General features: G+C 44.9%; 10 protein-coding genes and 2 pseudogenes across 18 annotated transcripts in view; 6 read left to right on the top strand and 6 right to left on the bottom strand.

The window, feature by feature from the left end:
• LOC133888221 (kinesin-like protein KIN-14I) overlaps positions 1-387 on the top strand; it is a 10,559-nt gene extending 10,172 nt beyond the window's left edge. Inside the window, exon 23 of the mRNA XM_062328379.1 lies at positions 1-387. This exon is cut by the window's left edge and continues 185 nt beyond it. Coding sequence (XP_062184363.1) covers positions 1-8 — 8 coding nt within the window. The 3' untranslated portion in view covers positions 9-387.
• A 609-nt stretch (positions 388-996) lies between these two features.
• On the top strand, positions 997-1,559 carry LOC133887911 (pterocarpan synthase 1-like; annotated as a pseudogene).
• A 7,672-nt stretch (positions 1,560-9,231) lies between these two features.
• LOC133888788 (uncharacterized) lies at positions 9,232-11,162 on the bottom strand. Of its 3 annotated transcripts, XR_009903833.1 has the most exons (3): positions 10,598-11,162; positions 9,933-10,184; positions 9,235-9,865 (listed from the first exon to the last, which is right to left on the bottom strand). XR_009903833.1 is itself a non-coding variant. In XM_062329154.1 (2 exons), the coding sequence occupies exons 1-2, from the start codon at positions 11,110-11,112 to the stop codon at positions 10,049-10,051; spliced, it is 639 nt and encodes a 212-aa protein (XP_062185138.1). In that variant the 5' UTR covers positions 11,113-11,162; the 3' UTR covers positions 9,232-10,048. The 3 variants fall into 3 exon arrangements, 2 of the variants coding, with proteins under 2 accessions (XP_062185138.1, XP_062185136.1); XM_062329154.1 differs by having other exon boundaries at positions 9,232-10,172; XM_062329152.1 differs by having other exon boundaries at positions 9,235-10,184.
• A 7,809-nt stretch (positions 11,163-18,971) lies between these two features.
• LOC133887921 (VQ motif-containing protein 17-like) lies at positions 18,972-20,262 on the top strand. Its single transcript, XM_062327935.1, has 2 exons — positions 18,972-19,478; positions 19,756-20,262. Exon 1 carries the CDS (start codon positions 19,028-19,030, stop codon positions 19,472-19,474), a length of 447 nt encoding a protein of 148 aa, XP_062183919.1. The 5' UTR covers positions 18,972-19,027; the 3' UTR covers positions 19,475-19,478; positions 19,756-20,262.
• A 29-nt stretch (positions 20,263-20,291) lies between these two features.
• On the bottom strand, positions 20,292-25,029 carry LOC133887920 (probable plastid-lipid-associated protein 13, chloroplastic). Its single transcript, XM_062327934.1, has 7 exons — positions 24,582-25,029; positions 24,094-24,215; positions 23,807-23,890; positions 23,601-23,697; positions 23,026-23,242; positions 22,199-22,251; positions 20,292-20,559 (listed from the first exon to the last, which is right to left on the bottom strand). The coding sequence occupies exons 1-7, from the start codon at positions 24,789-24,791 to the stop codon at positions 20,449-20,451; spliced, it is 894 nt and encodes a 297-aa protein (XP_062183918.1). The 5' UTR covers positions 24,792-25,029; the 3' UTR covers positions 20,292-20,448.
• A 167-nt stretch (positions 25,030-25,196) lies between these two features.
• On the bottom strand, positions 25,197-28,418 carry LOC133887919 (zinc finger CCCH domain-containing protein 31). The gene is made up of 3 exons (XM_062327933.1): positions 28,243-28,418; positions 26,743-26,803; positions 25,197-26,155 (listed from the first exon to the last, which is right to left on the bottom strand). The coding sequence occupies exons 1-3, from the start codon at positions 28,325-28,327 to the stop codon at positions 25,381-25,383; spliced, it is 921 nt and encodes a 306-aa protein (XP_062183917.1). The 5' UTR covers positions 28,328-28,418; the 3' UTR covers positions 25,197-25,380.
• A 498-nt stretch (positions 28,419-28,916) lies between these two features.
• On the bottom strand, positions 28,917-33,525 carry LOC133888767 (uncharacterized). Of its 2 annotated transcripts, XM_062329129.1 has the most exons (3): positions 33,343-33,525; positions 32,793-33,212; positions 28,917-30,049 (listed from the first exon to the last, which is right to left on the bottom strand). In XM_062329129.1, exon 3 carries the CDS (start codon positions 29,884-29,886, stop codon positions 29,251-29,253), a length of 636 nt encoding a protein of 211 aa, XP_062185113.1. In that variant the 5' UTR covers positions 29,887-30,049; positions 32,793-33,212; positions 33,343-33,525; the 3' UTR covers positions 28,917-29,250. The 2 variants fall into 2 exon arrangements, with proteins under 2 accessions (XP_062185113.1, XP_062185112.1); XM_062329128.1 differs by having other exon boundaries at positions 32,793-33,525.
• LOC133889625 (ethylene receptor 1-like) lies at positions 33,506-35,991 on the top strand (annotated as a pseudogene).
• Positions 35,992-37,565: 1,574 nt separating this feature from the next.
• LOC133887778 (myb family transcription factor RLI1-like) lies at positions 37,566-40,672 on the top strand. 6 transcript variants are annotated; one of them, XM_062327754.1, is made up of 8 exons: positions 37,566-37,751; positions 38,258-38,842; positions 38,969-39,191; positions 39,297-39,403; positions 39,577-39,619; positions 39,804-39,858; positions 39,969-40,038; positions 40,218-40,672. In XM_062327754.1, the coding sequence occupies exons 2-8, from the start codon at positions 38,324-38,326 to the stop codon at positions 40,461-40,463; spliced, it is 1,263 nt and encodes a 420-aa protein (XP_062183738.1). In that variant the 5' UTR covers positions 37,566-37,751; positions 38,258-38,323; the 3' UTR covers positions 40,464-40,672. The 6 variants fall into 6 exon arrangements, with proteins under 6 accessions (XP_062183738.1, XP_062183735.1, XP_062183734.1 ...); XM_062327751.1 differs by having other exon boundaries at positions 37,567-37,751; positions 38,253-38,842; XM_062327750.1 differs by lacking the exon at positions 37,566-37,751 and adding an exon at positions 37,884-38,140 and having other exon boundaries at positions 38,253-38,842.
• Positions 40,673-41,558: 886 nt separating this feature from the next.
• On the bottom strand, positions 41,559-46,280 carry LOC133887779 (uncharacterized). The gene is made up of 6 exons (XM_062327757.1): positions 45,524-46,280; positions 43,663-43,768; positions 43,404-43,572; positions 43,113-43,300; positions 42,256-42,392; positions 41,559-41,849 (listed from the first exon to the last, which is right to left on the bottom strand). Exons 1-5 carry the CDS (start codon positions 46,102-46,104, stop codon positions 42,273-42,275), a joined length of 1,164 nt encoding a protein of 387 aa, XP_062183741.1. The 5' UTR covers positions 46,105-46,280; the 3' UTR covers positions 41,559-41,849; positions 42,256-42,272.
• Positions 46,281-55,375: 9,095 nt separating this feature from the next.
• On the top strand, positions 55,376-58,432 carry LOC133889012 (cell division protein FtsZ homolog 1, chloroplastic-like). The gene is made up of 6 exons (XM_062329439.1): positions 55,376-55,727; positions 56,243-56,342; positions 56,589-56,818; positions 57,264-57,431; positions 57,508-57,741; positions 57,883-58,432. Exons 1-6 carry the CDS (start codon positions 55,497-55,499, stop codon positions 58,138-58,140), a joined length of 1,221 nt encoding a protein of 406 aa, XP_062185423.1. The 5' UTR covers positions 55,376-55,496; the 3' UTR covers positions 58,141-58,432.
• A 1,723-nt stretch (positions 58,433-60,155) lies between these two features.
• On the bottom strand, positions 60,156-62,392 carry LOC133889722 (uncharacterized). Its single transcript, XM_062330180.1, has 3 exons — positions 62,170-62,392; positions 61,939-62,012; positions 60,156-60,481 (listed from the first exon to the last, which is right to left on the bottom strand). The coding sequence occupies exons 1-3, from the start codon at positions 62,312-62,314 to the stop codon at positions 60,434-60,436; spliced, it is 267 nt and encodes an 88-aa protein (XP_062186164.1). The 5' UTR covers positions 62,315-62,392; the 3' UTR covers positions 60,156-60,433.
• Between the last annotated feature and the right edge of the window lie 5,491 nt (positions 62,393-67,883).

The following is a 67,883-nucleotide window of genomic DNA, read 5'->3' as shown; positions in this document are numbered from 1 at the left end:
CCAGCTGAGAACGAGTTACCGTCACTGGTGTCTGTCTGCTGTGCTGAATGCTCCTGTTTGCCATTACCTGGAGAGGTGACTGATGCTGATATGCATTTGCGACGGTGACGAGTTTTGCGGTCGCTCTCTAACAGAACGTTCCAATATCATCAGACAGTATTGTACACAATTGTATAGTTACATATTATATTATGGCAGCGATGCCCGTTTGTACAAAGAGGACTGTAGCACACATTCATAGGAAGGGAAAAGTAGTTAGGATTAAACCTTTTTGTAGTTGATTCACCTTAACGGCTTGTCTGCTCCTGATCACACGTCGTAGCAGTGTAGTAAGTGCTTTGTAGCATCATATGACCGTTCTCTCAAACTGTTGCTTATTCTACTAGACTCAGCAGCCCTGGATGTCTGATGATGAGATGGAGGTAGATTGTTTCCAGTCCTGGGCCTTGGTTATACCGTTGGAGAAAGCCCCCAGATGCTACCCTTTCTGAATCCTGATGCCTTTGCATGAGCAAGCATCTGTGCCATGGGCAGATCGCCATTGCCACGAAACATTTATCAGAGCCTAAGAGCTTCTCCTCTACAGTAGTATTAGTACAACATGAAATTGACCTAGAATTTCATAAGAGATAGAGTTGCTTATACAAGCACCATTGTGTTTTAAACAAGACCTTTGGTCTCGCAGCAACCCTACAACAATAGAAGAGGATATTGTCCTCAATTGCACCAAAGCTTGCAGTTAATGGGTTGGTAGATAATTAGAGTGTCAGATGTTCCCACATTTTAGTGATATGGGTGGTTTATAATCGAAGTGTCAATGTTTTCAGTGGTAAATCATCAATTTATTCATACACCATAGCACGCGAAATGATATGATGACTGCTCTCCTACCTCGTTTGGTCCTCGTCTCGATCTCATCTCTTCTCCTCTCCCCTTTCTCCTTCATATACCGGTATCACACGGGAAGAAGTGTTGAAACTGAAAGGCTCAAGGGCCATGCCCGCTGCTCGGTGCCCTTCCCTTGTTCTCATGCTGTTACTGATCTGCTGCGCCGCCGCGTCCGCCGTAGATCAGGAGCTGACCCACCTCCACTGCTACTTCCACGAGGTCGACGCCGGCACGCCATCGTCGCCAACGTCGCCAGCATGCACAAGTATGTAATGATGGCACTAACAACGCTTAGCTAGGCACGTACTAAAGTGCGCATGGTGCAGGAACGCGTCGACGTTTGGGGACGTGAACGTGTTCGACGACGCGCCGCGGGAGGGGCCGGACCCGGCGTCGCGGCTGATCGCCAGGGCGCAGGGCTTCGCGGTGCACGCGTCGCTGGACGAGTCCGGCGGGTTCTGGGCCATTGACTTCGTCTTCTCCGACTACGGGGAGTAGAGCGGCAGCGCGCTGGCGACGCAGGGCCACATCAGGGCGCGCGAGTCCCTCGGAGCGCAGCATCGTCGGCGGCACAGGCAAGCTCCGGTTCGCGCGCGGGTACATGACCAGCATTACATACTTCACCCTCCATCGTCGTCGTCTTCTCCATGTACTTCACCCTGGACCACTGATCATCCAGTCGTCCGTATCATGATCGATATTGTTACGCACTTGTGTGTTCGATCCGAACAGAAAATGAGCGCGACTTTCAGATTTCTGTGTACAGAATTTGAGACTTGTTCGAATAATAACATACCAGCATTTCAACTGGGGTATGTGAGCTCGTCACGAGATTCGTTCGGGTAATTGAGCACGCGACGTAGAGGTACCGCATCTCCTCCATGAGCTCCTCCGCACGGCCTTCCGCCCGGCGCCGCAGCCGGTCGAAGAGCTCGTCAGTCGTCACCGAACGGATCCTGCGTGCTCCGCTCCTTACTCCTGCTGGGTTGCCTCCGCCCTCCAGGATCAGGATCCCGGTGAACTGAACACGCTCGCGGGCTTCTAGTCGCATTCGTCGAGGGGATCCTCTACTCTCCGTCAGGGTCGTACGCGAGGACCCGGATGGTGGAATCGCCAATTCGCTAGGGAGAGAAGTCACGCGCCGCACGCGGGCTACGAGGAATCTGTTCGCGAGTCAGGCGAGCCGGCCGTCGCGTGCGGAGCGGGAGCGCGCCCACGCCAGCACCACGGCGGTGCGAGGCGAACTGAATACGCGCGCGGGCTTCCGTTCGAGCAGCACGCCGTACGCGAGCACCCCCGGATGCTGAAATCTCCACTGCGACCGCCCACGCCTCACGCGCGCGCTGCGGAGGATTCGTGCGTGCGTAGGGCTAGTCGGCCGTGGCGCGCGGATCGGGAGCGCGCCCACGCCAGCGCCAGCGCGCTCGGTGGGTGCGGTGGGGCGGAGTCACGGAGAGCGCCGCCGGGCATGGGGGTCGAAGGAGTATGAAACTGAACTGAGGGAAGAGGCGGTCGTCCAACGACGGAAGGTGGCGGCGGGCTGCGCCAGAGCTGCGCGGTTGGGGCCTTGCCGGGTCGTCACGGCCATCCACAGAGCGAGCGAGATGTCTATGCCCGGCGAAACAACCTCCGCAGCGAGGGGAGACGAGCAACTCAACAAGACCCGGGGGTGGACGGTATTTGAAATACCGACCAGGGTGGTCGTTGTTTCATTTACCGACCACCCCGGCTGCTGCCCCTTTCGCGGGCCGCGGTGGTTCGCCGGGTCTCGCTGGAGCGCCGCCGCGTTTCGGCAGTCCCACGCATGATTCGCGGTCCATCATCCAACTTGAAGCCTCTATGACCAGGACCAAACACGGTGCCACGGTGAACTGAACTGAACACGCGCAGGCTTCCGATGGATCGAGCTGTACGGCGCAAACTAGGGAAGTGGCAGGCGCCTATGTTCTGCCGGAACGTGGCGGAGCTCTGGCGACCGGTGGCGGCGAACTGGGCAGCTGTGATCGATGGGATGAGCCGGCCTTGCTGGGTCGTGGCATCCGCAGTGAGACGTCCACTCTAAGGGAAACGCACATACAGGTATCATTTTGCTCGGCAGATCGGACAAGTACAAGCAGAACTGCGAATCCGGAGCGACCTGGCCTCGGGAGCCGTACATGTCGGCCATGTGTTGCACGATGACATCGTCGACAACTAGCTTGGTGTGCCCACAGGAGCATCCCAGGTTGGAGGCCGTCAGGAGCTTCTCCGGTACTTGGATTGGAGCGAGATGCATGACTCCTCGTTGCCTCAAGCTCTCCCCATGACCATGGGAGGGTATCAATGAATCACGGTAGTGCCCTTGACCCGCTTGTGCTTGGTACCGGCTGCAAATTAAGTAGATAAAACACGAGACATAATTTTTACATAAAAAACCTTTTAAAAAACATGAACGCCAATTGATGATCGTCGCCATATCAGGATATGTATAATACAATAGATTATAATAAACGTCTCAACTCTATTTATAGCTTACAAGATATATTTATAAAGATGGACATATACGATTCAAGTTTAATACAGACTGTTCCCGAGTATGGCCGAATACGTTCCTTATATAGCCCAATCCAATAAAAATTCGGCTCACGATCTAACAAACTCTACCTTGAGATGAATTCTATCTTATAGCGAATGAAGAATCATCAATGAACTCTCTTCAACAATAAATATCACTGGCGTAAAAAGTCTCTAGAACTCAAACAGTAATACCAACTAAACTTAACCATAGCTCAAATTTAATAGTAGGAATTGACTTTGTTATCGTATCAACATGATTATCATGAGTGCTTATCTTGGATATTTTAATATCACCTTGAGCAAACACATCTCGAATAAAATGATACTTCACATCAATATGTTTTGTTCTTTAATGAAACATCTTAGCCATTGTGAGGCAAATAGCACTCTGACTATCATAGAAAATATGAAGGCAAGAATTATCTCCATAAATCTCAGTGCACAAACCTCTTAATCAAACAGCTTCTTTGCATGCTTCAGAAATAGCTATATATTCAGATTCAGTAGTTGATAAAGCAACAATAGCCTACAAACATGCTTTCTAACTAACAACACAATGAACAATGGTGAAAACATAACCTGTGAGAGATCTTCTATTGTCTAAATCACCAATATAATTTAAGTCAATATAACCAACAAGTCCATCTCTAGATTTTCTAGACTGCAAACAAGCATTAGAAGTACCATGCAGATATATAAAAATCCATTGAACAAATTTCTAATGCTCTTTATCAGGATTAGCCATGAATCTACTAACAACACTCAGTACATGAGATAAATCAGTACGGGAGCAGACCATGGTATATATAAGTGAACCAACTGTACTTGAATATAAAACTCTAGACATATACTCAATATCATAATCTAACTTAGGACATAAAGTTGAAGATAATTTAAAATATACAACCAATGGAGTATTCACTGGTTTAGCATCATGTATATTAAAACGATGAAGAACCTTCTCAATATAGTCTTATTGACTAAGATACAACTTGTTAGCTTTTCCGTCTCTAATGATCTCTATGGCAAGAATTTTCTTTGCTGCACCTAAATCCTTCATCTCAAATTCACTACTCAACTGTGATTTCAATTTGGCTATTTCTCATTTATCCTTTGCAGCAATTAACATATTATCGAATAGCTGAACCATTAACAATTTTCAAATAGACAAAACTATTATAATCATAACGCTTAAAACCATTAGAGAGCATGAAGGAGTCAAACATCTTATACCACTGTCTAGGAGATTGCTTCAAATCATAAAGATATTTCTTTAATTTATTGACAAGATCTTCTTTTCTAGGAATAACAAAACTTTCAGACTGATCCATATAAATATCTTCGTCCAATTCTCATGTAAAAATACAGTTTTAAGGTCTAATTGCTCAAGTTCATAATCATGCATAACAACAATAATAAGTAAAGTGCGAATAAAACTATGCTTCATAATATGGGAGAAGACATCATTATAATCAATACATGAAATCTGGCTATAGCCTGTTAGGACCCATCCAAATTAAATTTGATTTAATGATCAGGATGCTCATCTAGTAAGATGAGAGCTAGCCCGCGTCCATCTCTCAACAAGCCGCATGTTAACCCAATCTCACCACAACAATTGTAGCCACTAATGATTAAAACGAATATAATTATGACAGTCGTGGTATGTGTGCGTTGATAACTCCCAGGAAAACTATTACCAACATATACCTTTACAATATGAATATCACAACATCGAGATTAAACAGAAATCAAAGGATTACATGTTGATAAAAAAACAAAAGATAAGGTTTCAACTAGGGTTAACATACATACGCCGCAGCATAAAACAGCTAAAGGAAACAAAACCGATGACGCTACTTTCCCACAAGGCAACCGACCGGGGTTAGAGTAGTCAGCACATAACTTCATCTGAAAAGAAAATAAATAGCGTGAATATGAAGGTACTCGCAAGACTTAATCCATAATGGATACATATAATAACCCAATTCCAGTTATTACGAATTTAAGTAATTAGCAAGGAGTAGGCCACAAGGTTAAGAAAATTAATATGCGTAAGCAACCTAGACTTCTATGTGTGAGCATCTATATTTCACTCAAAGCATAGATACCCTACAACATCAACCTGCACATAAATATAAAAGGAACATCTTCGGTGATGCTCATAACCGAGAGCGTGGTAATTTAAATTGTTCTTACACCCTATAGGGGTACAAATTTACCCATATGACCCGAGTCTATCCTCTTGGTCCCCGAGACAACCTTCTCATATACAGAACTACCCACTTGCACACGCCCTTATGACACCGGGGTTACTGTGAGTGTGTCTCGGACACCTCTGGCTCCCTATCACCTTGCTTTTCCTTTATTTTTCTTAGGCGTCATAGGGCCGCAAGGCAAGCGTCAGCACGGCGTATGATACTCAGCTCATTCATCATTTATCAGAATATGTGGTTGTACGAAAAGTGCTAAATCCAACAGCACAAACGGACGGTGCTTAAACGATGCAAGCAGTCTATGGTATTCGGGTTCCTCTCCCAAACTACACCGAGGAACTCCTCTAGTGCAAAACATACCCCTAGCACTGCCCACATCATGCCTTATTCCCATATATCATACAACCCACATCATTATCACTGTGTTTGTAAATAATAAGTAAGCTTTAACCTCACGAACAACGGTTGAACTATTGCTCGACTTCTACCAAGGATATAAGCATTTCTAAGTATATCGATTATCTTTTAGGTTAGACAACATCATATTGAACCTAGGTAACAATGATACAGATTTTTAGTAACTCAAGACAGGAGAATTAATGCATCAACATAGGTTATACCCACCAAAACCCGACAATGGATCCACTACTCATGCAAACATACATAAAGCATAATTTATTAAGTTATACAATACGGGATACAAAGTAATAGGTTGAGTGTGCTTAGATGTTTGCCTTACTACTTTGCTTCAATTCGAGATCAAACCCAAAAACCTTGTCGCGAAAACCCGTTACTCTTTGGATCGTCAATCACTAAAAGTGGAAGAATGCAACATAATAAGCATGATGAAATGTTATAAAGGAATTTGCATGATGCATGATTACAAGTTTGTAAAAGAATGCTCGAACGATTAGGCTAAAGAAAGTTTAAACGTCAGATACGACAACCTAAAGCTTCAGAGTTCTATGAAACTAGCGGTCAGATCGGGAAGGTGGCCGTCAAACCAAGGAAGGGGTGGTGGTCGGATCGGTGGGTTTTCTAAGTGGTCAGGCGGTCAGACCGATGGCTTGCAGAGAGATTTGGTACCTAGCGGTCAAACCAAATGGCAGTTTGACACCTGATTGTGGATCTTACCATGAAGCAGATTGGCTAAGTTTCATCCCGGTGGTCAAACCGGCCAAGATGGCGATAAGACCGCTGGGGCTTGCCGACGGCGCCTTGGCAAGGCCGTCGACGAAGGCTCCGACAACGCCTTCGACAATGAATGGTACCAAAATATTCTAGAAGACTAGTGGAGTACTTCTAGGATGGTTTGAATGACATTCACCGAGCCAAAAACGAGAAGCTCAATGGAAAAGGTCTAGGCTAGGGTTGAACTCGATCTACGGCTATGAAGAGCTAGGAAAACTTAGGTGAAACTCGGGGAAAGGGGTTGGGGAGCTCCACCTTGACATGGAGAAGCTTTCTTGCAGAGGGTCCACACCGGGAAGGCTCCGGTTTGGAGATTTGGCTCCCGGGTTGTTTAGAGCTTGAGGTGGATGTACACGCTTGGAATCCTCTCCGAGCGAAGAGGATGAAGGGGATGAGCTCGAGGAAGTCGTTGGTAACCTTGGAAAAGTCATCTCTGTCGATCTCCGAACGTCGTGGTGGTCAAGGTGGAGCTCTCATCTCTCCTTTGGCTTGGGGCTCGCTCCAGCGACGAAGAAGCTTGGGGACAGGCTTGTGGACGATATAGGGGACTCATGGACGACCTCCTCCTTAGATCTCCAGCCTCTAATGAGCTCAAGGTGGCGGGATCTCCTCTCTTCTCCTCCTCTCGCTCTTCTATCTCTTCTATCTCCCTTTCTCGGTGGGGAAGAACGAATGGGGGTGGTTGAGCGGATAAGATTTTGACAATGGTTTTAAGTGGTGTTTTTGAGCAGTGGCAGTCAGATCGCGAGCCTGGGCGGTCAGACCGCCCGTGGATAAAGGCTAAAATGGCTCTGCTCGCCTCTGATGATCAGACCGGTAGAGGTCTCTTTTTTTTCATCGGAACAAGACTTTTGATCTTTGTTCCCAAAATTATCAAAAGTATCATCTAGATCTGTATGCGTAAGAATAATCCATATCTTGTATCTCGATCTAATAACAGACTATCATATTTTATATAAGCTATGGCTGGGGAATAATCAGCAACAAAATAGCTTACAGTGCCTCTGGTACAGGCCTGCGTGCACGAAGCAAAATTTGCAAATGTCCTGGTACACTTCGTATATGTGTAGCAATAAAATAGCAAAGCTGCGCTACCCAAAATTAGGCTGGATCCTTCTGTGGCCAGCCAGATCTTCTGCGGCAAGCGTTATGCGTAGTAGATCCTCTGGCCTCTTGAGTTTGGATCTGCCACGTGTGGCCGACGGTCCGGGCGGACAAGACCGGTGTGGCGGAGCAAGGAAGTGCACGGCGGGAAGCTCCGTGCGGTGCATGCTCGGTCGGAGGCGCAACGGCACACGGGTCTAACCGTCTAAGGCGCGACAGTAGCAAGAGACCTCTGGTGACGAGCTAGAGTTGACGGCCAGCGCGTGAAGATAGAGACGATAGTCGACGCATGAATGAACAGGCGCGGAAGAGCAACGCGATGAAGAAGACCAGTGGTGGCGAAAGCGAAAGGAGACCAGTGGCGAACTTGGCGAAATCGACGGATCCCGAGTGACGGGATCCCGATGACGAAAACCGATCTAATTTTTTTCTCTCGTACTTGTGTATCAATCCGGGTCATACCACTAGTTAGAAATTAGACATGATAGGATCAAATAGTAAACACAATTTTTACGGAAAAAACCTTGTGGGAACAAAACTATGAGCACCAATCGATAATCTTCATTATCTCGGAGATATATACCATACAACGGATTATAATGAATATTTTAATTATTTTTACAGCTTACAAGATATATTTATATAGATGAACATATACGACCCGTGAGCCGAAGATATCATATATATATATATATATATATATATATATATATATATATATATATATATATATAAAGCCCAATAAAAAATTCGGATCACAATTTAACCGTATACGTAAAAATTTTGAGCGTTGTGATCAAGGTCAGCTCGGCGCGGTTGCTTATTGCGCACGTCCTCGAGTTTGTGGGGACGGGAGTTTTGTCGGTTATGCCAAGTCTTTTCGCCCCTTCGGACTGGAACATGGCGGTGGCTGGGTTATCTGCGGTCCAGAAAAAACGGCGTGAGAATCGTATAAGGTGCGGCAGCTGTGGATTTTGAATTTTGAGCGGTGTGGATGCACGCTCGCTTTGATCGGATGCGGAGACCGAAAATAAATTCTACTTAGCAGTATTGTATATGTATTCTCATACAGTATCATTTAGATGGCCATTATTTATTATTAATGTGAATCTTAAAACGGTAAATTTTATCTTAATAAAAAATTATCCTACATGTTTGTTATTTGATATATATGATTAATATTGGACCATCTAAAGGATACTGCAAGACTATATATCTATAGTACCGCTATATAAAATTTATTTTCGTAGAGACGGAGCTCGTCGGGTGGGAAAAGAGAGACGGCGGTGTCGTGCCGAGGTGGGAAGTTAATAGGACGCTGCGGTGTTTCCGAATGCACATCTACTAGCGTAATGTTTCCACATTGGGCCGTTGTTGGTTTCGTCCAAAAGCTGGGTGCTGTTGTGAGTACTTGATACTGGACCGGCAGAGGCAAATGGTCCTCGATCGCACAAACTCATGTTACAAGAAAAGAGAAGCCAGAGAAGTGTTGATTCATCGGATAAATACGATCTTTCACAAGTTCACAGGAGGCATTGGCACCGCACGGTAAGATTGCTTCGCTCGTCCCAACTCTCGATCAGCGACTTTCAGCTAAAAGAACAATGCCACTAAACATGTTCGTAGCAAACGATTCCGGAATTGTATGGATCTGGTCTGAGAAAGCAGTACGCATATAGGTCCACCCAAGAACACTGAAAATACGAGACATGCTGCTTGAAAAGAATGTGTTCTACTCGGATGTAGCACGCAAGGAGGTACACGGATAAGGAAACTGAGGAACACCAAATTTTCCTTGAAGTCCTCATTGTCACACCTGAGCTGAACAACCCAGCTTGTTTGGTGATACTCTTAGCTCAGCCCGAAATGCTTGGGCAGTTGAGCCTACCCGGTGGCAGATCAAATATCCACTGAAAGGGAGGGGAAAATCGTAAGAGCAGATCCCAATTCATTTCTAACTTTTGTGATGTTTTGTACCTTCCCAAATCTTGACCCCTGGTTCCAATCAGGCCAGGTACGCGATCATGGCCGATGAGATCATAGTCCATCCGAGAGCGGAGAGTACCATAAGATCAACAGGTAAGAACCACGGGCTACATGCACCGGACAGCAGCTGGTAGCCAAGGCGCCGGCACTTGGATTGAAGCGAGATGTCTCCTCCTCACCTCAAGCTCTTCCCATGCCCATTGCATCATGACTGTGCTCTTGATCTTGTGCCTAAGCGTATCACTAGGAACAAATAGATTTAAATTCGTTGAAATGATCCAACAATTATAAGATACGCATGCATATAACACAGAGTTGGACAATAAGGGATGCAGCCGAGAGAGCAAGTTGAATTTGACAAGAAGAGATGTAACAGTAATCAGCTGAACACAGTTGGATCCAGGAACACGGCTCGTCCAGATATTTTTTTGCTAATATATGATGAAAAGATTAACAAATTTGTACAATCACTTCCTCAAATTTTCCATTGATCGATCAACTTTTCCTAAGATTAAGTGCTAATTATGTACAACTTGCTCCATTTCTGGCATTAATTTGCAGCACCGCCAAGATTTAAAACTTGATGAATCATATGATGCGATCAGTAATAAACTTGATATGCACAGATTCATGTAAGTCAATCAATTCATTCGTACCTTGCGCGCTTCATCGAGGTCGGTTCGTCCTCTCGCGCAGCAAGAACGACATTCTCCTCCTCTGCATTCTGGTCAGCACCAGCCGACGCCGCGACGCCATCGACGACGACGTCGCCAGCAAGCAGATGACCGAAGTAGTCGTCGGCGCCAAGCTCCTCCACCCGTTCGCCGTCTGGGCACGTCACCTCGCCCACTTCGTCGTCGTCGTCCTCCATGAGGAACCGCTCCAGCTCGCTCACGTACGCCGATATGGCCCCGTCCCCCTCCGCCGCCAAGGGCCCGTCCGTCACGCCGGAGTCCGGCGAGCCTTCCCTCCTGCTCCCTCCGTCGCCACGCAACCCCGCGAGCCAACCACCATCAGGGGCCACGCCGCCGCCGCCGCTCTTGTCGGCTTTGGCGGAGTAGGCGTCGCAGAACTCGTCGGCGGCCAGGTCGAAGTCGAAGTCGAAGTCGTCGAGGTTGAAGTCGAGTTCAAGGAAACCGGGCATCACGGCGACGTCGTCTGCAGCGTCCATCTACCGCGTGCGATCAACCGAGCGCGGAAGTTTCGATCGGCCGATGAGCTAGCGCGCGTGAGCGCGTCGCGTCCTTTTCAAGTTGGTGTGGGCGGGTGAGTGGACGGGGAGGGCGTTTATATATGGGGCGGAGATGACGAGGAGACGTGCGTGATCAAGTCAAGGTCGGTTCGGCGCGCGCGGTTCCTTATCGCGCACGGTTTTGAATTCGTGGGGAAGGAAGTCTCCGTCCGTTATGGCGAGTCCGCTCGCGTTCGGATTGGAAACTTTTCTTTTCGGTGGTACGTGGGCGGCGCATGGTTATCTATATCTATCTGTGTTTGCTATAAAACTACTCGCTCGAGTTAAAAATACTTAAGATATTAGATATAATACGGTCTCAATGTGTAACTTTGATTGCACTTTTCTATCAGAATGTATTTGTAAAATATAATAGAGTTATGAGATTATAAAAGTATTATTTAAGGCAAATATATATATAATTTTAAATTAAATATGTTAAAAGGTATTGATAGTTAAAAATTTACGAATTTGATTGAATCTTGTTCATCATGTCACAGGTACATGTGGATTTTGGATTTTGAGCGGTGTGGATTGCCGGATGTGAATCGGAGTCCGGATGGACGTGCCGGGCGGTGCCGGCGCCGATGGAGATGGGAGTTTCAATTTCTCTCGGGTGCGACGGGATTTCCAAACGTCGTTACGTGACGTGTAACGCTGTAGTTGAATCGCGCAGCGTATGTGTGAGCGGATCACCAGCTTTAACGATTGCCAAGCGTGCACGAAGGGAGAATTGGAGAAGCACGAAAGGCTTCGTCATGACTTGTGGCCGAGGTATAAAGGGCCGAATGTGACGCGATTTCGGTGGCTGCGAGGCTAATGGGCCTAAACAGATTCTGCAGTTGCCAGGGCCATTCCCCAAAACTAGTGGTGAAAATAGAGCTTTTTATTTTTATATTTTTTAACATAAAAATTTATTTAAACATATCCGGATAAAAAGATTTACGAAAATAGGCGCTACCGCGCTCTGCGTTAAGCCCCAGTACCCGTGGTGAACAGTACTCTGAATTTCAATTTCTCCACTATCTTATCTATTTAAAATAGTGATATTCTGTTGCTAAAAAATTCTAAAACTTTTTGTACGTGTTCCATAATCTATGTGCAACCCATTTTAATTGAATTTACCCAAAAATCATGTGTATAATTTAAACTAAAATTCTCCAAAAAAATCTACTTTTATAACTTCTAACAATTGTTAGTGCCTTAAATAAATTTCTAAAAATCTGGTAAAATTCACTAATATTCTTCTTATGTGATGTGATAATTTCTAAAATTATTTTTATCCCTATATTATGTGTTAAAAAAGTGAGTTCATTTGTAATGCACCATTTATATGTATTTTTATAATTTCATATGATATTCTTCTTTTAACTTAATTTGAAATCAAACATATATAAACCTAGTGCTGAAAATAATTTTAGAAATTATCACATCATATAAGAAGAATATTTGTGAATTTTACCAGATTTTTAGAAATTTATTTGAGGCACTAACAATTGTTAGAAGTTATAAAAGTATTCTTTTTTGGAGAATTTTAGTTTAAATTTTACACATGATTTTTGTGTAAATTCAATTAAAATGGGTTGTACATGGATTATGGAACACATACAAAAAAGTTTTAGGATTTTTTAGCAATAGAATATCAATATTTTGAACAGATAACATAGGAAAAAAATGAAATTCGGAGTACTGTTCACCACGATACTGTTTATGCATGGGGGTTTACCCTGTCAGGGGGGCGGTAAGGTCTAACCGCTCATGAGAGGACGGTAGACATATATTTTTTAAATTTTTTTATCTGAGATATATTTAAATAAATTTTTATGTTAAAAAATATAAAAAAAACTTGGGGAAAATATACTCCTAAGTTGACTTACTCAGGGGGAGGAAGCTGACACGAGCGACACGAGTTTTGGTTCTTTCGGCGAGCACTCATCGGATCCCCCCGGCACGAGCTTTGGGCCGTTCCAGGAATCCCAACCACCGTCCATGGCTCACACCACACGGGTGGCGCCGCACGGCGGGGTGGTTCCGCCTCTCAGCACGGGCGCCATCGCGAGACGCGAGGGGGCGCACACGATTGATCGACCGCGTGACCGTGTGGGAACGCTGCTCACTCCACCAGCTAGAGGAAAAGGCCGCGCCGCGTCTCGCGTGGCCTCGCAACGGCCGGCCGGACAGCTTGCATCACCCTGGCCAGCCAGGTTGCTTATGCCAGCCCAGCCAGCCCCGAGGCTCGACCTGCTCCAGCCTGGATAAGTCACCGGATCTGGAAGAAATTTTATAGTATTAGATCTCACAGAAAAATTTCATTTTATATATGCTACATATTCTCCTACTTTCTCTTAATTACACATACCAGTCGTTAGATTAAAAAAAAAACAGCATAAATCAGAGTCTTGTAGAGATTTTTATGTAAACATCCTATAAATTTTTCTTCCACCACGACTCCAACCGCGGCGGCGTGAGTGCGTGACCCTGCGGACTCTCTGCTCTCCAGCTACAGCTAGTCGGTCTATCTGCTGTGTTGCAAATTGCAGCGCAACTGAATTGTATGAATCTTTTTCTCTGACTAAATGGCAAGCTTTCTCATTTAAAATATATCTTGGTCTAGAAAAAAAGTACTACTGGGCAGTAAGCACAAGCCCATCCAACAGCATGGTGAATAAGATCTTACTGCGACTGTAGCTCAGATAATTTGCCGAGCTCATCCAAATGGCGTCGCTGATGTGAAGCTCAAGAGCGCCGGATGAACTTGTAGTATAATATTCTAGGGTGCTCAATCCTCTGTCGCTTTACGACAACAGTGGTCTGAATAATACAGCAATTAATTCGAAGTTAGCACATTCATGCACTGCAACAGCTCTTTGAAAGTCGACAACGAAACATGGAATCTGGAATCAACTACGAACGAACGGATTGGCTGCAGAGGCCTGCCGAACGGATACAGCCATCTTGTCCAACTAACCTGAAACGATCAACGCAAACTGTGATTTACTCCGTAACCACGACTGCACGAGCATGTGCTTAATCCCCAGTTGCAAACTTGCACGGCGCCATCTCACGTTGACAACAACGCAAAATTAATTTTAAAAAAGAAAGAATGCAAGTCGCGATCTCTCAAGTCGTATCACGTACGCCGACAAGAATTTTTTTCTACCACCGATAATTACTGAAAGCTTAATGGTTCGCTAACCATACCGATCGATCTCAATCTGTGGTAGTTTTCTTGGCGGCGAGTGGTGATCTTGCACAAACTAAGAGTAGATATGGATGTGAAAACACAACTGAGCAAGCGTCAATGCCAACCAAGTCGTTGCAACGTCAGATTCGTGACATGTTGAAGAATTTCCAGTGTGCGTGCTTGTGTGTGTATCCAGGAAACACGTATGAAAGCACGCGTACGTACGTACGTAGCTTCCATCGATAGGGCTAGATTATTCACGTAGGTAGCAGTGAGTTTGTGACTAGTTTGTCCACACACGGTCGTTGCATTTGTACTGGCCCTGGCAAACAACACGGATCAGTAGACTCAGACTTTCCTTCTCCTTTTGCTAACGGGTCAATAGACCAACTGGACACGCACGCTCCAATTGGGGATTTCTATACTCCATATCATGACTCCATACATACTCGGATTCATGGACTAGCTAATCTTCCAACCAAACTGAAGTCAACCATACGATGATCATATTATAAAGAATAGCTTATGGTTATGGTGGTTGAAGTTGTGCTTTCAAGTTCCTATTCTCCTTGAGGCTTCGTTTGGCTAGTGGGGAAAATAATCCACAGGAGAAACAAATCAAGTGTGGATTGGTTGATCCCCTCCCACCACCTAATCCCCTCCCATAGAGGTGGTTTAATCCCTTGGTTCCTAAGCATCATTTAGATTGTGTTTGGATTAGCTTGGAATGCTATGGATTGCCTTCATCTAACAAAGATATTGGCCTGTATATGTGTGTATTGACTCGATAACATTGCAAACAGAGTGCACATCAATATCGGAAGTTATATGTGCATACCACTACACGTCTTGATGATCACTAGAAAATAGTCCAAAAAATTGAAAAAAGAGTGAGAAACTCTTAAACATGTCATATGCTTTTCTTCAAAGTGCCAACCAGAACTTCTTTTCAATATGTGCACGATATTAGCTTCTCTGTCACTGCAACCTGCATTGTTCTTTTAACTAATAGTTGCATAGTTCTAATTCTCATCACAATTTGATCCTGCATAGAAAGTAGATCTCATTTTTGACTGCCTGCTCATCCTATCATTGGTTGCGAATTTCATCAATCAATAGCAACTTGCCTCGCCGCATGATTCACACCTAGATCCTGCAGCCATTGAATGACACCCAGATCGCGCAGTTATTCAAAGATAAACAATCTTAAGAGTAATGATGATGATGATGAAAATGACACAAGTCATGATATTCTAATTTGAACAACATATATTCACCGGGAACTAACGATCAAGAATTCACTAAGAGGCCAGAACAAAGCCACTAATAGCAAATCAATACCACTCTAGTCTAGTAAACTCAGTACTACTATATTACATGGGATTTATAATTGCTAATCTGAAGCCATTTGCATTTGGACCTTTTATCATACCAGCTTTTACATACTCATCCGTTTAACATGCTAATAAGTAACTTTGACATAGCATTTACATTTATCAAGTTGGCATCTCATGTATCAACAAAATCCTACTAGAAAGCATAAAAACCAACTCAAGAAAAATGTAAATAGATCACATGACATAAATCTTGTTAATCTACATGCTAAATGACTAAAATAATTTCAATTTCTACGTAGGTCAGAGATTAATTTTGATAATCAGATGATCAAATATATAAGTGCAAGAAGAAATTAAATAAAGAAATTGATCTTTGTTTATGAACTGTATTGTGGGCATCAGAAGCCACGGTCCACACGAAACATCATTTCATAAAGTTTTCACCACTGTAAATCACTAATAACTCACTGCAAACCTTTATTTTATTTCTATCAAATTCAGAGACTGAGACTAACATTAAGCAACACCTTAATGTAACTAACATTATCATTCAAGACTTGTTGTAAATTGAATATATTAATTGAATCATTTTAAGTATATATGACATCGAAAATTGAAAAGTACTCCAGACATATATATCATCATCAATTTCTAAAGCTGCAAACGATTAGATGTAAAAGCAACTTTTTTATTTATATCAAATTCAAAGATGAAGATTAACACGGGTGAATCACCAAATAATAGCAAGGCAAAATCCTCACAACTACTATCATAGCCAAGCTTCCACAATGCATAGGCGCAGAGATCATAACAGAAAGCAAACAAAAGCCTCTGATATTTCTAGGCTAACGTTGGTCATTGAGATAAATTATTTAATGAAGCATAGTTCGTATTATTAGCATAAGATCTATTAAAAGATAAGTCTATCTGTAACTAGCCTAACTAGTGTAATGATCTGAGATCTGAGATTATGTTTGTAATTGAGTAGGTAGACACTTGAATCAGTTACATACGATCACAGACAAGCTAAAAATATTGATACGATCTGGTTACACTTTGAATATAAACCTACAGACACTGAGTTTTTTTTTAACACTGCAAAAAAAAAATCAGATAGTAAACAAATAACGCACAAACAATTAAATTGAGAAACAACTAAACTTAACTGATGTATACTAAACTGAACAAGCCCCATGGATGTTTGGATATGGGAACTCGCATCCAATTGCCTTGCTGAAATTTCCTAGAGCAACTCCTTATCCAACCCCCCCCCCCTCCTCAAAGATACATGTTTTTCTTTTAGTCTTAGGTATTCTATGTTTTAGTATTATCGAAAAAATTAATAAGCCTGATTCATCATTTAACCGCTATAAACATATATGATTCATTTACCTTTTATCTCTATGAAACTTATTTGATTTAGAATAGAGTGTTCAGGGCCGACTGCTTGACTCCTAAATTTTCTCTCTTTTAAAAAGGAGTTGACTCTAAATTTAAAAGCAATTCCGAACCTATGAACATATGCCATGTATCTGATTGTTAAACCGCTTACGTTCATGCACACACATAGCTCAACTTTTTGACACTATGAAAAGTCCAGGCAATCAAGCTGAGCACAAGTCCATATGGATGATAGAAGAGCATGAATAAAAAAAAGATAGGGGGCAACAAGGACAACCTTAAAAAATTAATCGCCCCTGGAAATCAAGTGTAAATGCATGCATTGCCCAAGTTTCTAATTTAAGGTGTCCTCATCACCCCGTCTATGACTTTCGGGATATTTTTTCTCATGCCAAAGTGATGCCTATGTGAAACCAACGGACATTGACAAGAAGGATCCAATTGTATGTCATAGAAGAAAATCCATTCGTCACTAAATTAAGCTTTCTGCTCGTACATACTTCTTTTATACCAAGTTTCTGCATAAACCCACAAAACTGCCAAAAATATGCAGAGGTGTTGGTTTTTAATTTTGTTTTTTTGAGCAACCATACAGCGATTTTATTTTGAACCATACAACGATTTTGTATGCCATTCAGATCAAGTTCTGCACTTGTTGCAAGCGCGGATGGCCTGTTTGCAGCTCAGAACAAAACTGAACACTGTTGTAGTATATCCAATGGCATATATGTGCCAAATCAAATCAGTACTTGAAAAAAATTTGATTCAAAATAAATGGGCCATATTTAATATGATGAAATAAATTTATCAATTTAACAGAAGATTGGACACTAGAAATATAAATTATCTTACATCCTTACTCCAAAATGTCCAGCATTGATTTTCAGTTGAATATGAATCAACGTGTATTTTTGTTGCTGCACGTACCAAAGAATCTGCTCTCTACAACGGTTCAAATATAACAGAAATGTTCTAAAAAACATAGGAGGTATAAGGAGAATTTGAAAACCGAAATACAGATAGGTGATCAATGTTTTGGATTTGCATACTGTACCATCTATTCAAACGGCACAAGCGCTAAGGACCATTAGAATAGAGGAATTTCACATGATTTTCGTAGGAACTGGTTCGATTGTTCAAAAAAATGTGAAAAATCTCTACGTTCCAAATAATACCTTAATTTTTGCACGCTTAGGCACATAAAAACGAGATGCATCGATCAGATGACGAAGAATGCTTACATGGTTAAGGGAGGGGTTGATTTTTATTTTTTATTTTTTTGTTTCCTTCATCGCTGAATTTAGAAGAGATCATGAGAAGGAAGTGGGCTAGTGACAGGGTGGGGGAGGCAAGGACGACAGATCTGATGGCAGGAGCACCACCAGAGACATGTGAAGGAGGGCGAGAGGCAGGAGTGAGCACGTGAGCTGTTAGAAACACGTGCAGACAGTCGAGCGGGTGAGAATTATCGGTTGAAGGAAGAAAAAGGAAGGAGGATCGTCCAATCACAATTCGACGGATGCCATTAGTCGACCGAAAGAAACTTTTTTTCAAGCACCTAAATAATAGCATCGCCTTAACTTTTGTATGCCATTCCTTCGCAGGGCTTGGGAGTTCAGTTACACGGCTGTGAATTAGAAATATCATTTGTTATGTCTATTATGGACCATACACATTAAATGTGTGTATACCTTTGCATGAACATACACATTAACTGTGGCACGACCCTATATCGACCGTTGGATCGCTGATCAGACGACTGGCACCGCAATGCTGGATGAAGCAGAGGTCACCGCAGTCAAGATCCAACGGCTCAAAACACCCGGAGTGTCTATATAAACCTCCCCAGCGTCCTGTCCACTCGTAAGCCACCATCTCCGTCCTCCTCTCTCGAGAGGCGAGCCGCGCGCGCGCACCACTCTTTCGCGACGCCATGAAGCACGCCGCGAAGCTCCCGTCCTGCGGCGCTTCGTCGTCGTCCGCGATGGCCGCTCACAGGCTCTCCCACGGGATAGCCAAGGCGCCGCCGCGGAAGATCAGGATCGTGCACGTCCTGGCGCCGGAGGTCATCAAGACGGAGGCCCGGCACTTCCGCGAGCTCGTCCAGCGGCTCACCGGGAAGCCCGCCCCGAACGGTGCCGGCGCAGCGGCATCCCCCGAGGACGCGTCGTCTTATTCGCCGCCAGACTCGTGCGACACGCCGGGCGGCGGGGGTCCCCGTGCCGGCGCGGCTCCGGTGATCAAGTCGGAGGCATCGTCGGAAGGAGGAGGGTACCTGCGAGCGCTCGGGTCGGAGGACGCCGGCAACGAGGTGTTCTTCCATGGGCTGGAGGACTTCCTCTTCAGCTCCTGCAACATGGATGGCTTTAGTTTGATCTGATCAGGTGCACTGGAAGAGCTGAGCATTCTTTTCCAACTTCTTGATCTCTCTCTGTTCTTGCATTAGAGATTATAGGTGTGATATGACGATCTCGAATTCACTCGGTTTTCAAGGATAAATCATTAAACATGCATTTTCCATTGTCCGTAAGTTCCTCCATGTTCCAAGCTGTTTTTTGATCGTATTATGAGACTGTAAATGCACTTCAGTTTGTTTGTTTCGATACATTAAATTGTGTTTGATTCGACATTTCTTCCCCTGCTTTTGGGAGAAACAAATAGGGGCTGGAAATGGAGAAGCGGACTGTGACTCTCTGCAAATGGAAGGGAATTCTGTGCACTCTGCATGTCAGTCTGTCAGTAGTCAGGACTCAGGTACAGAGTGACCAAACTTGCCCCGCACGTTCATAGAGCAGAACAAAAATTATCACAAGAATCTCAAATTCGCGTCTTGCTCTGCAACATTCTTTCGAATTTTCTTCTGAATGTTTTATACATGACGACCACTGTTTGAAACGTTAAACCTTTGACGTTTTAAGAGAGTGGTTGCTGCCGTCCCCACTGGCGCTGCACAGCTGCCCTGCTGATGAGAGCAGAGCAGCCTTTATAATAATACATTATAACCGCAGGTTGAACAAAATAGCATTTGCTTTTGCACACCATTGAATAATACCAGCTGGAAGCTTGAAATTTATTTCTGACAAGTTTAGAATGCAGTATTTGATTTGTATAATGTGGAGAGAAAAATCAGTTCAGACTTATTTGATTGTCCCTCCTGTAAATTGAAATACTCACATTATTTCATGAACAGATGGCCATAGAATATTGCTCACTTTTAGAATGGCCGAAAGAAATGCATGTACATGTACAAGTGGTTGTCAACATGCACTACAGCTTATAAGTATGTGCAAGCCTTAGAAAATGACAAAAAAGAAGAAGAAAGGAACAATAACAGTTACAGTTAGTACTAAGTCATTAGCTTTCATATTCTGAGATCACTGCGTCTGCTGAGCCATCAATTGGATTTGGTTGTGGCCCCTCCAGTCTGGTTAAGACATCAGGTGCTCCAGCGGCATCTCTGATAATCTAAAAGAGAAGACAGCACGGCCCTGAGAAGCTGTAGCTTTTTCCATACATCAAAAATACTGTTAGGGAAAAGGCAGAATAGCTTATTTGGTCCCTAAAGTTTGAGCGGAGGTTCAATTGGTCCCTGATGTTTTGATTTGCTCAGCCTAGTCCTAGAACTCTCTTCCTTGTTCCAATATAGCCCCTAGGATGACATGGAGCTCCATGTGTATAAGACAACTCAGCGCTATGTGAAATGTCCTTCTTGCCCCTGTGAAGTCCAGAGCCCCAAAAAAACTTAAGCTCATAACCTTTCTATACGTTTTTCTTAACGCTTAAGCACGTGGAGCCGCTCAGAGCCGAGCGAGTTGCACGCCCGTTTTGTGCCTTGTTTGAGCCCTGATTAGCCCGCTTGTTTCGCTAGCCTCCTGTGTACAGCTATCTTTTGGCAAGAATATCGGATAATATGGATTACTGCCATCCATTTTCCACCCCAAAATGTTTGCCTGTTTTTGGCTGAGAAGTACTGGTTGATAGTTACATTTGCAGTTGATACTGCATGGCCAACACTTATCTCCATGCCAGCAGCCGACCTCACGCCACCCTCTCTGTTACCCCCTTGGATCTAGGGCTCGCCCTTACTTGTTGTCGCCATCTGAAACAAGCCAGTTGGGTGCCCCAGGAGACGGGAGGGTCAGGACATGCAAGCGACAAAGCGTTACGAGTGAGGTGTCGTATGTTTTTTCTTCTTCTTTTTTCCTTTTTTGATCTAGACTCCACATGGGAAAGAAGGACATTTCGCATATGGTTGTGACTGGACATTGAGTTGTCTTGTACACATGGAACTCCATGTCATCCCAGGGACTACTTTGAACCAAAGAAGAAAGTTCGAGGACTGACATGGACAAATCAAAACTTTAGGGACCAAATTGAGCCTTCGGTCAAACACAGGGACCAAATTGGCTATTCCGCCTAGGGGAAATAACATGAGAGTAAACTATCCATGGTGTATTCATGCATAATGGACAAACAGACAATCCAAATCAGAAGGTTTCAGGGCTAAAGTTATCCCCAGCAATCTGGTGGACATTGATGGTGACAGGGAGAGTTGCATCAGAAGGATAAGAGAAGACAATCAACAGTTAAGAAGTTGCAAGACAGATAATTACCAGCATCTATCCGTTACTAAAGAAAAACTGACATGTATGTGCATTTTCTGTAACTCTCACTTAGGGCATGATTACCTCCAAATCATTTAATGGAATTCAGTTCAAACCATTTCTCCTTCTGTTAGCTATTTTGGATAACATTCTCCTAAAGGCATGTTGAATGATGAGGATCTCAGATTGAGGGCCTCACTTTGAACTTTGTAGAATGACGATAATGAAACTTTACGGCACTCTGACTCAGTTGGTCATCATCTTTCAACTCAATGTACTTAAGAATTTGAAGTTTGATAATGTCAGAACCAGCAGTTCAATAAGTGCATGCTAGCCTATCTGTTGCATTCTCTATTTCATTTATCAGTTTAAAAAAAGGCTCCTTTTTGCTTCAGAAACAAGTGCATTAACCAACACCAAGTAAATCTAGCATGAATGTGACTGCACAAATTACAGTATATATGATTTTGGTATCACTGCAAGCATCGAAGAAAACATACCAATATTTCTTCATCCAAGTAAGAGATCATGAATAAGCGCTGGAACGTTCCACCTGTAATTAAAAAGGGGGCATGCAATGTAACTACATAATTCAGTGAATGCAGTTATTATGCACTTATGCTAGTCGAAATGTAACTACAATGACTCACTATAGTCACAACCCGACACTGATGAGCTAATCGAAGTGGAATGAAATGACCACCAGGTATCAGGTAAATATATCAGACGGACGAATTGGGCAGCAGCGAACTAGAAGCGAACAATTGTGCCATAAATACTGGTAGGAAATGGCCAGTTTCACAGAAAGCCAATCAAACTGGACTGATCTAATTTTTAGTGCTACTGTTTCGGTTCAGCCGGTTCACCTAAATCCCTCTTTTACATTCAACATATATACCAAAAGGTTTGTTATTGCATCTACTTTATATCCAGAACTTCAAATTTTACAAAAATAATTTTGAAAACTCAAAAGGCCTTCTTCATTATAACCAATTTGGGGGACTGGTTTCGGTGTCCCAAACCCTGGAAATAACCAAGGAAGCAATCATCAATTCTCACTGTTTAAAGTAGAGAATGTTTGTCCAAGTCCAGTAAAAACGTTTTCCTCAACAATTTAATATTGCTAGCAAAGAATTCAGTAAGATATCATTGACAAAAAGAAAAACTATAACAAAATTGGCAGTTGCTTTATCTGAGCAGGCAGTAGGTCCCCAAAAACTGGAAGTGTGCACCTAAAGTATATGATTGCGACTTTACGACAGTGATAATACTCTAAACCAGCATATTGCTACAAGAGTGTAAATACAATAAAGCCATGTGTGCTTACTAAGTGGCAACTTAAGCCCCTCTGCAACAGCATCCCTTATGGGGCTAGGAAGTTGTTGTAGAGCTCCTGCAGTTTGTCCAAGCAAGCCCTTGAGTTGTTCAGGCAATGTTTCTTCACTGATTTTGGGAATCTCTATAAGGCCTTCAACATACTCCTCTTTCATCCTGATAGGACCCTCAACGGACAATTGAGTAGTCAGTAGGAACTTGCTTTGTATCTGGAAACAGAAAAAAGTTATTGGTAAACTGTGAGAACACGAGTGCGACAACAGAGTAATCCCCAATCATACAGAAATGTTCAGTTTCCAGATAATGCAGATATCAATAGCCTGCTAATAAATGACTTCAGTATAGTTATGGAGTATTCTCAGATTATGGAAGCTTTTCCACGCAATCTATTACTAACAGATGAAGACACACCATGGCTTAGTTCAAAAGATGAAACCCTTCATCTTGTAAACACTAGTGACTGGACAAGCAGATAAATGGCATAAAATCAATAATATTGAGAAAAATGCAATGGATCCCATGAAGTGTGCAATAGCAGTAGGTACCTCCTACATCTTGTGACATTACCGTATTTAAGAACATGATGTTAGATGAAAGTTTGGAGTATCCATCCTTGATCAACAAATCAAGTCCCATAAAGTGTGCAACAGTTGTAGGTGACCTCCTACAAATAGAGCATACTTTGATATGAGAATAAGCTAGGAGAAACTTAACTTCAACCAAATGACAAGTCAATTGAAAATGTGACTTGCATCCAGCAAATTAGGACATACTCAAACAAAAGCCGGGCAGCAAATGCTCCAGGACTGCTGTCACCAAACCATTCAAAGTTCCACCGACCTTCCAGAAAGGGTGATCTGCAAAGTGAAACAGATATTGTGGAATTTGGATCGATGTCCTATGCTCAGAGTCAAATTATTTCAGTGCTTCGTTGAGAAAAAAAGAAAAGTATTTCAGTAAAGAATTATGGGAATTACTCTCATCTTATCGCTTAAACTTTTGGGTTGTTCTGAATAAATTAGCTGCAGCAGATGATACATTTTTTCAGCTGTACACTTACGTTGTGGGGCGAGGCGTGGGGTTCAGTCGTTCAAGTCCAACGATGCGCTCATTGACATCAATCCTTTGCATCTCCGTGGTCTTCCCACTAACCAAGGCCTCGAATCCCCCAGCATCTTTAAACTGAAATTACAGTTTTCACATACCCTAGTTACGCAGTAACCTGAAAGCTCAGTGTCTATCAACTAGGAGTATAATTGAATTAAAACTGTCAATACACAACTGTAACACACAAATATGAAAAGCTATTCTTTCTGTACTCATCGAGTGTCTGGAAAACTGAGGCGCCTTTTGTACTGAAAGTCGAGCGAAATTACAAGCTAAGAATATTGATGCTAACACCACCGATTTTGAGAATTTGACAGGTTAGGTTAGTATAACACGATTACATGTATCAGTACACTAAACCACTAGCCAGTCATTCTTTAGCTAAAAGGGCAACAGGAGAGAGAGCTTGAGAAGAAGGGCAGGGAGGGAGGGAGAGCTCACGGCGAGGAGGAGGGACTCCTTGGCGGAGAGGCGCTCCATCTCGCGGGCGTAGCTGGCGGCGGGGGGGCCCTGGAACGTCTGCGCCGCGGCCCTGAAGCGCCCCGCGGCGGGGCGGCGGGACGAGAGGCGCAGGAGGCCATCCCGGCGGCCGCGGGGATAGGGGAGGAGCGGGGGAGAGGCCGGGGTCAACGCCGCGGCGGCGGCTGCCATGTGGGACTAGACGGTGCGCGGGAGTTGAGCTAGAGAATTCTCTCTCGTACTACAGTCTACAGCCGCGGTGGTAGTGGTGGTGGTGCTGCACAGCTGCACGCTGCTTGTGCTGCTGATGGGATGGGTTGGTGTTGCGTGGCGTGGAAATTGTGAGAATTCACGACGAAAGGGATCAAACTCGCCTGATATCTTATTCCTGGCTCCTCCTACTTAACTCGTCTGCATTGCCTCACCGTTCTAGAGGTTCTGGAGACTGTTGCATTTCGATGCTGTTGGATGCAACACCAAATCGATCCCGAACGACCCATCTCTGGACAGCGCCGGCGCACAACCTCCACACATTGCTCGAGAAACTGCCAACAGCCCAACAAAATGCTCGACACATAACTCTATAGACTATAGGCATGACAGAGAAACGATTTCTTACCCCTCAAAAACTGAATATAAAACACAATCCATTAGAATCGTAATGCAACAGTCTAACCACCTAGAGCTGCAAAGAGAATAGTCACAGTAGCTAATGCAGAGTTGAAGCAGGTCGCCAAAGATGCATATAAGTACAGCCTAGAGCCCTAGAGTTGCTCAACTCTCAAGCGGCACCTCTCCGCTGCTCGCTCTCCCCATGGGCAAAGTGGCACCGCTCACCAAAGGTGCAGGTACCCTTCACGAAGTTCTCGCATAGCTTAGTCTTGTAGTTGCTCCTGCCCCCAGGGCCGCCACCACCTCGGCCTGCTGGTGCCACTGCACCAGAAGGATTTTTCACGGGCATGCTGGCACTGATGGTCGCGATGAGATCTCCCACCATGTTGCTGGCTTGCTTTATCTGGTCAAAATTGCCTTCCAGCTCGATGTTCTTCAGGTTCGGATCCGACTCGTGGTCACGAATCGAGAGCTTAACACCAGTAACTCGGCAAATCTGTTTTGTGTTGACCCCACCCTTCCCAATTATGCCACCGGCAAGAGAGGCATCAACGCTAATCTTGGCAGTGGCTGAGGCGCCAAAGCTTCCAGCTGGAGGGCCCATGGCAGCCGGTGGAGGTGGTTCAGGTCGGCCTCCAAATCGACCACCCATAGGAGGGCCTTCATGAGACATGTAAGCTGGCTTGCCAAGTTCTCTCTCGCCATGGGCGAAATGGCACTTATCACCAAATTTGCAGCCTTCTACGGTATTGTACTTGGTGCACATGCGTGTCTTGCCCGTCGAAACTGGATGAGAATTGGCAACAGCGCCGTGATCCACAGGAGCTCTTGCTGGTGCAGATACAACAGGGCTGCCTAGGTTGAGCATTTTTGCAACTGCCAGGTATCCACCAGGGACGAAGTGCAGAAAATGACATCCCTCGCCAAAAGGGCACCCAATGGTACTGTACCATTCAAAACAAAACAGATTAGTTATGACGTTGTATCTAACGATATCAGTATGCACAAACTTCATTGAGAATTATAACCAATTCATTAAATGAGATACCCTAACATCTAAGCCATATATTCAGGGATGTTTAAGAGCCAATAAAGACCCACAAAGAACATCATACTCCATATAACAAATGCAATTTGAATGGATACCTCCATTACTAAATTGAAATTACCACTCGATCAAAACTAAAATACCTTATACCCTATTCATCCTAGAGAACAAAAATGCACCATGGAGCAAGAGTGAACTGAAGCGCTGTCATGTATCGTATTCATCTAAAGTAACCACAGAAAACAGCAAGTTCATCTAATAAAATAGTTCATGCAATAGAGTAGCTCATGTATCACTATTTATACTATTTCATATAGCTATAGTTCGATGCAATAGAGTAGCTCTTGTATCACGATTTATAGTATTTCATATAGCTACTGCATCAAAAATGAAACTTGCATAGAATTGATTTGTAACTGTAACAAAACGTGAAAAATACAGGTTACCATTCTGATGTTATTTCGGATAGGTTAAGATTATAACCTGAAAAACTTGGTGCAAGGCTTTGATTTGCTTGATAGACCAGTTTGAAATGACTCCGTGTCTGTTGCATAAAATTAATTACATTTTCTCAGTTGTTAGAAGTTCGCATTATTAATCTTGTAATCAAGTAAGCATGTAGAATTTATGTCCAATGGACGTGATGGATGAACAAGATTTTATATGGCAAAGATGATATTGCATGGTAGTTATCCTGCAGAAAATATTAATAGTTACATTGAATATAACTAAAACACGAGGACTAATAATATGGTTTCTAAACTGATAAATTTCATGTGTCCGCATGTTTCTTCTTGTTGCTTGAATTGGTGAGCTGTTGAATTGCCTTTTGCTCATGATTCAGGAGCCAAGAGGTGCCATGTTCTCCAAATATGCTTCCCATTACTGTTTCTTTTCTAACATAATATTCTTCTTTTCGAGAAAAAAAAATCTAGATCAACCTTCTACTATTATAGTATCTGAAGTCTGAACACCTAAACGAGTTGTTCAGACTTTCAGTTCTCAAGCTATTTCTACTGTAATATTATACTATGGGGATAACACGCAGGCAGTGAGGCATAAAGTCCTTGCTTGACCCGGAATCTACAGGCAACAGCCCTACCAGAGTCAAGAAGACAACTGAGGGATTTATCACATCTACAAGAGCCTTGTCACCACTAGTGTCATTAGTTACTACAGGAGGTTAAGCTGCTCAAAGCCTCAGGTCATACATTAGCGTGCTGCTTACCAGTTAGCACTTTTTTTAAAAAAAAAAAAAATTGCATCAGAAGCACGGCTAAATTGTTCTACATGTTTTTTTTAGTTTGCAGTCCTCTGTTTTTAAGCACTGATCAGGGTGTATCCTAGGCTGAACAAGCTTATTTCTTGTCTATGCTCATCCGTTTATATCTTCTTATCATCAGGCACCTGCTCCGATAGATGATATTCTTTTGGGCCATCTTCACACATGCATTACTCAAACACAACACTAGCCTTAAGTCCAATTTAGGCGTTTAGCATACTGGTAAATAGATTCAGTCAAAGGACAATCGCAGCTTTGACAGAGGAGAAACTCTTGGTTTGCAAGTCCAAATTGGGGCTAATGAGCTATTATTCCACCAATCCACACCATACCCGAAGCAAACAAAGCTTAATTGAACAAAAAAATCCCTGACCACCAGCGCCACGGAAGCGCATCTCATTGTGCACGTATCATCAAACGACCAACGAAAACGAAATCGCGGCTATACCCCCCACATTAATCTCTAGCCACCAACACCACGGATGCGCATCTCATTGTGCACGCATAATCAAACGGCCACAAGAATGCCCTCGCTTCACTCTCGCGGAACAAACCCTTAACTGGAACTACCCTAGAAAACGAAGGGTCCCGCAGATCCAGTCGCAGCCCCACATCTCGCACGAGGCGTGAACAGCCAGCATCTAGAAGCAAAAAAGTTGAGGCGAATAAGAGGCGAAACAGGCGGGAGCACGACGCCTCACCTTTCGAGCGCTTCCCGCCAGCGGCGCCCCCGTTGGCCGTCTCCGGCCGGGATCTCTTGCGGGCGGCGGCGGTGGCTCCCTCCATGGCCAGCCCTCGCGTCCGGGAGGAGGCGCGCCGGAACCCTAGCTTGCGATTTACTTTCGAGGTCGTGGACAGGTGGTTCGGTTTCTTATGGAGGTTGGGCTTTGGGCCTAGTCGCATTGGTCGGGAGGAGTCCGTATCCGGGCCCAGCTAGTAACAGACGCCGAGAATTTTTTAAATAAATAATTGCAAATATATGTGTCCCTTTGGTGTCTAAACAAGGCACGAAAGCATGGCTTTACATTTGGTGTGTTTCTACCTTTTTCTGCCATGAATGGTATTATTTTCAAAAAAAATTACGGTTGTCTCGAAAAAATTTAAGCTATCTATTTTTTAATCGGATGATCTAGATTTGTTATAATACTATCTATTATTTAGATATAGTATGACTGTATAAGTAGTATATGGGAGGAGTATATGTAGTATAAGAGTATTTTTTTTTAAAAAAAAGAAATAGTATGGTAGTTATATCATGCAAATTTATAGGTTTAATATTTAGACTGGTCTGAATGCTGATTATTTGATTGAACGATTATTTAGAGATTAGGTATTAAAAAATACTATAGTGCCCTTTAATGATATAGTGGGCAAATATTAGTATTATTATCGTAATTACAGAAATATCTAATCACGTGGATAGTCAAATTAAATTTATACTATTTCCTACCTACAGATAGTATACACCACCGTAAAAGACTTTGGAGCATAATCCTTCAATCGTAACTCAAGTTTAAATTACATAAATCGATAAATGCACTCAAACCAATTCTCTAAGTAATCCCAATCTCATGGCAAAGCCACTAAAGCTGCACCACGAATCGCCCTTCTTCAACCTCTCGCTCGAATTAAGTCAGCACCAACTAGACTCGCGCCACTCATGTGGCAACTACAGACTTAGCCTGCATCACCTCTTTCACATTCAGAGTTCAGAAAACCAAGTCGTGCGCCCCTGCAGACCATATCGAAATTCTTCGCATGCTCCTGGCCATCATCTCCTGATACCTCCGGTACGACTCCTGCTTCTCCAGGAGGAACTTCGCATGGCACCTCGCGATGAACTTCTCCGCGAGTCTGTCGATCTCATTCACGCCATTCACGCCGTCGACATCTTCCCCTGCTTCTTCCACAACCAGTACTTCATCTGGCACCTCCTCCACAAGCCAGCACAGGTACCCACAGTACTCGGCCGTTCCGTCCCCTCTGCCGCCCTCCACCGCGGCGGGAGCCGGAACCACCGCGTTCCACGTCGACTCGTAGCACGAACACACGTGGTTCGCGTCCAGCTCCTCCGCCCAAGCAGACGAGCTGCCGGACCAGGTGAGATGCGGCTTCATGAAGCTGGTGATCTTGGTCCTCTTCTCCGACCTCGAGCGGTAGCTGATGGCGTGCTTACTGCTGCTGGTCCTTCTTCGCTCACCACTCTTCGTCTTGCCGAGGGCGTCAAGGAGCAAGGACTTGAACCTCGCGAGGACGCGGAAGACGTGGCCGACTCGTGGGTAGACGTGGGATTGGAGGATGGTGCTGATCTTTGGCGAGATCGAGCTCGGAAGCAGTGCCTCCATGTTGAACTGGATAGAGGTGGGGGTGGAGGTGATCGATGCCGCGTGCCCTGGCGCCCGCGCTAGTCCATGGGCTTATAAGGGTGTCTCTTGCACCGAAATGGCGAAACGTCACCGTGGTTCGAGTGAATTGCAGTAACGCCATTGCTTATCTTCATCTAGGAAGCTGCACGCCGTAAGATATGAAGGGATAGTTTTTTTTTGTGTGAAAAGAATGCTACATCATCATATATCCGTAGGATGGAAACAAATTAAATCATGATGTTTGGTAAGTATTTTCCTTTAAATGGAATACTAGACTTTAATCAGTCAACTAAATCACGGGTGTCCTGTTCCGTGGACCTAGCAATGGGGCAACGGTGGACGTAGACTCGGTAAGTAGGAAGTTCTCTCTTCTTCCTCCTTTATCTCCACCTTTAATCTTTAATAGAGTTTTAGCCGGTGTAGCCGGTGAAGGGGTCTGTAGCCCTATAGATCAGCGCTAGGATCAAGAACGGCGAAAAGTTTCTCTTGCACGGAATGTTGCGTGATGTTTTCACACTGTCTGTTTCAATAGGCTTAGTCTGCATTGCTTCAACCTGTTTGTTTCACACTTTGGATGACACCGAGGCTCCAGCGGTCAGCCCAGTCCGCTGCTCTCTTCCTCCTCCTCCCATTTCTAGTGATGAGAAGTGCGCCGCATTATTGCCCATATTCGCAATTGTTCAGCTGGATCACAACCGAGAGAGAGAGAGAGAGAGAGAGAGAGAGAGAGAGAGAGAGAGAGATGAACTGTACCCATGACGACATGGATGCAAACACCTGGGTGCTCATGCGTCTTGTGTGCGCCTGCAAGAGGCCCGGCGAATCCAGTTGTTGGGATACTCGTGCAAGGGCAGCGAGACGCCATGGAAGCAACCAATCATTCATGAGCTTGCGTGGCAGTAACGACTGGAGAGATCACATTGCATCACCCGCAGATTCATGACACGAACCTGTACCGAACCAACATGCATGCATGCTCTCGGCGAGAGGGCGACTCACGCGCTGGATGCCGTACGTCTGCGGGGGGGAGACGAGCGGGAGCCTGTGCGCGGCGCACGTCCGTGCAGCGGGAGTTGGACGCACGCACTCTAACTTGTTTTGATAAGGTTTTCGTTTGATTAGTGGGATAAGGTTGGATGGAAGATGTTTATTTATATTTTTTAGTGTTTGGTTGGAGAGCGTTTGGATATGATCATCCGATTTTTTAAATATGTTGGATAGAGTGATTCATTCATTTTGATCAGATGATATCATCCATCTTATCTAATCATGATCATTAGTAAAATAATTAGTATATTATATTGCTAATTAGTATTAATATCTATAAGATTATAATTTTTAAGTGTTAGTTTATTTATTAGTGTATTACCGGTGCGTCAATTAGAGTACAATTAGTAATAATTAGTATATTTTATTGTTAATTAGTAATTACTATGATAAGATTAGTATTGATAAGTGTTAGTGCGTAGTTAACTATTATTATTTAAAATTAGGAGATATAATTTAGTTAATTACGCTTATCTTATCCATCCTTTGCCTTGATATTTAACGCCACTCCTCTCATACGCCATATTTACAACTGACCAGCTCCAAGGTCTAAAGAATTATTTAGACATGGCAGCAAAGTATATGGGATTGCAAAAAATTAAGTGGAAGGACCGTAGGATCACAACTTGGCTATGGTCAGAAGAAGTCAAGTTAAGAATCAAGGAAGACAGATACATTAGATAACATCACTTCATAAATTATAACTTCCCATTACTTACTAAATGTCCCACTAACTGTTTAAACAATGATGTAGATCCTCCTGCGGGCTATTCACGTAGAAATACATGGAATGTTGGATAGGATTTAGGTTAGGCCTCAAATTTACATAGGTATTTCTCTATGTTTAATTTATTACCAATGAAATTTCTTGCATGCCAAATGATTTCTCCAGACAATTTATTCTTGTTCAACCTTCGCAGGAAGACATAGACCTTTTCAGACTTAAGCTAGCGGTCATATTGGTCAACTCTCACCTCAACAACATCCGAGGAAGTTTGGATTCAAGATCTAAGGAAAGCGAGGCTCGGCCTGACGACCTAGGAGAGGAACAACATATTGACATTAATTCTGATTGAATTACGCCTACTCTATAGCTTTGTGTATGGCCTCCTAACTGGTTCTTCTAAACTTGAACGGTTCAGATGTTTGTGTTGGAATGTGAAATAAGCCATGCATTGATGAACAAAATATGAGCCTTCTAAATTGCACAATTTCAAATGCATTAGTCAGAAAATTTTAAGATTTAACATTCAGTTCAGTCAAGTTATGCAACGAACCAGGGCAGAACCACTAAAATTAGAACGGATTGATCTATTGATAAGAGAGTGAGGGTAGGGTTGTATGATAGAGCGAAGGCGAAGCTGAGCCCATCCAAATGAGTTTTACTGCTCCGATCACAATATTTTGCATTCTTTCCTTTCGTTTTTTTTTATATGAAGCTGTTTCTGATCGTATCAGTGCTTTGGTATATCTGATCTTTGATGATTTAACTATCCAATCTGATTTGTTCACCCTTCTATTTTTGAATAAACTGTATAGCTTGTATGTTTGCCTCCTAATTGGTAAACTAGGAAAACTAGTTTCTCTTGCGCTTGATAGCCTCCAACATTATCATACAAGGCTGAAATTGTTGGGCATTTCCATGAAGCGAGGGGTTCAAATGAGCAGCACTGACAACAGGTAGGACCTTCCAATCAGATGGATCAGTTGTTGGAAGAATAATGCATATTAGTGGAAAATAAAGTTGATGTGTCTGAGAAACATTCTATCAAACACTTGGTCGGCAGGCTAAAAAGCCTCCAACTATGCGAAGCAGAAAAGGGGAGGAAGGATGATACCTTGTAGAGCAGGGGGTGGCATTGTGCTGCTGGTAGAGTGCGACCTGGGGGACTTCTTCGGCGTCTTGAACTGGTCCTCGTTGTCGTTGTCGTCCTCGCCTACCAGCTCCTCCCACCGGAGTCGTTCGAGTACGACGGGGAAATGGGGCGCACCTGGGGTGCCGGATCAGCCGAAGGCGCACGACTGTGAGATCCGCCGGCCAGAGTCAATGACGTCCCAATCCGCGTGACACAAGGCCGAGGCCGCATGCCCCTTGAGCTCTTGGCCGCAGGGTGAGGACGGCACGGCGGACCGGGGCGGGAGCAACCTTCGGAGCCTGAGGCCGCGCACAGGGAGACGGGCCCCTAGGATCCGACCGAACTCCATGACCGTGTTCTGGAAGGTGGCAATGGGGAGCTTGTCGTTTGAACCATCCGATGCTATCACCCAGATATGCAAGCCGAATAATCAGTGACGAAATGCGGGGTGGCCGCCAAAATGGGGAAAAAAATTGGAGCAACTAGCCAAGGGTGCTAGAGGAAAGAGAAGGATGGTACGCCGGGATCGGACCTTAACTTTGTGGTCAGCGCCGGCGGTGGCGAGGCGGCTAGAGGTGGGGTGGAAGTCGAGGTTGAGCACGGGTTGCAGGTCGTGCCAGTTGATCTGCACCGTCCCGCCCTGCATCTTCGATTCCTTAATCCTCTCCTCCGATCCGACTCCTCCTCCTCGGCCGATGGATTGCTCCTCATCCGCCGTCGCGAATAAACCGCCGTCGCCGCCAGACGAAATGTACGAATGGATGGGCCGAACCCTAGTCACGGATGGGCTGAACCATAAATGGGCCGAACGGGTATAACAATTTGGATCTTACTTTGCACATTATTATTTCCATGTCATTTCTTTTTTCCCAACAATACCCTTATATTTCATATATTACTCATATACTCTCTGTGCTACCTCTAGACAATAGAAATTATTCTAACCGATCTAAACTATTCATTCTAAAATATAGATGATCCAAATTACTCTGAGACTACCGTAAATTTTTTGTAACTTGAATTATCCCCAAGATGCGATGCGATCGGGAGTTGACGGGAAAAAAAAAATTCTATGGATACGTGATGCAGAAAGAGCTCCTGCAGCACCATTTCCAATTGAAGCCACATGTGCACATCATCGATCTCCGAGCGTAAATGAAGCCAGGCGCAAGTCCATTGAGCCAGCGAGCGATCTCATCGCAGCGAGCCATAGCCCTCAGAGGAGCTAACCATGGTTGTGTGCGCCATCTAGCCTAGCCAGCTGCGCCATGTTCGTGTGCGCCTGATTCTGACCCAGCCATAGTCGCAGGCCGCCATCGATGCACCGCCAGTGAGGACCGAAGCGACGCCCCTACTGAGCCGGCAACTGCCATCGATGCGCCGCCGGTGAGGACCAAAGCGACGCCTCACAGTTGACGGCAAGCTCTGGCCATCCCTGCGTTCTACATCCCCCGTGATGTTGTATTTGGACTGCCTTCTACATCTTCAGAGTTGAGCCAGTTGGGGAAACAATCTCTGCATCTGGACTGTCAGTTCTTGTGTCGGTTGGTTAGATTCTTGTGTTGTGCTTTTCCTTCCATGTCATTAGGTTGTTTATTTCCTTCAGGGATCATTTTTGTATCACTTTGACAGTACTATTTTAATTCTTGATTTGTTTTCTTTGTTGGTTACTCTCATTCTGTTCAGAAATAGTAGGTATATTTATTTTTAGAAAAGTCAATTTTTTATATTTTAACTAATATTTAATTAAATTATAAAAATATTTAGTATATAAAAATTATACAACTAGATTCATAATTTAAAATAATTTCATACTATATATATTCTGTAGCTATAATGATATATTTTGTGAGAAAACCTTATGCGAAATCTAACTTCGAAAACCAAGCCCAAAAGAAACACTCATACTACGGAGTGCTTGGTTAGGAAATTGATTGAGAAGGCTTATTGTTCAGTATAAGAAATCCCTACTGTATTAATTAAGACATGACCATATGAAATACTAGATCTTTTGTTAGTCATGGAGGAGGTTTTTCGAGTGAAATTTTGTAGCAACACTCATCAATGATGTGATGAATCTGACCAAACTTGTGGATGGAAGCCTTGAATTGAAGATTAGAGCATTCAATCTTCATGTTGTTTTCAAAGAAGTATGCAACATCTGTTTACTGACATGTAATATCTATATGTACGATGCAGTTAACTAAAATTCACATTTGGTATTACAAGTAACGAGTTTCATCAAACCAATTGCAACTATCAAGAAACTATTTGTATCAGTTATGTTGTCATCAGATCTGTCATTGATGATGAAAAGAGACTCATGCAAACTATTCTGAACATCTCTGACAATGCTGTTAAGTTTAGCAAGGAGTGACACATCACGCTTTTAGCTTCCATTGTGAAGCCTTACTCTTCAAGAGAGTTCAGAACCCTAAATTTCATACAGCTGCAAGTTCTGAACATTTCTATTTAAAAGTTCAGGTAAATATTCCTTGTAATTGCTCAAGAAGGTCCCATGGGAGGGCACATCTAGCTCAACAGTGAAGGAGCATGAGGATGTTGCACAGCTGCATTCATCATCAAGCTCAGCTTGTGCGGCAGGGCGGCGCTTCGGTCATCACAGGCAGCACACGGACGGCGAAATCAAGGGCTCAGCGGGGGCGGCGCTTCGATCTCGCGCGCGAGGTCAGCAGCGCCTGGCCTCGCTCGCGAGGATGGCTGCGACTCGATGGACCTGCGGAGCGAGGACACCTGCGCTCCTTGCGGCTGCGATTCTGACGTTCGCTTGAATTGGGCTCCTTGCGCCTGGCGATTGCAGCTCAATGGCTCCCAACTTGGAGCTCGATTATGCACACGCGTGGCTTCAATCGGGCATGGTGCTGCAGGAGCACTTACTGCAGCACGTATCCATAGAATTATTTTCCTTGATGGAATCGACCTGGGCCACCTGGTTTCCCATGTCGTCTGCCAGGGACGAATCCGAGGAATTAAACAAGGTTCCGAGAGCCAATGTAATGAGCCGGGCAATGCTGCAAGCACCACACACTACTGGCCCTTCAGGCCTTCAGGAGACGACCTGCTCGACTGCCTTTTTCTCCTCCTGCCCCGGCACCAACCGGCGCAGCACCGAGGACCAAATCCTACTATGATATACACACACACGCGTCCATCCAGATAAGATTCGTTCTTAATCCTTTCCACGTTGGCACGACCCTGCACGTCCAAATTTCATCAACTATTGCATAAGTTTTCTCATCCAGTTGCTATTTTTCTTTCAGGCTTCGAGCATCAGCTCTTACGTCAACCTGTCGTGAAACCATGTGTGTGTACTTCAGCAGCTCGATCGGCAGTAATTTGTGGGCGGTCAGAATTGAGATTTGACTGCCTTAGTGTGTGCTGTTGGGTGGGACCGGGGCGGCAGCTCCGACCTTCCTGGATTTCTCATTCTTGTTCCTGAATTCTGATCAGCGAGATTCCAAAGACGCAAGGAGTCCAGTGCTCATCAAACACCTGTACTTCTTTATGAGGAGCTGAGTGACCTAAATGGATTCTCCATTGAACTAAAGTAGCTTGATTCGGTAGATTTACTGCGATTTGATTTCACCTTACTACCGATAAGAGATCTACGAATGCGTATGCTGGTCGATGTTTGTACGAAGAGTGATGTTCAATGGAAAAGGTTGCTGTGAAGAAAATTGGACAGCCGAGGCTTTGTTTGGGGTCAATAGGAAGAGGGGAGTGTTAGATGCAGAAGTGCAGATTTAGTAGTAGATCTGTGAATTCAGGGGAAGAAAATTACTCCATCTTGAGGCAATTACCTCTGGTTAAAGTCCACACAACATGATTATCGTAATTTAGGTAAATGATGATGGAAAGTAAATGGATCCGGCATCTCTCGGATATGCAGTAAGAGATAAATTGTCCTTTTTAAAAGAAGACTGAATCAAACAAGAGGCAGTGTCTTCTTCAACAACGATTGGAATAAATGAAACTGAAGCAGGGTTTCGATGTTACCGTGTTATTTGATTGTTTACCCCTCAATGATAAAAACAATATTTATTTGTCTGGCTATCCATTTCTTACTATTATTTCTTTTTCACGCGTCTATTGTTTTTAGTGTGAGCGAATGAACAATTGAACATCACATCCAAGAATGTTCAAATTCGGAATTTTGTTTGGCAATTGGCCTACCCTACCGGAATAATGGGTGTCTATTCATCTCTTGTTGGGATATCAATAGACAAGCAGGACATAGGAGTTCAGCATAGAGATGTCCCCCCTGATCTTTACTGTAACGCCGTGTCCTTTCAATCCTGGTCCAGCTAGGAATGGAGGCCATAAGATCCAAGGCAAGCTTGCAAGGAAAAGGGTGAGACGGTGAAAGCATCAAAGCCCCTGTTTGCCCCCTAGCCTTGTGTTTGATATGTACATCTATTCTTAAATAGATGTCGTATTAGAATATGTGCAGTTAAATTTTAAAAACTTTGATCACTAATATACACAAAACTATTAGAATTTAGCATATAAAAATGATAATAGTGAATTTGTTATGAAAAATATTTTAGCATCATCTAATTTATTAATTTTTACCAAAAGATAGTTATCAAAAATAATAAACAAACGTGCTTATTGGAGACCGTGTCAATATCATAAACGACAAGTAAAAGAAAATGGAGATAGTTCTTTATGTGCTAGGTGGATTTTATTATTCTTGTCAGTTGCTAGTTGCTTGGTCTCCATTAGGAGGCCCCCACAGAGAGAAAGAAATTCATATTCCAATTGAGATGATCTAGAGCCATTTGTGCACATGTGCTTCCTTTTCAATTCTCCTGCAGATTCCAATATAATCCTTCCTCCAGATGCCGAGTAATCGATAGAGGTAATTGCCAAGAAGTCGATCTTCATTGCTACCAGCTGCACATGTGATGCCTTCAAGTTGTAAGTTGCTCTAATCAACCCTGTGTGCTGATGATGTACATGCAACTATGCCTTCCTCCTACTTGCATGCATTGCCGTGTTCTTGCTGCTTCCTCCTCCTCCGGTACGGCGGCTGCATGCTCGTCGGCTGCTTGGCGATTCCGAAGCTTTGTTGCGTGTGTTCCGGAGGCATGCACTCAACGCTGTCGAATTATTCTCATCGCGTTGCGCGACACGCCACCGGGAATCTGGGCCGGTGCAGGATTCGATTCTGCATGCCACTAGAACCCAGCTTCCAATGGATGGAAATGGAACCTTGCATCGTCCCTATTTAAGCATCGCCGCTGCGCTAATCCCTCTCTCCTGCTCCAAATCTCCTCTTAATTCGTTGCTAGAATCTGATGTTTCAGGTCTCATATAATGCTAAAGTTCTGTATATAATGAACTTTTGATCATTTCAAGTTCATCGTGGAATAATTGATAGAAGTTTGTTGTAATTTTTTTCTCCGCTTGCTTGTTCAGTTCAGAGACTTTGTGATCGCTAGATGAACGCCAAGAAGATTAAGCTGCACGACCACAACTAAGGGTCGCCGATGTGTGACCCGCAGCTGTTTCACGGCACCGCCGCCGGGCTCTCCTTCCACCCGGGGCTCGTGAGCTCCGCGCCGCAGCAGCATGGCGGTACGGGCGGCTGGCTGCACGAGGAGTACGCCCTGACCCCGAGGTCGGTGCTCACGACGCAGAGCAGCTGCGTCGGCTCCGACACCGCCGCGTTCTTCGCCGCCGAGCACCTTCTCGGCATGGCGCCGTTCGACTGCCCTCTCGGAACGACGACACTCCCGGCGATGACGGCGGCCAAGACGGCGCCGTTCGGCCGGTCGCCGGAGGCCGAGCAGCTCTACCGGCCGATTGACCCGCTGCTGCTCCGCGATAACTCGGTGAGGACGTACTACGTCCGGCCGCAGCAGCGGGACGCCGCGGAGGCGCCTCCTGCACTCAAGCTGCCATTACAGCACCAGCGGCAGCAAGAGAGAGTGCATGGGCTGTTCGGCAACGCTTCCGCTGCTAGGCATTTCGGCGGCGAACCCCAAACCCACTCCTTTTCACCTCATGTAAGTGAACTACGCTGCAGCAATGGAATGTTCATGGATTGGTGAATAGAATTATTTCTCTTTACCATTCATGATCGGATGTTTTTTATGATGATTCTTGTGTCCCTGTTTGTCTAAATTATGAAGGTTGCGGCGAGCACCCTTCTCCCGGCAAGGGAGGTGCCGAGCATGCATAGCCCGATGGAGAACCTGCTGTCCAGGGGTTGCAATATCGGTGCACCGGCGACCCACACCAGCAACGTCGCCGCCGCGCCCGGGCAAGGCGCGCCGAGCAAGACGCGGATCCGGTGGACGCAGGATCTCCACGAGCGGTTCGTCGACTGCGTGAACCAGCTCGGCGGCGCGGACAGTGAGCGTCCTTGGCCTGGAAACATCTTTTTTTTGTTCCCGACATATGATCGACACGTTGTTAGTTAATCTGCTTTTCCTGGAGATTATGTCTCATGATGTGTAGTCTTCTCTTGTTGCCGCGTGACACTTGCAGAGGCGACTCCCAAGGGGATTCTGAAGCTGATGAACTCGGATGGCCTCACGATCTACCACATCAAGAGCCACCTTCAGGTTGATGAATTTTTGGAAAATAAAAGGCCACTTTCTCAACTCATCAGCTGTGGAGAATTTTAAATTTAAACATATGGGTTTTTAGCCGAAAACAGATGTTGTTTGTGTGACAATTTGTAGGATGATCTAGTTGAATTTAACTAACAGTTTGGTATTGCCTTCTTCGATTTCAGAAATATCGCATAGCCAAATACATGCCAGCATCAACATCTGAAGGTAATCCTACAAAAGATTTAGTATATGAATTTGTTCAGTATTGTTCTACCATCATGTCAACTCCAGTCGTCTGTGTATGCCTGACTGACACATGTTGTCATTGTGTAGCTATTCTGTTTACATTCCAGGCCCATCCGTCCAACCGCCGGCTGACACATGTTGTCATTATGTTGTCGAATTGCAGGAAAACAGGAGAAAAGAGCCGCGGGAAATGACGTGCAGAATCTCGACCCAAACACGTAACTTTCGCCGTCTGCCTTTGCAAAAATCCTAATTTTGCTCCGGTTATGTCATAGACTTTATACATCTATAACCATGGACTAATGGTAGCATGTCCTTTTTTTCGCAGTGGGATGCAAATCACTGAAGCACTACGCGCCCAGCTCGACGTGCAGAGGCGTCTCCACGAGCAGCTCGAGGTGCTCTATCGATGTGTCAAAACACTAGACCAGGATGGCAAAAGAAAAAAAGGAACTAGAATCCTAGATCAAGATGATATATATCTGTGTGTTGATGGTCATATATTTGTGTGTTGATGGTCATAGCATCGAACTTCTGCTGATATTTTCGGTGGGTTGATCTCGTTCTCGTGATGCAGATCCAGCGGAATCTGCAGCTGAGGATCGAGGAGCAGGGCAAGAAGCTGCAGAAGATGTTCGAGGAGCAGCTCAAGGCGAGTAGGACCGTGATGGAGCCGCGGGAGGAGCTGCAGGGCGTCGGCCTCGGCGTGGCCTTCCCCGGCGTCAGCGAGCAGGAGGATGACGCGTTCGACGACTTGCAGCTGCTGTCCGTGGCCGGCGGCGGCGGCTACACCGATGCCGGGTTCCCGTCGAAGATAAGCTAGCCTAGCCTCGTGAGGGCTCTGCTAGCTAGTCAGCTTTGTAATCGTAGGATTTGACAGATGTTATAGTTGTTCTCGATGTATGATACGTACAATGTTGGGGTTCAGGACTCCCTTTGTTTTTGCTGTCGAATTTTTCTTTTTTCTTTTTGGAAAGATGTATTGAAATGTCTGGAATAGATGGGAGGATCATCGTCATCCCTCAAGGTAAACCCACGATTAATTTTCAGTTTCCGTGTCGGTTCGTCAAACAAAAATCTATTTGCGTGTCATAAGAGTTCTGAGAGATCCAGAGACTCCAGTTTATTCAGTTGGATTGCACTTCTTGGTAAAAAGGCTTGATTCAGGTCAGGCCTAAACCGGCAAGTCCATCAGTTGAACAAAAGGAGTCGAGTGCTAATGGCAACAAAGCATGTGCATTTGTGAAGCTCCATGTGGCACCCTACAACAAGGCGCAACACACAAAAGTATACAGCCATCCAAAATTAAAGTTGCAGTGTGACATGGACCATCAAAGTTGGCTCGGGGATTGGACCATCAAGGTATCGGCTCGCACCCCGGCGTGCGCCCCGCGACATCGGCCATGGCCAGGTTGCCGTTCTGTAGGTGTCGAGAGAGCTGCGCGCAGTCGGCCCATGCCGCCGTGCGGCGCTGGTGTTCGCATTCCACACGACCGGGCTGTGGGCCGGGGCGCCGCGGTTGGCAGTCCACGCGCGCGACGGGAACCAGATGGCAAACGTGTGTTCTGCCAGTAATGGCTTTTATTTGCATCTCAAGAGCATGGAAAGTTGTGAACAGAAGCAAGATTTCTGTGCTATGTCAAGGACTCAAGGTACAGATCTCTGGAATCATGTTGGCAATTGGAGTATCGAACAGCCATTCCTTTTTGCATAGACATTTCACAGCCACCCAGGTCGAGAAAAAGTTAATTTAGGAGTCTCCAAGACGCACTACCTTTTCTAAAAGCGGAAAAGAAGATGACGAAGACAGAGAAACTTTTCTTCTTCTTCTAGAAACCACCACCACTACCTTTGTAATCCACTTGGGACTGGTGGACAGTGAACCCAGACTGTTTCAACATTAGAAGAAAACTTTCAATGCATCTTAAGAGTCTAACCTGGCATTCAAATTGAAAGGTTAACTTTACATAGTCAGCAATGACATTTTGACATTTAGGAACTAACACTACGAATTCAGTAAAGGTTACACCAGGCACCGAAGCAGTAGCCAGCAGACATAACAAATTACAGGCTACCACAAATAATCTATTCTTGTCTGGCACAATTCATATTCCATAACATTGGAGAAATACATAAGCTATGCTGTCCATTTTGTCAAGAACACCATATTGTAATGTTAGGCCTATCTGCCACCACTGCAATCCTAGATCTGCATGGAAGGGAAGAAATAGAAAAAGGAAATGATTCCAACGAGCAGATAAAAACGAACTCTAAAGATGTGGAGTTATCAATAAATTATATTACGACCAATGTCTTTATCATTCTTAACATCTTAACTGAAATAAGCAAACGTGACACTAGAACACGAGACAGCTTATGTTCAAGCTCACAGAATGAACGCCGCCCTTAGCTCTCTGTTCTTAGCCTGGTTACAGAGTACTATATAACATTTCTTCTCCCTCCTTTCTTTTCTTTCCTTTTTTGTGTATACCTCTCCTTTCTTTCTTTTTTTCACAACGTTCGTTTTAATAAAATCTTCATACAGTGGGGGCCTCCCTCACTGTTTTCTGTTCAAAAAGAAAGAAAGAGATACAGCCAAAAAAAAAAAGACTAACCAGTTAATGAGGATTTGCTATGTATTCTTGATGAAGTGGTGAGCAAGCATTTCTGATAACCCTGAAATAGGAATGCTCTCACAGCCAAAGAGCTCTTGAAGTTTTGAATCACATAATATTGATGCGGTGATGACATCCTGTGCAAAATCAAATGTATATGGTGTATTATTTCCCAGTTCACAGCAATTTACATTCTTGATAATCACATGGTAAGGTGAAAAGGATAAGGAAACAGACGTGGCATGCATTTGCTGACAATACTTTGTAATAAAGTTCAAAAAACCAAATCACACACTGGCATCCAGGAATGTGGAATTTGATTCGGCAGTTGTATCCTGCAATATTTAACAACTGCTAATATAAAATTGTGCAGCATAAACGTATCAGGTGGTCACAATTCCTAACCCCAATCTAGACTCCAGGATATCAAAAGTATTGAAGATATCCAGATAATCAAATATCTAGACAATGGCCACCATCTGCCATTGTAGCCAAAAAATCTTCCCAGGAAGAGCATATCTAAGACTCCCAAAAGCACATATATGAACAACCCTCACTTTCCCCCCAAAAGACACAGTAGCATAACATAACGCCAATATGTTATAAAAAAGGGCACTAATTCGGATTTGCAATATTAACAGGGAGGTAATGACCCTAGTCATTTATGCTTCAATTTTAACCAGTATACTGCTTCTGAACAATAAATGCAATGATGTTTCTCCAAATTGAATCAATGTGTATCTTACAAAAACATAGAATTGCATCTCAATTCTCGGAGTTCATTGCAACAAAAGCAAGAAGTCAAGAAAAAGTTGGTATGGCTACTCTGCAAACAAAAAGGTAGGACATACTCATACCTCGAGTTGGTTTGCTTTTATGTAATCCCAGAGGTATTTCAGAGCATCATCTTGAGGCACTGTTCCTTGTGTCCCAATGAACTTTGCTAGCGCATCAGAAATAACAAAGGAGGGTTGATTAATAGGAGGCCTAGGTTGAGGATTCTCAGTGGGAGTCTTCATTCTTTTTACTTCATGGACTTGATCTTCTGCAAGGCAAGATAATATACTTAAGAAATTTCCATGGTACTAATTATATCAAATGAAGATATAACTTAGCAGATGTTGACCAAAAGAAATAGGAGCATGTACTTGGGTCAAGAGGGGTTATGTGCTTAGCCAACAATTTATTCATTTTAAACATGTCGGTGGAGTCAGTTTCAAAAACCACACGAAGTTCATCATTGCAAATGATCTTCCTTTTGTCATCGGGATCTTGAAGATTATTCTGCCTGATATACGCCCACAACTGCTTGACAATCTGAATGAATAATGATATTAATTTGCTGGGGTGAATAACTCAAAAGTATAGAATATGTTCATTTCTAACATAATGATAAATAGGTAGTACCTGAGTTCTTGACATGGCAGTCTCGCCAACAATGGTCTGAAGTTCAGGTGAAACTGCACATACTTTATTTAAACCACCAGGTCCACCTCTTTTCCGCTTAGAAGCACTAGAAGAAATTAGACATAGATCACCAATCAGCAGAGTGTGAATAGCACGATGGTGAGACCTCCAGGTGTGAGGCTACCAACCAGGGCTTGAACCCTGGTTCTCGCAAAAAAAGACCTCTCGCTGTGTGTTCCCCATGGTCATGGTGCGGTACCTCAGTGATAGCATACGGGTTGTAGCCGGCTATCGGGGCCTTTTCTCAACCTTAATGCAATGCCTTCGTGATGTCTCTCCCCTTGGGTCGAGTTTTTTTTTATTATCACCAATCAGCATGTTTTGAAAAGGAAAAGCACCAGGATACTATAGCAGAGTACAAGTAAATTTCAAAACTAAAACTGATCTGCAATCCTTGACCAGTAAAACAAAACATCTAAAAATGTTGGCCAGTGGGGTACAAGTGACCAACAGTTATGGTTAACATATCCTCCAAGCAGACCAGACTAAACTTCGGGACCAGCTTCTATATCAGTACCATACCATACTGCATTTGCATATTTGTCTTGTAACAAGAAAGCCAGGCAATGATATCCAAATAGATAGGTCTGAGTGGAACACCAGGAATAGGACTACCACTTCCTGAGTCCACAGAATCTATTAACCTTTTCTTTGGATTCAGTACCCTGATTTCTCTCGGATATAAAATATTCATGGAGATGATCTCATGACCCATATAACTAGGTCCATTGGTGGACTCTATGTTTTTGTTTCCAACAAAGGGATTTTTCCATGGTTCAAGAATGGCAAGATATAATTAGGTCCATTTGCATGACATGACATGGTTCTAGTGCACAGGCCTAGTCAATTGCAAGAATAAAATATATATATTGTGCAAAAGGTGCATACAACTACAGTCTGTACACTAAATCAACCTGGAAAATGAATATGTCATACAAATCCTAATAATCAAATGTTGAGGATCATGATGGATGTTGCTAATAATAACAATCGTAAATAACTGAGATTGATATACCCTTTAAGTGCCCCAAAAACTTGAGTAAATGGCTAAATTTTTTTCTTGCAGGGGGGCGCTTGTAAGTGTCTGATAATGACAAGAGCAGGCTGCTGGGACCATTTCATGAACAACAGACAAGGCAGAAAATAGGATCCAAACCAACAAGGAAAACAATTAGATGCATTCAGTTCTCAGGAATTTCAAAGGGGTGAAATAAATCCAAACCAATTCATGAAATGCAACATGTCTCACTTGGCTTGTGGTTTGTATTTTTTAGTAAACTACTATTTGCAAGCCCTTTTGTACCTTAAGCCAGCACTGCCCACACATTTGGCTTTTTCCGCTTTACTGAAAACTTTTGGAAACACGACATGCAAGATACAAAAAGCCAAATTAAGCCTGAATTCCTCTCTGGTCAACCATTTTCCGTTGAAATGCCAGAAATTACCAACAAAAGTACAACTAACCAGTTATTATGCCATTGTCAATGGTCAAAAGGCAGATAACGCAATCCTAAACAAAACATCCTGAAAACTACAGTACATAACAACAGATTTGAACGTGGAACCTGACAAACTTTACTAACAAGACGATTTGAATCCTTAAACCCAAACCCTAGCTCAGTAAGAATAAGCCATTTCATGGCTCTGAATGGGTATTATCAGCATAGGCCTCGAATCAGCAACCCTAATCAAATGAATTGACCAACTAGATCTTAAAACAAACTAGACTTAAGCGGCAATTGGTAGACATATAAATAACTTAATCTGGGGAACAGAAACCCTAATTACATCTGCAACTCACCTTTCCTTGTTGTCACTAGCGGCCTGCGCTCCAGCGGTGGGGGAAGCAGTGCCCCCAACCCCAGGGTTCGGCTGCTGGAAGGAGACGGTCCCACCAGTGGCGGCCCCACCCAGGCCGCTGGTATAGCGGAAAGCGAGGGGTGGCGGCGGGTAGAACGCCATGGCGGGAACGGCCGGCGGCGAGGAGACCGCGGGGACGGTGGCACCGGGGATGACCGCGGGGAGATTGGCCATGGCCTGGAAGATGAGCTGCGGCTGGAGCGCCGAGAGCTGCTGTTGCATCTGCTGCGGCGGGGTCGCCTCCATCTGGACGAGGACCTGAGCCTGAGCCTGAGGCTGCGGCAGGGGGGCCGCGGTGACCTGAGGCGGAGGGGTCTGGGCTTTGGGCGGCGGCGCCTGGAGGCGCGGGCCGAAGAAGAGGTCCATCTGGTCGCGGATAAAGGGCGCCTTCTGGGAGAGGTCCATGCCGAGCTTGGCCTCCGCCTGCTGCAGCACAGCGGCGAAGGAGGCCTCCCCGGGGCCGCCGGCGTAGCCGCGGAGGAGGGACTCGACGCAGCTGGCGATCTCCTGGTCGGACACCATGGCGGGAGCGTGGGAAAACTCAAATCTCGCCAAAAACCCCTCCCTCCCTCCCTCCCTCTCACGATGTCCCCTCTCTCTCTCCCCTCCGCCTCTCTCTGTGTCTCTGGCGCTTGGTCTCTCCCCCCTTTGTCTCTCTATCTCTCTCCTCGGCCTCTCTCTGTGTCTTTCTCTCTCCTGGGTCTCGCCTGCCTATTTGTTAAGTAGGGCACATTTCGTCGGTAGGGGAGGAAAAGAATGGGGGAAAGGACAAGTCGCTAAGCGCACCTCCAATCCCGTTACGCGGCTTCTGCTGGCTGGGAGCTGGGGAGGATGGGCCCACGTGTCATGGGAGTGGCTGGACAGGGGTCGCGTGTCGAGACGGATAGGCTGCAGCGGACGCGGTGCGGAATGACGAGAGTGCCCACGGTTCGGAAGCGGTGGTTGAGTGGGTGCGTTTTCTGCGCCAGTGGGCCCACCCGGGACGCCTCGCAGGGAAGAAGGCGTCGTGCGGAGAAGAGAGCATGGGCTGCGCACATAGGATGCTCCTCCCTCGGAAAGATGGGGCCCAGAGTGGGTATCGGAAGAGCCCTTCTTCATTTTGCCGACAAGTGGGCCGAGCCCGGCCGGGCCGCTTACAAAGAGCTCGTACAACTTCTTTGAAAAATTAAATCATGTCACTTCCTTGTTTTTTTTAACAGAGCACTTTCAAAATAAATCATGTCGAACGTTTTCACAAAACACTTTGAAAGGTACACACATGCATCAGATTTGGAACATTTGTTTCCAATTTAAATTTCACTATGCATAGCGGTAGCTAAGTGAGAAGTGCAGCATACATTTTAAAAAAATACGGTGGTGGCAATTTGATGGCTACATGTTAGTACATGTTTTTGCATTTACAATGCTTGTGTTTTATTTTCTTTTCTTTTTTGCCAATGGATGGGGACTATACTAAAACTTTGAACAGGTACAAACCCTTTACATCAAGAACTCTGGAAGATAAGCAAATTCATAGAAATTACATCTAGATCCTTCACTTATCTTCTTTAACTCCGGTCTCTGCCACCGCCATGGCATGGCTCCATTGGACCGAAACAAGGCAAAACGTCCAAGCTAGAGTCATCCTACAACCAGATCCATGGAACAACACAAAATGTTGCAATCGCCACAAGATCTAACATATCGAATCCAGAGCTGAGACGTGTCTTAAACTGTGAAGGGGTATGAGTAGCTGCACTGCCAGATGTGGTTGAGAAAGAAAACATCCAACATCACTTTCATTGGATCTGTCGTAGATGGTAACCTGAAAACACCTTCCATCGCTGTCGCCGATGAGGACGACGACGTGGAACGAAACCCTTAAAAGGGGACAACAAAGCTCCCTCTTATTCACAAACAAGATAAGCAAAACTAACGATCTCAGCTCAAACACAAAAGGATCCAAAACCAAACATACCTCGACAGTGGTGCGAGGCGACGCCGAATCTAGAGTCATCACCAAGGAGTTTTATTGACACTAAACACTATAAAAACTACTAGATCTATCAGGAAAGACAACCGGGTCCTTCTCACCACCAACAAATACACTGGAGGCGAGAAGGAGATGAGCCTAGGAAGTGGTGGTGGAAGAAGCCCTAGGAGAGGAGCGATGGAGGTGGCATTCTTTTTTTTCGTATTTACAATTCTTGTGTTAACCAACTATATACCCCTTCTGAAAAGCTAGCAGCTGCTCTAGATTTATAGTGAGCCAATAAGAATAAGAAACTTATCTAAAGAATTATCCACAAGCTTGTAGTATTAAATCATTGAAAGTGCATATAACCCATATGTGTGGTTTTGATAATTAATGACAATAACTATGGACTAACAATAGTGTTGAGTTTGTTAATAAGTTGTTCCATAGGTGATGCATGGATGAGAGATATGCATGAGCTCTAGGTGAAAATGCATCAAGATGAATGAGCTCTAGGTGATGCTTGGGTAAGTGATGACAATGCCTATGGACTAACAATCATATTGAGAATTGTTGTTAGGCCATTCCATAGGAGATGCATAAATGATGAAGCATGAATTCTTTGAGAAATGACATGAGTTAAAAGAATTGCATCAAAAATCATTGAGATTTTAGTGATGCTCATAAGAAGAAGAAGAATCTCAATAAGATTAGCAATAAGTTTGAAGCCTAAGTTACTTGTGGAGATCAAATAACTAAAAGTATGACTTGTTAATAGAGTTTTATGGACTAACTCGTGTGCTATGTGTTTAAGAATGAGTGTGGTTAGATTCTATATGAAGATTGACAATATGCATAAAGGCTAATAAGTTACTTGTGGAGATCAAGTAACTTAAGGTATAAATGTTGTCATTTAGATTTTATGGACTAACACATGTGCTTTATGCTTAAGAGTGAGTTGGGGTTAGGATCTATAAGAAGGCATAAGTTGAATTGAAATCATATATGCCAAGAGTGAAGAATAAGACTGGATTCCATATTTGATAAAATAAATTCCTTAAAGATGTTGAATACAAAGTGGTTTTTTATGGCAAGACGGTGAAGGGCAAGCAAGACTCGGCTGCGATGGACCATCCGTGGTGAAGGGCAAGCAAATGGTTTAGCGCCGAATGACCAAGGCGGTGGTGAAGAGCGAGTGAAGGCCTTGGGTCGATAGACCGTGCGAGGCCATGGGAAGTTATGGATGATTCACATCAATCATATGAAGAATCAAGAAGAGATGGAGTGAAGAATATATGGAAGTTGACAACCCTCAAGATTTGAAAGAAAAAAGCAGTACTTGAAAGTATTCAAATGCTCAAAGTGGTTCAAATGAGTTTTATCTTTGAATTTGAGTATAGGTATGCCACACTATTAAGAGAGATGCAATGTGAGTTAATTGTCGTGTCTCAGTGCTAAAGAGTTTCTAACTAAACATATGTGAGAGTTTCTTTTTAGAAATCCCGGTGTGAAAAATGTGGAAGTGTCTGAATTGGATTTCAGAGTGTTCCTAATTTGATCCTATATGTTTTAGGTCATGAATTCAGTTGGGATGTGTAGCTCTCTGAATAAGCTTTCCATAGAGTCCAAAATTATCAAAATCGGACTCCGAGATCAAAAGTTATCGTCGTTTTTCAGAGGTCAGTGTGCTGAACCTGGATACTTCGGGGTAGGCCGGATACTCCGGGTTGTCCGGAGTCTCCGGGTGAGGCTCCGCTAGAGAGTCTCGGGTTGAGCTGTTTCAATTGATCTGGAGACTCCGGGGTATCCCGAATACTCCGGATGAACAAAGTTTTCAGTCTAATAGCTAGTTTTTTTGAGGTGGACTATTTATAGCCCCTCACCCTCTCCTTTGGTTTTTGCTGGTGCTCCAACGAAACACCTCAAAGCCAAAGCCATTTGTGCTCTCCCATTCCATTATAGTGTGTGATTTGAGAAAAAAAATGAGTTAGGTTGAGAGATTGGAAGATTAAGTGCAAGTGAGCCAAAATTCAATCTTGAGCACTTGAGTTCTCGGCAAGAAGTTCGATTGTGTTTGTTACTCTTGGAGGTAAAGTCTTCTAGCCGGCTAGGTGTTGCCGGCGAGCATCTAAGGTTGTGGTGTGCCGCGGAAGTTTGTGAAGGCTTTGATTTCACCTTCGCAAGGGAAGAAATCAAGAGTGGATCGAGGAAAGCGGTTGAAAGAGACCCAACTTGTTGGAGCTTCCTCAACGGAGACGTAAGATTCACGGTGGTGAATCCAAACTTCGGGAAACAAATCTTTGTGTCCCATCTCTTGTTCCCTTATTTTTAAGTTCTTGTTCAAATCTTTGTGCATATTACTCGATCTACTTGTTTGTGTGTATTTAAGTGTAGGTTCTCCGTGGATTTAATTGTAATCATGTCACGTCCCGAAATCCATAATTGTGTGTTTTAATCCTAAAACATGCAATTTCAGCTTCATGTTCCAGTTTGGGATCACTGGAGCACTTCACTTTGAGTCAATGAGGTGGGAGAAGGAAAAACTAAGAGAAATAAAGGAGCTGGAAGCAAGTCTGGACTTTCCTCTAGGTAAATGGGGCCCACTTGGGTGGAAAATATCTCTCTATAAGTGGGCAACAGCTCTCTCTCCCCTCAAACTTGCCCATACGTACTCCTCACCCACTCCACCAGATAAGGCTTTTTGAGGAAGCAAGTTGGAGTTGGTTGTCTCTCACTCTCTCTCTTAGGCTCCCTTTTTCCCCTTTTGGATCCCTACCTCTGGGAGCAAGATCAAGGTACGTATGTGGTACTCACGTGACCACCAGCTCAAGGACTACTCGTCCATCCAATTCATTTTCAGTTTCCCCGAAGGAATTCGAGCTGGTTCTGAACTTGTTTGGTGTTCTTTGGGAGCAGCAAGGAAGCAGCAGTTTTTCCTCTCTTCTCCAAGCCATTTTCCGTCGTTTCCTCCTTCAACTGGCGGTCACCAACCTCAGCAAAGGACCTTGGGTGAGTCTGCTAGACTCCCATGGCATGTATGCTCATTTTTGGTTGGATAGATCTTGAATCTGGAACTAGGGTTGCAAAGTTCTTAAAGTTCTGCAGTCTGGGAACAAATGAGGATTTATGTGGATTTGAGTTAGGAATCATGTTGCTAGGCGGTTGAGCAAAGTCTAGACCCTGTACACCCTTCTAGGCATTTTTACTTTTGATTTAGAGAGACTCCCAGGTTAGTTTAGCCCAGTTTTTCCCTTCGTAATGGCTGCTGTTCTGGAGCTGCACGAGGCTGATTTTACTGTAGCGCCGAGTACTGTTCACCGAGCACCCCTGATACTGTTCACCCGACGACCCCCGGGTACTGTTCACCCGAGCACGGTTCACCCCGAGCACTCCCGAGCACCCCGGGTACTGTTCACCCGACGACCCCCGGGTACTGTTCACCCGAGCACGGTTCACCCCGAGCACTCCCGAGCACCCCGGGTACTGTTCACCCGACGACCCCCGGGTACTGTTCACCCGAGCACGGTTCACCCCGAGCACTCCCGAGCACTCCGGGGTACTGTTCACCCGACGACCCCGGGTACTGTTCACCCGAGCACGAGCGCAGTCGCCCCGAGCACTCCCGAGCACCCCGGGTACTGTTCACCCGACGACCCCTGGTACTGTTCACCCGAGCACCCGAGCGCAGTCACCCCGAGCACTCCCGAGCACCCCGGGTACTGTTCACCCGAGCACCCGAGCACCCCGGGTACTGTCCACCCGAGCACGAGTACAGTCACCCCGAGCACTCCCGAGCACCCCGGGTACTGTTCACCCGAGCACCTTTGTACTGTTCACCCCGAGCACCCCGAGCACGGTCGATCCCGAGGACCCCCGGGTACTGTTCACCCCGAGCACCCCCGGTACTGTTCACCCCGGGTACCCCCGTGAGTACTGTTCATCCCGGGCACCCCGAGCACGGTTTATCAGGCTTTCCTGATAGCTGATGGCTTGTAAAATTCGTGGTTAATTCGTATGAACTCCAAACTTTTTGAGACCACTTAGAAAGTTCTGGTTTGGACAGTACGATCTTGGAATGATGTTGTCATGTATTGTGGAGCATATTTTTCTTACATGGTCGCATTTCATACATGCTCATTACATTGCACGCGTTGCTTTCTGTAGTGAACGCCGATCCGTCGATCCCGGAGGCCGTGGGCGATCGTGAGGCGTCCCACCTTTCTGATTCAGGGCAGCAAGGCAAGCATCGTTCATATTGCACCGTGTCTACTTGAAAATTTAATATGTTATCTACGCTTATGTATACATTGCATGTGTCGGGTACTGAGTTGGGTAGAATCTATGCCGATGCATTATCCCATTTCGGTCACATGTCATGTGTTGTTCCTAGGAGCCTAGTGGTGTCATCGAGGTCTAATTTTAGTTCGCTATGCTTAGTGGTACTTAAGCTTTCCGGTAGAAGTCGACGACGGCGTCCACCGTTGTCGCGAGCCTAGGACTTATTACTTGTTCGCACTTATGGTTGTGTTGATGATGAGTCGGTTTGGTGAGTGGTGAGTTGAGACGAGGTGTGGGCGGTGTTAGGGGTGTCATCTGCTCACGAGGAGTCCTCAGGCAGTTCGGGGAGGGAACCCGGACACCGTAGACCGCTTGCACCGGTTAAGCACCGATCATCGGTGTAGTCGGCTTTAGCACATACCTTACTCACCACATGCTGATATAATGGTAGGCGAGCCGATTACCTTCGCAGACGTGGTCATGTGGGCCTCGTCATAGACGGTGTGAGTCCGGTTTGAGTCCGGGCTTTTAGCGGTATTAGTTTGCTCGGGGAGTAGTTCTAATACCGCCTCGCCGAGCTATGGTTGATCCACATGGTTGGGCCTGGTTGGGAAAGGTTGTCACGGGTACCCCCTTGTGCGCATCTTAGCGGGTGGCACAAGCCGTATGGTCCCTGTGTCGTGTGGGTCCAGGAGTATCCCCCTGCAGGGTGTATAATCAGTTCGAACTGCCGCGCTCTCGGTCATGAGCATCGCTATCGCTTATCTCCACCGAGCGACCATATTTTGGTCGTAGAGTTTCGATGTGGGTTGTGGCATGGTTGGATTGGGGTGGTTTGGTCGGTATGTGGTTGGTGGTTTGGTGGGAATGGTTTGCTTTTATACACTTGTTGTTATATATCTGTTTTGATCAGTTGGTTGGCAGGGTTTGAGTCGGTGGTTGTTTAAGTCAGTTGCTTACACCTAGAGTCTAGGTTGCTTACTGCTTAATAAACTTAAACATGTCTTAATCCTTGCTACAGCTTTAAATGCATGATCCTTGGAGTCGAGAATATATATACTCATACTGTGTAAGACTTGCTAGTACCTTCGTACTAAGGGTGCTGCCCTTAAGTTGCTTCCAGGTTCGCAGGTCGGCGAAGAAGAGGCAGTGTTCGGCTACTTTGTGCCTGCCGATCAGGGTGGCGGGCAGGAGTAGCACCTTCTACTCCGAACTCTGGCGCTTTTGGTATGGAGCCTAAGGGCATACGGCTCCATACTCTTTTGTTGTATAGGTTTTTCTTCCGCTGCATAGTAGTTGTTGTTGTTCCTCTTTTGTTGTAAATTGTGGAAGCAGTTGCTTGTTTAACAATGGTAATCCAGTTTAATTATTTGCTCTCTATTAAACTGTGTTGTGATATTTGAGTTGGAAGGCATGTGTTCCGATCCTGGGCACAAAACACGTGCCGGGACTACCGGAATGGTATTCTGGTTAATCGTCGAGGTTGTGATTATGACTAATGATCCTCCTGATGATTAATTAGAATACTATTTGGACGGTTCCTCACAAATCATCTCTTGGAGCACACGACATCACTTGGTTTGAGCTAGAACTCTTTAAACATCCTTTTATTTCAGTTTTGAGCTCTGTTCTGTATAGAATCTGTAGATTCTGGACTTTCCTGGAGACTCCGGAGCTGTACAACCCGGAGTATCCGGACTACCCCGGATACTCTGGATGAACAGTATTTTCAGCCATTTTTCAATTTAAGTTTTATTGCATATCTCTCGCTAGATTAGAGTAATTCTTGTCACCCTAGTATTGTAACTTTCACACTTATTTATGGTGATTGTGCATTAGTTGAGCCTAGTATATTTAGGTTTTTCACTTGTGAAAAATCCGTTAGTTTATATTCCGCTGTAAGTTTAGGCCAACAGTAAATGGGGACGATTTTTTGCAAAAACCCCTATTCACCCCCTCTAGACGACATCATTATCATTTTAATCATTCATGACAATATTTAGTTGAAAAAACTAAAAATGTCAAATCAACAGTAATATATCTGAAAAAATTCCAAATGCATAATTTTACCTAATTCCTTATAGGGGTGAAAACGGGCCAGATTTTTTCGGCCCGTTGGATCGTCTGAACCATTTTAGATGCTAATTAGATTTCGGATATCCAAAAAAAATCTCGGATAGTTGATCGGATATCGGATTCAGATGTAAAGAATCAGGTATCTATAAGATATCAGATGTTCAAGAATAAAATCGGATATATCCTAAGACTAGCCGACAACTATTCGAGTATATCTTCTAGAGTGTGTAACTTTTTTTATACAAAATCAGATGGAGATGATTTTTATATGAAAATTATAGCTCTTGATGAGATATATAAATTTGTAGTTGATACTTTTTTATTTGAAATTATTAATATATTCAAATAATTAGTAGAATCTTCAGCCACTATATTGGGTAACTTCCCTGATTTTGTTCTAACATAACTTGTCGAGGATTAATCTCTGAGAATGATTCTAGGGTGTATCAATTAAAGAGCACGTGAACAACGCTTGCGGGACGCGTATGCTATAAACTCAATAACACATGGGTTATCCAATTTCAAGCCTCCATAAAAATAATAACGTTACGTCATGTGTATTTGGTTATCAGTGTTTTAGAACTGATTTTTCCTCCCCTTACAAACCAGGTCCTCATCTCTTTTTATTCTAGAGAGAATGAGAACTTACAAGTGGATCCCTTTTGCCCTGAAAATATTGTTGAGTCTATCCCATCCGTCGAACACCTCCATGCTCACCTCACCCCGGTCAGCCGACCTGCCCTGTCCTATTGCTGGTCTCGCACGCGTGCCTGTGAAGCAACCCGTCACACCTGCGAGCTCGTCTCGTAGCATTTAACGCTATGGGACGGGGCATGACACCTTTATAGTGGCCACAACTTGTCCGCTGGGGAGAAGTGGGTAGGGAAGAAAATACACTTGAATGAAAAATACTTAATAAAAATAGACTGGTTTGATGAATACCTGCCTCACGAAAAGCGAAGGCTGGTCATGGGACTTCTGTGGTGAGGATCCTAGTCAAGAAGGCGACTGGTCGCATGAGCACATACTGGTCGTGCGATAGGACATTGGTCCGAAAAAATCTTTTGTCAATTGAAATCGCCAGCTGTGAGACCATAGAACATGAGGCACACTAGGCTATACACTGACATAACTACTTCAATGTGAGTATATTGTTGGTTTGTTTGTTAGATTTCTAACATAATTGAGTTTTGAATATGTGGAATAGTCAAATAATCATAACGTATACGATATATATGGTTGTTGTTTTTACTCGATATCTGAATAAATATTCGTAACTGATATTATCTATATCTGACTCATCATATATTTGATACATATTCACGATTAAGACTATCCACATCTATATTTGTATCCGACCCTATCTGTATTTAGCTTAGTTCAAATAAAAAATTATAAAATAGAATATAATAATCCGATTACACCCTAATTGCTGGTGAGCTCGTTGTTGGCTCACATCAGCAGGCTACAATTTTTTAGCTAGAGGAAAGAGTGAAGAGATGAAGACCATAAACTAAACCCTCCAAATCCTCAAAACCTAGAGCTCACCAGATCCCTTCCTCTCCCCCACCTCCCGTTCCCCGCATTTCTACCAGAAGCGAAGCATATGGCGTCCTCCTCCGCCTCCTCGTCGGCTTCCGCCCTCGTCCACCTCCTGGGCCCGGCTCACCTTGGTGCCCCACCCTGTGGGTGGCGGAACCACCCGCGGATGCGGCGGCCCCGCCACGCGACCGTGCGGTGCTCGTTCGCGCCGGTGGAGACGGCCAGGATAAAGGTGGTGGGAGTCGGCGGCGGCGGCAACAACGCCGTCAACCGCATGATCGGCAGCGGCCTGCAGGTAGTTGCGGCGCTCCTTGGTCCCTTTCATTCCGGAATTGGGCTTCGTTTTTCCGCCCGTGCTCCACGTCCAAATCTGTTTGAGAGGATGATGTGAAGTTTAGAACAATCTACTGCTTTGCATTCCTCCTCTCCGTTCATGACAACGCGTCAATGCCTTAGTTCAGCATATGAGATTGTGTAGTAATGCTGTTGTTTTTGTGGAGTGATGCTGTTTGATGGTCGGATGTCCACTTTAGAACAAGTTAACAATTTTATATTCTAAAAAAAAAGTAACAATTGAATGGACCACATTGCTTACTTCATCTCCATCCAATTCCATGCACCGTTCATGGTACAGTGCTTTAGTTTAGCATACGAGTATTTGTGTAGTCATGCTGTTGTTTATGATATGCTTACTGCACTGGAATTATTGGAACATCTATGAATTTTAAAGTCCAATACATGATTTTACTGGGAAATAACTCTACATTCTGTTGCCTCCTCAATACTGATACTTGAACTATACAATTTCAGGGTATTGAATTCTATGCTATAAACACGGATTCACAGGCGCTTATTAATTCACAAGCGCAATATCCTCTCCAAATTGGAGAGCAGTTGACTCGTGGTCTAGGTAATGTTGTATGCTCCCCTGATTTGTTTTTCGTGCATAAAAGATATGTTTGCATGCAAATGTCGCTCCTCTTCAGCTAATTTGTATAATGTAAAAACATGCGCTGATAATGTAGATAGTACTTGGCATTCTGATCAATTGAATGATAGGGAACACTGGAACAGATGGATCGTGTAAATACTGTAAATTTCCATTGAAAATATTACAGAGGTTAACTAGATTCACTAAATATGATCACACACATAGGTACTGGTGGAAATCCTAATTTGGGAGAGCAAGCGGCCGAGGAATCAAGAGAAGCCATAGCCAATGCCCTCAGGGATTCAGATCTTGTCTTCATAACAGCTGGAATGGGAGGGGGTACTGGATCCGGTGCTGCTCCAGTTGTTGCCCAGATATCAAAAGAAGCTGGTTATCTTACTGTTGGTGTTGTCACCTATCCATTCAGCTTTGAAGGCCGTAAGCGCTCTCTACAGGCATGTATCTGAGGTCCCTCCTCCCTCCCGAGTTCAAATTCAAATTGTCATATCTCATTCAAAAACTCTCTTTTGCTTGGCGGAGGCATTAATTTGAAGTATTAACAATGTTATTTCACCGCATTTTTTGCTGATCATACACAAAGTTACAAACTGGTAGGTGAGACGTAGCATTACCTGTAGTTCGTTTTATCATTTCAGTCCCTGCCTTTCTGGATGTGTCGTGCCTAAAATTATCTTGCAGTTTTCTGGGTAGCTTATGGAAGGATATTTGCTTTGTAAATATCAAAGTGCATTTTGTCAACATTTTTCTAGCATGAATTCTTTAGGTGTTAGAACTTTTGAATTTCTATGCACATTTTTTGGTCAACAGACCACAGTTTCTCTTTTCAGATAGCTTTTGTTTCTTTTCTCCTGTTACTTGATCTGTATATACCCATTTCAGGCACTGGAAGCATTAGAGAAGCTGGAAAAGAGTGTAGACACACTTATTGTGATTCCAAATGATAAGTTATTAGATGTTGCCGATGAAAACATGCCCTTGCAAGATGCGTTTCTACTTGCAGATGATGTCCTTCGTCAGGGTGTGCAAGGAATATCAGACATTATCACGGTGGGTGATTTCCCCCCTATAATGTGCTAACTTAGTTGCGAATTGTGATCACATAACTTATGATAAAACTTTGCAGATACCTGGACTAGTCAATGTTGATTTTGCCGATGTGAAAGCTGTCATGAAAAACTCTGGAACTGCCATGCTTGGTGTTGGTGTTTCTTCCAGCAAAAATCGGGCACAAGAAGCTGCTGAGCAGGCAACACTTGCTCCTTTAATTGGATCATCCATCGAGGCAGCTACCGGTGTCGTGTACAATATCACTGGTGGGAAGGACATCACTTTGCAAGAAGTGAACAAGGTGTCCCAGGTGTGTGAATATTTAGATCATAGTGACCATATAGTTCCACCGGGACAGGGGCATCAAGCCTTGTAGATGTATGAACTATGAAGTATTAAATTTGCAAACACATATCCTAATAGTAAGTAATCACTCATTCACCTTTTGCAGATTGTGACAAGCTTGGCTGATCCTTCTGCAAACATAATTTTTGGGGCCGTTGTTGACGACCGTTACACTGGTGAGATACATGTGACGATCATTGCAACAGGATTTCCACAGTCCTTCCAGCAGTCCCTTTTGGCTGATCCGAAGGGAGCAAGGATAGTGGAAGCCAAAGAAAAGGCTGCAAGCCTCGCCCATAAAGCAGCAGCTGCTGCAGTTCAACCAGCACCCGCTTCCGCTTGGTCCCGAAGGCTTTTCTCCTGAGCGCAGTTCGTTAGGCAAATTACCTTGTGAAGCTGTGATTCATAGGGCGTTAGAGAACTGGCATTTGGTGTCCCGAGGGCTCTTTTTAGCTGTCTGAAGATTATAGCTTGGGTTAGTGTCCCGTAGTGGTTAGATTCAGTTTCGATGTGTGTATTGCTTGTCTGTGGTTCAGCACAAATAGAAGAGTGCCGTGTTCAGCATATCACTACTTTTGCAGAAGATCTTTGACTGCTTTTACTGCAACAACCTTGTGTTGAATTGTTTCATGGAAGGAAAAACTGGTTTCGTGACACCGAAGGAATGCGGCTGGCTATTGCTCCGACCGGGTTAGTTTCTGTCGATGTCGAAATGATGTTTGCGTGAGAAATGACATGGATAATGCGTGCACACATACTGATTTTAGATCTTGTTTGACAAGCTCAAGCTTTGAGATTCATGCACATCTGGAATTTATAGGATAAAATAAAATTATTTAAATATATGTTTTCAGTCAGAAAAAAAGAGCAAGATGGTTAAAGCAAAGGCCATCAATTTGCTTACAGCTGTAGTTCTAAAATTTTTAAAGCTTGAGCGAATTCAAATCTTCTAACTTCATAATGGAGTGAAATTACGATGAATTTACTTCATCATGAGATGTTGAATCATAGATGGACCGATAGGATTTGTTGCTATAATATTTTTTTTCAACGGGTGCATTACTAGAGTGCCGGCTGAAAATACTGTTTGTCCTCCCGCAAAATTACTGTTCCATACTGACAGAGGATCTGGATCCAGCTGGAGCAGGGAGTGGAGCTCTGCCGTTACTCGATTGCTTCTGTAATTGGTACCGATGTTACCTGTTGACTGCCCAGCCGTGAACTGCTCAGTGCTCACGGAGGTTCGCAGCAACTAGTTCCATATTGCTGCTTGTAACGCTTGGCACTCTGGCCTAGCTGGCAGGGTGCTCGCGCCTCGCGGCCAGGCACGCGAGGGAGCTTGTGGGGACGATGCAGTTCTTCCACGTCGTTTGCTCGCTTCCGTTGGCGTGAATCACTGAATCGTGACAGCATCAGATGAACAAAAAATATAGAAATATGTCAGAGGTTCAGAAGTGAATCATGTGGAATTGTGGACTACAACTCCGCAAATCCACCTCACCGAACATGATGGTCGCGTGATGAGCCGTAGACAAAAAGCCCAACGGATTCGCAGATGCTACAGTAAATCGCACTTTGCATTTTCTCGTCCTTCGGATCACGGATGGACGGTCAGGATTTTAGTGATACGGTACTGCTACAGTAATAAACGGCAAACAATTTACTGTAGTATCTCTGACTTTGCTTCGGATCCTAGCCCGACGAGGCCCTGGGCAGAATCCAACATGGAGTATTCGAGTAGTCACCGTCATCTCGTCAAGCGATGGGATTTCAGCGATCATTGGTTGGGCGGCACCCGCTCCGATCCCGCAGAAATTGCAGAATGGTGGACTAGATCCCACCTAGCTAGCCGTGTTCATATCCGTGTTCGCCGAGTTGCCTGCCGTGGCGTCGTGAAGAGCAAGCAAATAACTGTATGCTGGCTAGATGACGCTCCTGCAGAACTAGGCGATCGACGATGGCCGCCGTGCGGGAGCCATGGACACATGTACATGTTGACGCGCGACGCCTACCATGATCCTGCATGACAAATATCTTTTTTCCGATCAGCCAGTGATTGATTGTGTCTCTTTCACAACTTAGCCATCCACAAGATAAAGGCGATAAACCGATAGATATAAAATAATTATTCCAACACCAAGCCCCATAAACACACTACCTACCATCTACCAATCGTTGTCAATAGGATCTTGCACAGCATGGCTCTCTCCTTTCTCGATAAACCTCTACCTCTGTGATATTGTGCAGCAAGTTGCTACCTACTTCAGGAGCCACGACCCGCTGATGCTGCAGGGAAGGGAACTTTCACTTCGACAGGGCACGGACCAGTTGAACCGGTGGATGTTGCAGCTTGCAAGAACACATGAATAGATTTTGGAGTACAAGCGTTCTGGAAAATTTCATTTTATTGAACAAATTCTATTGTGTCATGATTCGTGATTCTCAATACAACCTTGCTCATTTGATTCTCAACACATGAACTAGTGAGCTGTTCTCAGACCTTACATCTTTCTCAACCCAGAGGCTGGTCTACTATTTTCTACTTTCCATAAGTTAAAAAGGATCAGCAGGAAAACGAAGAAGCTGTGATTTCACACGCATCAACGAAACAACTTATTGCACATCGCCAGCAAATTGCTCAGATGGGACACAATTACTCATCCAAAGAGTGATCGGCTTTTGTTTCGTTCGAGCCGAGCCTCCCTCTGCAAAACATTGAAATACTTAGGAAACGAAAGATACTAAGTAGAAGGAAATAATATGGATAGCATAATGGAGGTGCTACTCGGTATCTGAATACATATATAAGGGAAGCACTAACAATTAATGGGAAAACTTAGATAAACATTGGTTCAGATTTATAAATCAAATAACCAGAACTGTTCAGTACTCGAATATAAGAAATACCATATTAACTTGCTAACAACAACAGAAAATACATATTTCAATCTATTAATTGTATGCCAGTCATATGTATATTCTCAATTTGTTGGCAGAAACACTTTCTTTCAGATTCAAATCTTATCAGGTTTGATATGGTGCATGAGTGGGACATAAATCAAATTCATCTTTCACTTTATCTAAACCTATATGATTCGCAGATAGTAGCATATGACTTTCTATATGTGTTTCAAGATTAGAAAAGGGTAAGTCAGGAAGGTGAAGAAGCACCGTGGAAGGTTCAGAAGACTAGGGGGGGGGGGGGAATAATAGCAAGAGGATTATGGTATTTTGACCATTCTGAAATCTTGAGTAAATGACCACATGATGATTAAGTATTCAGGCCACTGAAGTGAAGAACTTGGGACATTGGAGTAGACCTTGTCAGTGGGTTTTGTAATTAAATGCTATTAACCTCTACTCATGTGCTGTAATTGTAAGCTAGCATACAAGGAGGAATGAAGCATTAATCAAGTCACTAGCATCACTTCTCTTGTCAGGATACCGATACCTGATGGATAAGGAGTGCAAGCTGTATGTAGATGAGGCAAAGAAACTAAAAAGCAAGAGGGCCCTGGAAACGAAGGTGATAGCAATACATAACAGCAACATGGAAATCAGTTCTCTTTTTTTTTGCTCATAAGCTCATAAAAATGCACCATACCGAGATCTTGAACTCAATTATGCACAGTTGGGATGCCATATCACAGTGCCCAGTTCTGTGCATAGATATCAAAGTTACTAGCTAATTGCTCATTCATTTTTTCTAACTCATTGTACTGTAACCATACATCTCAAATTTTACAGCACCAAGATTTCCAGAACAATCTGTTTCCTTACTGTCATGAAGATAGTAGAACAAGATGACATGGACTGTAACCACTGAATTCAATATTTGGCACTATTAGCCACTGAAATCAATATTTGGCAGGCATGGACATATGCCAAACGAGGAATCTCAAAACCATATACGGTAAACATAGTAGAACAAGATGACATAGCTAGGAAGCGAGTCTATATAATCACGAGCACGCTGAGGTCCTTTAAGATGCACCAAAAGTGCTTAAAGCTTTTAAAAGAGGCAATTTTGGAGCAATAAAGGCCTAAAGTTGCTCAATTGAAGCATCTCGAACAACTAACAGTAAGTCGGTGTGTGCAACCAATGAAGCCATCCATCGCGTATCAGCACCAAAGAATGAAGAGAAATCGGGAGATAGCAAACCTCTTTCTTCTTGCACTCCTTGTAATCGTCGAACTGCTGCTGGCACTTGCTCTTGTCTTGGTTGGCCTCCAGACCTTGAAGAGAGACAGCGATAGCATAGCATCAGCGAGTCACCGTACACGCATGCGATTTTTCCGAAAGAACGAACTAAAAAGCGTGAAGGGGTCTAGGCGCGGAGGAGATGGGGGTGGATGGATTGGGATTAGGGCGGCTGGGTAGTAGGGTACATACACTTGAGGGAGGCGGTGTACTGGGGGAAGCAGGTGGAGTCGGCGATCCTGGCAGCGCTGGGGTACGGCGGCTGCGGCGGCGACGCCGCCGGGGAGGACACGCGGTGGTGGGTTGGGGACGCCGAGGCCGCCTGCGCCGTCGCCATGATGCCGTCTTCTTCTTCCTGCTCTCCCTCTCCTTTCTGCACACGGCTTGGAAACGGGTGGTAATGGGCTGCTATGTGCGTATTTCTACATGCTGGGCTATACGGACGGCCTTGTTTTGAGCTATTTGTAGTCCACCTGTTCACGGTGGCCCAACTTACTACATGGGCCAAAAAGATGCCATCTTTAGAAAAAAAAAAGTTGGCAGTATCAAAAAACCAAAGTTTGTTTAGACGTGCGCCGGGACACACGAGTAAGGCTATATTCAACCAAATCCATTCGTAGTTCTTGTTCATTTCATGAAGAAATTCTCATTATATTTAATGCTCTAACGATTTTTCTTTACAGTTACGTCACAAAAGAATTTATATCTCTATTTCTTTTACCATGAGATTCTCTCTCCTATTCCTTCACAAATCTCCTCGAAGAAAAACTGTTAAAGATAGAGTGAGAATAAAAGAAATGAGAATCTGAAGAGAAATCAGATAAAAATAAAATAAAAAGAATATGGTTGGGATATTCTAAGTATACATGGCGTGTGTGCACATCCAATTTAGTATAAAAAAAGCCGTCTGGATTGAACACGTATTATGTGAATATTAGTTAGTTGGGTCTATGCTTTGCCGGGCACTGAGTTCAGACAGGACGAATACCGTGTGATAGATAAGGGTCATTTGGAAAATAAGAGTGGGCTCCACTAAAGCTTAACAACTCATGAAATTACTCAGCAGCTGATGAGCATCTGTCCTAGTTGGCCACATGCAGGAACAACCTATGGGCATCATTGGACGAAAGAATCGTTAAGAAGATCACGTCATTAGTGTTGGGGGAAAGGCTTAGTCCCATAAAAAAGCTCACATAGCAATTCATATAACTAAGCAGATCATGTAAAGACTCAAAGATTTCCTTATAATATTTATACTTCATTAAAGATTGGAGAGGAAGTCTCACCTCTCCCTCTCACCAAGGACCTAAGAGGTCGAGAGGAGGGAGATCTCTCTCCCCCCCACGGGCATCACTCCTCTCTCTCACCTGGATAGGAACCTCTTCGGTACTGTAGTTGGAAATGGTTCCAACAGTTGACGTCATCCGTGGGGATCCGGTTCTGAGGGGGAGGAGGCCTTCAGATCAGACAAATTTCATTCTGCGGGCGTGGACCTTCGTCGGAGGACACCCTTCGTCGGTGGTCACCCTTCGTCAGACCCTTCGTCGAAGAACAACCCTTTGTCGGACCTTCGTCAAGCTTAATCAGGCCTTCGTCGGACCTTCGTCGGAGGACACCCTTCGTCGGTGGTCACCCTTCGTCAGACCTTTCGTCGAAGAACACCCTTTGTCGGTGTATTTAGAACCAGGGGTCCCTAAGTCCCGAGGCCAAACCGGCCGCCCACCACATATCACCACCCTGCAAGGTAAAAGCAGAGACTCGGGAGAGGGTGCTCGGGGCTGCGCGTGGCAGCCCCCGAGGACTCGGTGCCCCGAAGGTCCCTCTAAAGTGCTCGGGAGAGGGTGCTCGGGGCTGCACGTGGCAGCCCGCGAGGACTCGGTGCCCCGAAGGTCTCACTCAAGTACTCGGGAGAGGGTGCTCGGGGCTGCACGTGGCAGCCCGCGAGGACTCGGTGCCCCGAAGGTCTCACTCAAGTACTCGGGAGAGGGTGCTCGGGGCTGCGCGTGGCAGCCCCCGAGGACTCGGTGCCCCGAAGGTCCCTCTCAAGTACTCGGGAGAGGGTGCTCGGGGCTGCACGTGGCAGCCCGCGAGGACTCGGTGCCCCGAAGGTCTCACTGAAGTACTCGGGAGAGGGTGCTCGGGGCTGCACGTGGCAGCCCCCGAGGACTCGGTGCCCCGAAGGTCCCCCCAAGATGCTCGGGAAATAGTGCTCGGGGCTGCACGTGGCAGCCCCCGGGGACTCGGTCCCCAGAAGGTTCGCGCAAGATCGTTCAAAGACTCAAAGGGCCCCGTCGCCAGAGTGTCATCCAGTCAAGGGCCCGATGCCGCATTTAATAGGCGCGCGTGGCCTGTCATTCTGACATCCTGACATTCTCGGCTGCCCACGCCCCAGTGTCAGACCCGGCCATGCCCTGGCTGGGGGGCGTGGGTTCATTAAATGCACGGGTCCCGTCCCGTTTCCACTTGCGCACCTCGGGATAACGTTACCAGAATCGAAGCACTCGGCCTGCCACCCTGCCCTGGCAGGAGAACAAGACAGAGTGGGCGCACCGGGCACCTCTGAGGCTGTCCGGTGGGCCTTTTTTTTGTGGCACCCCGAAGCTTCCGCAGCGGCTAGTGGTCGAATGCGCGCCGCCTTCCTCCACCGCCCCTGTCACTTCGCCAAAATGAGATGATTAGGCCTTTCTCCGTGGCACCTGGGCATTGGCATCCCCTCTTTCCCATTCAGGATATGTCGAGGTCGGCGCATCTATAAAAGGAAAGGAAGGAGGACGCTAGAGAGGACGGAGAGACGAACAACGAAAAAGAGGAGGACAAGAGAAAAACAAGAGGTCAGTCGAAGAACAAGAAATCACCACCCCCGATCACAAGACAATCAAGAAACCAGCTAGCTAGAACATAAGAGCCTCCTGCTCTTTGTAAACAGCTCTCCCTCGAGAACCAGATATACCCTTGAAGGATCTCCTTCAAGGATAGATATAACACTCATACAGGAGTAGGGTGTTACGCCTCCGCGCGGCCCGAACCTGTCCAAAAACCCGGTGTCCCCGCAAGCCATCGCATTTTATTTCCTTTTCCGCTCATTTCCCGTGCAAGCTTTTCTAGGATCATCCCCCCGGCCGAATCTCTAAAAAGGGGTCTCTCGGGATCCCTGCGACAGGAGTTCACTCTCCGACACCCTTCGTCGGGAGTCACCCTTGAGAACACCCTTCGTTAGGCTTTCGTCGAGAACCACTCTTTGTCGATGACACCCTTTGCCAGGAAGAAGGCCCTTCGAGTAAACCTTTCGTACAGAGGTGTACGAAAAACTTCCGCACTACCGAGAAGACGGCAAGCCCCGGCGCACCCTTCTCACTCGTGAGCTGGTGCTTTCGCTCACGCGCCGACGGCCTTCGGAGTCTACGTATTCGCTCGCGGGCTGACAATCCTTGACGCTCCCACTACGCTCGCGCGCTGGAGTGAGCGCGTGGCCTTTCGGCTCAGACCTTCAGATCAGTCCACACGGGCTTCGCATCGCACGCTGGAGTAAGCGCGTGGGCTGACGGGCTTCGCTTCGAGCATCAACGGGCTTCGCATCGCGTGCTGAAGCAACCGCGTGCGACGAGGATTATGAGCCCATCTGTTGACACGCAAGACCAGTCATGTTTTGGCTGGCTCAGGCCCGTCCGGGCTTCGCGATGGACGCACCTTCGTTTGGCTTCGGACCAGCTCGCTTGGGCGGACTACGACTAGCAAGTTCCCGGCGTCCTTCGACCTTCGTGTGGCGAGGGCCCCACAGCCTTCGTCGAAACACATCCAGTCTTTGGTGCGAGGGCCCAGCCGGTTTCCGGTGCGAAGGGGCTTGGTCCACCTTCGACGCCTAGTGAAGGGCATGGCCCAGACCACGGGGACAATCCTTCGTCGAGCATTCATAGCGGCTCTGGAATTTTATACATGTACCTGCTTAGTTAGCAGGCGGCATCATCATTCGCTTGCATGTTGTACTAATCCATCATGCAGTGATCTTTAAATGTGCTGCTTTTTACCAGTAAGCCTTCGGCATGCAGTTATCTTTAAACGTGCACAAGTGCTATGCTATGCAGGTGTTATAGGCCTTCGCACAAAGTTGCTGTAAAGATCGGCCCTTAGTGCGCCTGATGAGCCACAAGGTGCCTTCGCCCAGTCGTCAGCCACTCACGAAACCAGCGCCTAACTATGCTCTAGTGGACCCCACCCTACAAAGGGGCTTGCTCGGTTTCCGTGGGCCGTGCAACGGACTGCACACCTTCAGCTTCGCCGGTTGACGTGGCTCCGGATGTTCACGACCAAAGCGAGCGAGTGCACCTTCACCGGACTTCGTCTCCGTGAGTGCGTCATCGCCCAGCGTATGCGCCTTCACCGGACTTCGTCTCAGCTGGCCTCGGCGGACGGGGGTCCGCTGAGCTTCGGTTGACGGGCTTCGTCGGGCCAAGATCCAGTCATCTGGAATTCGGGTGGAGTGGCCCATCAGGCCTTCCGTTGGCGAGCGAAGACCCAGCTGGGCTCCGACGGGCCTCGGCAGGATTCGGCAGGCGGAATAACGCGACCCACCATCCGCAGCTTGCGAAGGGCGTGGCCCATGAGGTAAACCCACATTCCCGTTCCACCGGTTGTTTTTGTGCAAAATCCAAAAAAAATATATATGCTCTAGCCGGGAATCGAACACTGGTTTTCGCGGTGTCAAGCATCAGTCCTACCGCCAGGCTGCTATTACTTCTACGACTTGTTATCCACGTTCTCTAATTTCTCTCTTGTTTCAAAAACTTGCATGCGAGCCTATGCTGGAGACCCAACGGTCTATTCGTTTGATGGGCTAGAGGCTTAGACATGCAAACGATAATGGCATCTTCGCCCTGAACGACTCCAAAGTACGAGCATCTTTAATATCGCCGAAGCATTCTTTTGCACATATGTGCATGACATTGCATGCGTACAAATTTAAATTCATGTACACAGATTTTGCCCACAGTCTGTGTTGGGAACACAATTTTTTGCATTCGCACGTTTATGTACAACGCGCAAATTTAATTTTTCTCTGAAGCGTTTGCGCTTCGTATGATTGTATGTCGGATATACGGGTCCCCTTATGCTTCGCTTGTTGCCGAAGCGACCATTATCGTACGTGAAAATCACATAAGCGCCAAAGCTTTAACTCTTGTGGATTACATTCTTACGAAGGTTGCTTAACCTCCGCGCAAGTTTGTTATCCTTCGCACAAACCTGCTCTAACCCTTGCAGGTACGCGTGTATTTTTCCCCTTCGTGATGGGGATTTCAGGCACAAAATATTTGTTTCGTGCAAGATGTATAACCTTCATATTTTGCATTCTTATATGCTTCGCATACTTCACATGTTTACAATGTGCTTTCTTAATGAATGTTGTAAGAATTGTAAGACGAAGTGATGATTGACTTTAGTAAGAAGCAATGCTCCTTCGCGGCAATGTAAGACGAAGCGTCGATGAACCTCTTAAATGAGGCATCGCCTTCGCATAAAATGTAAGACGAAGCGTCGTTGAACCTCTTAAATGAGGTATCGCCTTCGCAGAAAATGTAAGACGAAGCATCCATGAATCTCTTAGATGAGGCATCGCCTTCGCAGAAAGTGCAAGACAAAGCGTCGATGAACCTCTTAAATGAGGCATCGCCTTCGCAGGAAATGTAAGACGAAGTGACGGTTGACCTCAAACAAGAGGCAACGCGCTTTCACGACCAAAAAGAAATAATAAAAATAATAACAAGAAAATGCATTTTGCAGGTATATATGCCGATGCACACGCTGATTGTGATGTGTATTTGAGAAAGGTGCGAAGCACCCTTAGTCCCGCAGGATGGAAACCTGAGGTGTTACAGCTTTGGATTCAGCAGCACATCAATCAGTTGTGAATT

The sequence above is a fragment of the Phragmites australis genome, chromosome 13 (genome assembly GCF_958298935.1).
Source record: "Phragmites australis chromosome 13, lpPhrAust1.1, whole genome shotgun sequence".
Lineage (NCBI taxonomy): Eukaryota > Viridiplantae > Streptophyta > Magnoliopsida > Poales > Poaceae > Phragmites > Phragmites australis.
This window is presented reverse-complemented; position numbering and strand designations above follow the sequence as displayed.

Bases quoted from the DNA above. Each gene is read 5' to 3' on its own strand.
- LOC133887921 (XM_062327935.1), top strand. From the start codon at position 19,028: ATGAAGCACGCCGCGAAGCTCCCGTCCTGCGGCGCTTCGTCGTCGTCC.
- LOC133889012 (XM_062329439.1), top strand. From the start codon at position 55,497: ATGGCGTCCTCCTCCGCCTCCTCGTCGGCTTCCGCCCTCGTCCACCTC. The intron at 56,343-56,588 runs GTAATGTTGTAT...TCACACACATAG, and splicing joins GCAGTTGACTCGTGGTCTAG to GTACTGGTGGAAATCCTAAT. The intron at 57,742-57,882 runs GTGTGTGAATAT...CACCTTTTGCAG, and splicing joins AAGTGAACAAGGTGTCCCAG to ATTGTGACAAGCTTGGCTGA.
- LOC133887920 (XM_062327934.1), bottom strand. From the start codon at position 24,791: ATGGCAGCCGCCGCCGCGGCGTTGACCCCGGCCTCTCCCCCGCTCCTC. The intron at 23,891-24,093 runs GTAAGTGTACAG...TTCACTTTGCAG, and splicing joins CCCACGCCTCGCCCCACAAC to ATCACCCTTTCTGGAAGGTC. The intron at 20,560-22,198 runs GTATGTTTTCTT...CTTCTCTTTTAG, and splicing joins ACTTGGATGAAGAAATATTG to ATTATCAGAGATGCCGCTGG.
- LOC133887778 (XM_062327754.1), top strand. From the start codon at position 38,324: ATGTGTGACCCGCAGCTGTTTCACGGCACCGCCGCCGGGCTCTCCTTC. The intron at 39,192-39,296 runs GTGAGCGTCCTT...CATGATGTGTAG, and splicing joins CCAGCTCGGCGGCGCGGACA to TCTTCTCTTGTTGCCGCGTG. The intron at 39,620-39,803 runs GTAATCCTACAA...GTCGAATTGCAG, and splicing joins GCCAGCATCAACATCTGAAG to GAAAACAGGAGAAAAGAGCC.
- LOC133887919 (XM_062327933.1), bottom strand. From the start codon at position 28,327: ATGGAGGGAGCCACCGCCGCCGCCCGCAAGAGATCCCGGCCGGAGACG. The intron at 26,804-28,242 runs GTGAGGCGTCGT...TTTATGCAACAG, and splicing joins TGGCGGGAAGCGCTCGAAAG to ACACGGAGTCATTTCAAACT. The intron at 26,156-26,742 runs GTTATAATCTTA...TGAATGGTACAG, and splicing joins CCTTGCACCAAGTTTTTCAG to TACCATTGGGTGCCCTTTTG.
- LOC133888767 (XM_062329128.1), bottom strand. From the start codon at position 29,886: ATGGAGGCACTGCTTCCGAGCTCGATCTCGCCAAAGATCAGCACCATC.
- LOC133889722 (XM_062330180.1), bottom strand. From the start codon at position 62,314: ATGGCGACGGCGCAGGCGGCCTCGGCGTCCCCAACCCACCACCGCGTG. The intron at 62,013-62,169 runs GTATGTACCCTA...TCTCTCTTCAAG, and splicing joins GTACACCGCCTCCCTCAAGT to GTCTGGAGGCCAACCAAGAC. The intron at 60,482-61,938 runs GTTTGCTATCTC...AATGTTTTGCAG, and splicing joins AGGAGTGCAAGAAGAAAGAG to AGGGAGGCTCGGCTCGAACG.
- LOC133887779 (XM_062327757.1), bottom strand. From the start codon at position 46,104: ATGGTGTCCGACCAGGAGATCGCCAGCTGCGTCGAGTCCCTCCTCCGC. The intron at 43,301-43,403 runs GTACATGCTCCT...CTTGCCTTGCAG, and splicing joins CATAACCCCTCTTGACCCAA to AAGATCAAGTCCATGAAGTA. The intron at 42,393-43,112 runs GTATGAGTATGT...GATTTTGCACAG, and splicing joins TAAAAGCAAACCAACTCGAG to GATGTCATCACCGCATCAAT.
- LOC133888788 (XM_062329152.1), bottom strand. From the start codon at position 11,112: ATGGACGCTGCAGACGACGTCGCCGTGATGCCCGGTTTCCTTGAACTC. The intron at 10,185-10,597 runs GTACGAATGAAT...ATTTGTTCCTAG, and splicing joins ACCTCGATGAAGCGCGCAAG to TGATACGCTTAGGCACAAGA.